Genomic DNA, 72,089 nt, shown 5'->3' on the forward strand with positions numbered 1-72,089 from the left:
ATTACGCGCAAAATAGTGATTCCTCCACCTCACAGCAGGGACCCGTCGGAAGGGCTACCGTATTTTGCGCAAAAACATTTCCTTCCTGACAGCTGGGACCCACCAGCTACATCTTCGCACAAAAGGAAGTGTGTCCATATTACGGGCAAAAAACTATTCTTCCCCCTGACAGCTGGAACTCACCAGGTATATATTCGCACACAACGAAGTGCCTCCTTATCCTCCCTGATAGCTGGGACCCACTCGGTCAAAGCGTATGAAGCATTGTCTGTCTGGTCGCGAACATGTACGTATATACTGGTCGATCGGTCTCTCTGCAATGATGAAACAAGGACGTGTAAGCAGCGGCACGTGTAGTAGTAGAGCCCTTGACGATGCAGTTCAGGCAGTCCAGTCTAAACTGTGTACACGTATGTATAGCCAGAGGCCAGAAAATACGGCCACATACATACATACGGGCGGGGTCTCGAATGCCTACTCGCGCATACGTACGGCCAGGGCTCGTGTACATGGAGAGGCAATAGACGGTAGCAATGGCGTCCTATTCATCGGCAGCCAACCGGCTGAGTCAGAACAGAGAATCTGCGTCGTGTTCATCAGGAGGCAAAGGAATGCGTCATGTTCATCGGGAGCCAACCGGCATGGACGGAACAGCCGAAACGGAGCCTGGCTGTGATGCGCCGAGTCCGATGCGCCAGATGTCATTCAGTTATTCGCCGTCGTTGCCATGTCATTCGCTTGCGTGTTTCTCTTTGCCATGTCATCATGTGCATTTCATCTAGATGTTTTTCAAAACTTGCATCCGTCCAGTTTTCCAAGTTTTCTCTGTTGTCCGTTTCGTCATCCAAAACTCTCACATGCACCCATTGCACCTCTTAGATATCATTTCGTGAGCAGGAGAAAAACGTTCTCGGAATGGTCTAAGAGTTGACGGGCGGTCTTGGTATATCACTGGTAGACCGCCTGTGAAATTTCATTCCATTTGGAGGTTGTTTGATGCCCCAAAGGTTAACCGCATTAATCCTCGAACCTCTTTCTCTTTGCAGCCCAACACCCCTCCACAACAGCCTGCTAGCCCATCTAAACCCCCCCTCCATGCTCTTCGCCATTGGATCCCGATCGTGTGGGAGAAAACCGCACCTCCATAGCTCTCTCCTAGCTCCCTATGCCTATATAAATAGCCCCCTCGTCCAAATCCCGAGTAAAACCCTAACCCCCTTCTCCTCGCGCCGCCGGACACGTCCAGCGCCACCAGCCACATAGACCGGCCAATCAGAGGCCGCCACCTCAGCAACCGCCGCCTCCACGGCCTATCCGACGCCGCCACCTCACCCGCGGCACCTCCACCGTGCGGGCCCGCGAGCCCGAGGCCAGCCCGCCCGGGCCCGAGCGCCACCGCCCCGTACCTGGCTACCTTGCCCGCTTGCCCCTGCCCTCCAGCGCACGTGCCGCCGCCCGAGCCTCCCCGCGCCGCTGCCTAGTCCGCTCGTCGCTGCTGCCTGCATCACCGTCCCCGCTTCTTCCTCCGGCCTCGTCGCCGCACCTCTCCACCAGCGCCATGTCAGATCTGCCGCCGCCGCTCCCGATCCGCCCCGACCGCGCCCCTCGTCGGCGCAAATCCACCGAATTCCGCCTCGCCGCGCTGTCGCCCGCCGGATCCACATCCTCCCCGTTGTTGGCCACGCCCGCCGCCTCGTCTCCGACGAGTCCGCGCCGCGCCGGCCCTCGCCGGCCACGTGGCCTCCTCGGATTCCACCTTCTGGGACCGCCCCGTCCCAGAACGGCCTCAACCCTCGACCCAAACAGCTCTGCCGCGCCGTACCACTCCGTCCCGGGTCCTCCCCGTCCACGTTTTCAGCTAGGTTGATTTCTTCTAAGTCCCTAAGTTTCAGCAGCATGTGTGCATCTTTGTCATATCATAACTTTGTACATGTGGCTCCGATTTGCGTGTATGATATGTCAAAATGTTCATCCTATGATGCTCTTCATGATGGTGTAGGTTGCATGCATGTTACTATTCATATTGATGCCTTAATCCTCGTTGCAAAAGTGCTAAGTGTTGTTAATTGCTGAAAACTGATGTAACTTGCCTATTTGTCTTTTTCATAGCATTTTGTGTGATTTTATTTTGAGCATCATGCCAACATGGTTTAGGAGCATAATCATGCTATCTTTGTAGTGGTGCAATCCATTCTTCATGATATGCCATGTGTTGATTGAAACAAGCTTGCCAAGTCCGAATCTTCTACATTACGTTGCCATGTTAACGTGATGGTGCAAGTGAGTCCGTGCATAATCTGGAGATGCTGAGTAATGATGTTTTGTATATGTTGTTATGCTCTATCCATCCATGCCCTTGTTTGTAGTTATGGTCTGCTGTAGCTTGTTACTACCATGCTCTAAAATTGCTATAATGTTTCTGTCAGCCTGTTATTAGTAAGTTTAGTTTTTCCATGTGAATACCTAGTATTCTATGCATCCTATGACCATGTTCTTGCCATGAGTAGCTGCACAAATATACCTTCTTGGTGTTGGTTGTATTCAGATGTCATCATATGCTTTATGTTGAGTTAACCAAGCTTGCAAACATGTGTACTTGTCGCTGTTTCTGTAATCATTTGTATTCTTGCCATGATGTTTTGAGGATGTTCTAGTGTTTTCTACCAGTAGCTCAATGTTCATGTTTTGTAGTGCTTGACATCTACATGCTTGCCATGCCCTTTTATGCCATGAAATGTTCCTGTAGCGTAGGTAAAAGATGTAGATAGATTTGTTCGGTTGTGTGTTGTTCAATCGGCCGTCACCTTCTATCTATATAAGAGGCGGATGGACTTCCCGTACAAGAAAAGGACTTTCCTTGTCATCCAAATCATCAAAATCTAGCCAAATTCGAACTTCTCACGACCGCCGGCCCGGATGATCCTAGCCCAGTTTTATGACAACAGCTCACTGTTTTGGCTCTAGAATCCATATATGACCTCGGATTTGGACGATTTTTATATCAAAATCAATCGCCTCGACGAGACGCACAACTTTCATCTTGAATACTTTTAGATCTGAGGCCATCTTGAGGGCGTTTCGTGCCGTTTTCTAAAGAATGCAGCAGAAAAACTTGTCCGAACGTCCAGACGATTTCCCGGATTGTCCGGTCTTTACCCAGATCATCCGGCATCAACTTTTTGCTTCTATTGTTTGGTTCAATTTTTCGTCCCCCGTCTGGATGATCTGAACCCCGGTCCGGATGATCTGGCCATGCAGTGTTGCAGCGCATAGTTTTGGTTGTAACTTTTGTATACGACCTCGGATTAAGACAATTTTTATATCAAAAACGTCCGTTTCAATGAGACGAAGAACTTTTCTGCTGAATACTTTTTCATCCGAGGTCATCTTAATTAGGTTTCATGCTATTTTCTAATCTGATGTCAACACGGGTATCTCCGAAATTGTCATATCTTTTGCACTTGAGCTCCGTTTTGGTCCATCTTCATATTTATTTCGATCATCTTGAAGAGGGCCATCAAATGGTGACATGAACTCATAATTTTAACCTCATCTCATTATAGATTCAAGTCACTCTTTGCGATCATTCCATTTTTGAGTGTCAATAGTTTGCTTCTTTCCGGTGTTGCTTCTTCTTGATAGTTTCGGTAACGTTGCGATTGTGAGGATCCATTCGACTACGTGGGTTCGTCTTCTTCATGGACTCAATCTTCTTCCTAGCGGGATTTCAGGCAAGATGACCGTCACCTTTGATCTCACTACTATCTTTGATACGCAAGTTGTCTCAATGATATCGCTATGTCGCGCTACCTACCACTTGTCTATCAAGCCTCCCAATATGGCATTAAACAGCCTCTAACCTTTTCCACCATCCTAACAAACCGTTGTTTGGCTATGTTACCACTTTGCTCAGCCCCCCTTATAGCGTTGCTATTTGGAGGTGCAGTTGCAGGTTGTTCCGTGTTGGGACATTGATATCATGGGATATCACAATATCTCTTATTTAATTAATGCATCTATATACTTGGTAATAGGTTGAAGTCTCAGCCTTTTGCCTCGTGTTTTGTTCCACTCATGCTGCCCTAGATTCCAAATACCGGTGTTATGTTCCTTCATTTTGCCTCCCTAACACTTCCAGCAAGGCCGGACATTGGTTTTACCATTTACCTAATAACAACTAAAACTTGCATAGGGACCGGCTAGCATCCGAGGATTCTTAATCAACCCCCGTGCCAGTGCTCCTCATGAGTGCTGGTCCAAACTAGAGCTCCTTGCGGTGCCCCCTGGGCAACTTGGGTCTCAGCGTGTTGGGGAACGTAGTAATTTCAGAAAAATTTCTACGCACACGCAAGATCATGGTGATGCATAGCAACAAGAGGGAAGAATATCATCCACGTACCCTTGTAGACCGTAAGCGGAAGCGTTACGAGAACGTGATTGATGTAGTCGAACATCTTCACGATCCGACCGATCCAAGTACCGAACGCACGGCACCTCTGAGTTCAGCACACGTTCAGCTCGATGACGTCCCATGAACTCCGATCCAGCAGAGCTTCACGGGAGAGTTCCGTCAGCACGATGGTGTGTTGACGGTGATGATGTTGCTACCGATGCAAGGCTTCACCAAAGCACCGATACGATATGATCGAGGTGGATTATGGAGGAGGGGGCACCGCACACGGATAAGGAATCAATGATCAACTTGTGTGTCTAGAGGTGCCCCCCTGCCCCTGTATAAAAAGGAGCAAGGGGGAAGGCCGGCCAGCCCTCCATGGCGCGGCAGAAGGAGGAGTCCTCCTCCTAGTAGGAGTAGGACTCCCCTCTTTCCTACTCCTACTAGGAGGGGGAAAGGAAGGGTCAGAGGGAGAAGGAAAGGGGGGTGCCCCCCCCCTGTCCTAGTCCAATTAGGACCAGACGGGGAGGGGGGCGCAGCCTGCCCTAGGCCAGCCCTCTCTCTCTCCACTAAGTCCCATAAGGCCCATTATTTCTCCCGGGGGTGTTCCGGTAACCCTCCAGCACTCCGGTTTTCTCCAAAATCGCCCAGAACACTTCCAGTGTTCGAATATAGTCGTCCAATATATCGATCTTTACGTCTCGACCATTTCGAGACTCCTCATCATGTCTGTAATCATATCCGGGATTCTGAACTACCTTCGGTACATCAAAACACAAAAACTCATAATACCGATCGTTACCGAACTTTAAGCGTGCGGACCCTACGAGTTCGAGAACTATGTAGACATGACCGAGACACGTCTCTGGTCAATAACCAATAGTGGAACCTAGATGTTCATATTAGCTCCCACATAATCTACAAAGATCTTTATCGATCAAACCGCATAACAACATATGTTGTTCCCTTTGTCATCGGTATGTTACTTGTCCGAGATTCGATCGTCGGTATCTCAATACCTAGTTAAATCTCGTTACTGGCAAGTCTCTTTACTCGTTCTATAATGCATCATCCCACAACTAACTCATTAATTACAATGCTTGCAAGGCTTATAGTGACGTGTATTACCGAGCGGGCCCAGAGATACCTCTCCGACAATCGGAGTGACAAATCCTAATCTTGATCTATGTAAACTCAACAAGTACCATCGGAGACACCTGTAGAGCACCTTTATAACCACCCAGTTACGTTGTGACATTTGGTAACACACAAAGTGTTCCTTCGGTAATCGGGAGTTACATAATCTCATAGTCATAGGAACATGTATAACTCATGAAGAAAGCAATAGGAGTAAACTAAAACGATCAAGTGCTAAGCTGACAAAATGGGTCAAGTCAATCACATCATTCTCCTAATGATCTGATCTCATTTATCAAATGACAACTCATGTGTATGGTTAGGAAACATAACCATCTTTGATCAACAAGCTAGTCAAGTAGACGCATACTAGTGACAATCTGTTTGTCTATGTATTCACACATGTATCATGTTTCCGGTTAATACAATTCTAGCATGAATAATAAACATTTATCATGATATAAGGAAATAAATAATAACCTTATTATTGCCTCTAGGGCATATTTCCTTCAGTCTCCCACTTGCACTAGAGTCAATAATCTAGATTACATAGTAATGATTCTAACACCCATGGAGTCTTGGTGCTGATCATGTTTTGCTCATGAGAGAGGCTTAGTCAACGGGTCTACAACATTCAGATCCATATGTATCTTGCAAATCTCTATGTCTCCCACCTAGACTTGATCACAGAGGGAATTGAAGCGTCCCTTGATGTGCTTGGTTCTCTTGTGAAATCTGGATTCCTTTGCCAAGGAAATTGCACCACTATTGTCAGAAAAGATTTTCATTGGACCCGATGCACTAGGTATAACACCTAGATTGGATATGAACTCCTTCATCGAGACTCCTTCATTTGCTGCTTCTAAAGAAGAAACGTACTCCGTTTCACACGTAGATCCTGCCATGACGCTTTATTTAGAATTGCTCCAACTGACAGCTCCACCATTCAATATACACACGTATCCGGTTTGCGATTTATAATCGTCCGGATCAGTGTTAAAGCTTGCATCAACATAACCATTTACGATGAGCTCTTTGTCACCTCCATAAACGAGAAACATATCCTTAGTCCTTTTCAGGTATTTTAGGATGTTCTGGACCGCTGTCCAGCGATCCACTCCTGGATTACTTTGGTACCTCCCTGCTAAACTGATAGCAACGCACACATCAGGTCTAGTACACAGCATTGCATACATGATAGAGCCTATGGCTGAAGCATAGGGAACATCTTTCATTTTCTCTCTATCTTCTATAGTGGTCGGGCATTGAGTCTTACTCAACTTCACACCTTGTAACACAGGCAAGAATCCTTTCTTTGCCTGATCCATTTTGAACTTCTTCAAAACTTTGTCAAGGTATGTGCTTTGTGAAAGTCCAATTAAGCGTCTTGATCTATCTCTATAGATCTTGATGCCCAATATGTAAGCACCTTGACCGAGGTCTTTCATTGAAAAACTCTTATTCAAGTATCCTTTTATGCTATCCAGAAATTCTATATCATTTCCAACTAACAATATGTCATCCACATATAATATTAGAAATGCTACAGAGCTCCCACTCACTTTCTTTTAAATATAGGCTTCTCCAAAAGTCTATATAAAACCATATGCTTTGATCACACTATCAAAATGTTTATTCCAACTCCGAGAGACTTGCACTAGTCCATAAATGGATCGCAGGAGCTTGCACACTTTGTTAGCACCCCTTGGATCGATAAAACCTTCAGGTTGCATCATATACAACTCTTCTTCCAGAAATTCATTCAGGAATGCAATCTTTACATCCATTTACCAAATTTCATAATCATAAAATGCGGCAATAGCAAACATGATTCGGACGGACTTAGGCATCACTACGGGTGAGAAGGTCTCTTCGTAGTCATCTCCTTGAACTCGTCAAAAACCTTTCGCAACAAGTCGAGCTTTGTAGCTAGTAACATTACCATCAGTGTTTGTCTTCTTCTTGAAAATCCATTTATTCTCGATGGCTTGCCGATCATCGGGCAAGTCAACCAAAGTCCACACTTTGTTCTCATACATGGATCCCATCTCAGATTTCATGGCCTCAAGCCATTTTGCAGAATCTGGGCTCATCATCGCTTCCTCATAGTTCGTAGGTTCGTGAAGGTCAAGTAACATGACTTCCAGAACAAGATTACCATACCACTCTGGTGCGGATCTTACTTTGGTTGACCTACGAGGTTTGGTAGTAACTTGATCTGAAGTTTCATGATCATCATCATTAGCTTCCTCACTAATTGGTGTAGGTGTCACAGAAACCGGTTTCTGTGATGAACTACTTTCCAATAAGGGAGCAGGTATAGTTACCTCATCAAGTTCTACTTTCCTCCCACTCACTTCTTTCGAGAGAAACTCCTTCTCAAGAAAGGATCCATTCTTAGCAACAAAAGTCTTGCCTTCGGATCTGTGATAGAAGGTGTACCCAATTGTCTCTTTTGGGTATCCTATGAAGACACATTTCTCCGATTTGGGTTCGATCTTATCAGGTTGAAGCTTTTTCACATAAGCATCGAAGCCCCAAACTTTAAGAAACGACAACTTTGGTTTCTTGCCAAACCACAATTCATAAGGAGTCGTCTCAGCGGATTTAGATCGTGCCCTATTTAACGTGAATGCAGCCGTCTCTAAAGCATAACCCCAATATGATAGCGGTAAATCAGTGAGAGACATCATAGATCGCACCATATCTAGTAACGTAAGATTACGACGTTCGGACACACCATTACGCTATGGTGTTCCGGGTGGCATGAGTTGCGAAACTATTCCGCATTGTTTCAAATGAAGACCAAACTCGTAACTCAAATATTCTCCTCCATGATCAGATCATAGAAACTTTATTTTCTTGTTACGATGATTTTCCACTTCACTCTGAAATTCTTTGAACTTTTCAAATGTTTCAGCCTTAAGTTTCATCAAGTAGATACACCCATATCTGCTCAAATCATCTATGAAGGTGAGAAAATAACGATACCCGCCGCGAGCCTCAATATTCATCGGACCACATACATCAGTATGTATGATTTCCAACAAATCTGTTGATCGCTCCATAGTTCCAGAGAACGGCATTTTAGTCATCTTGCCCATGAGGCACGGTCCGCAAGTACCAAGTCATAATCAAGTGATTCCAAAAGTCCATCAGAATGGAGTTTCTTCATGCACTTTATACCAATATGACCTAAACGGCAGTGCCACAAATAAGTTGCACTATCATTATCAACTCTGCATCTTTTAGCTTCAATACTATGAATATGTGTATCTCCACTATCGAGATTCAAAAAGAATAGACCACTCTTTAAGGGTGCATGACCATAAAAGATAATACTCATCTAAATAGAACAACCATTATTCTCTGATTTAAATGAATAACCGTCTCGCATCAAACAAGATCCAGATATAATGTTCATGCTTAACACTGGCACCAAACAACAATTATTCAGGTCTAATAATAAACCCGAAGGTAGATGTAGAGGTAGCGTGCTGACTGCGATCACATCGACTTTGGAACCATTTCCCACGCACATCATCACCTCGTCCTTTGCCAATCTTCGCTTAATCCGTAGTCCCTTTTTCGAGTTGCAAATATTAGCAACAGAACCAGTATCAAATACCCAGGCACTACTGCGAGAATTAGTAAGGTACACATCAATAACATGTATATCACATATACCTTTGTTTACCTTGCCATCCCTCTTATCCGCCAAATACTTGGGGCAGTTCCGCTTCAAGTGACCAGTCTGTTTGTAGTAGAAGCACTCAGTCTCAGGCTTAGCTCCAGACTTCGGTTTCTTCTCTTGAGCAGCAACTTGTTCGCCATTCTTCTTGAATTTCCCTTTCTTCTTCCCTTTACCCATTTTCTTGAAACTGGTGGTCTTGTTAACCATCAACACTTGATGCTCCTTCTTGATTCCTACCTCCATAGCCTTTAGCATTGCGAAGAGCTCGGGAATTGTTTTATTCATCCCTTGCATGTTATAGTTCATCACGAAGCTCTTGTAGCTTGGTGGCAGTGATTGAAGAACTCTGTCAATGACACTATCAACAGGAAGATTAACTCCCAGTTGAGTCAAGTGGTTATGGTACCCAGACATTCTAAGTATATGTTCACTGACAGAACTATTCTCCTCCATCTTGCAGCTGTAGAGCTTATTGGAGACTTCATATCTCTCAATCCGGGCATTTTCTTGAAATATTAACTTCAACTCCTCGAACATCTCATATGCTCCATGACGTTCAAAACGTCATTGTAGTCCCGGTTCTAAGTCGTAAAGCATGGCACGCCGAACTATCGAGTAGTCATCAGCTTTGCTCTGCTAGACGTCCATAACATCTAGTGTTGCTCCTGCAGCAGGTTTGGCACTTAGTGGTGCTTCCAGGATGTAATTTTTCTGTGGAGCAATGAGAATAATCTCATGTTACGGACCTAGTCCGTGTAATTGCTACCATCATCTTTCAACTTTGCTTTCTCAAGGAACGCATTAAAATTCAACGGAACAACAGCATGGGCCATCTATCTACAACATCATAGACATGCAAAATACTATCAGGTACTAAGTTCATGATAAATTAAGGTTTAGTTAATCAAATTATTAAAGAACTCCCACTTAGATAGAAATCCCTCTAATCATCTAAGTGGTCATGTGATCCATATCAACTAAACCATGTCCGATCATCACGTGAGATGGAGTAGTTTCCAATGTTGAACATCAATATGTTGATCATATCTTCTATATGATTCACGCTCGACCTTTCGGTCTCCAGTGTTCCGAGGCCATATCTGCATATGCTAGGCTCATCAAGTTTAACCCGAGTATTCTACATGTGCAAAACTGGCTTGCACCCGTTGTATGTGAACATAGAGCTTATCACACCCAATCATCATGTAATGTCTCGATACGATGAACTTTCGCAACGGTGCATACTCAGGGAGAACACTTGTACCATGAAATTTAGTGAGAGATCATCTTATAATGCTACCGTTGATCTAAGAAAAATGAGACGCATAAAAGATAAACATCACATGCAATCAATATAAGTGATATGATATGGTCATCATCATCTTGTGCTTGTGATCTCCATCTCCAAAGGACCGTCATGATCACCATTGTCACCGGCGCGACACCTTGATCTCCATCGTAGCATCGTTGTCGTCTCCCAACTAATGCTTCTACGACTATCGCTATAGCCTAGTGATAAAGTAAAGCAATTACAGGGTGATTGCATTGCATACAATAAAGCGACAATCATATGGCTCCTGCCAGTCGCCGATAACTCGGTTACAAAACATGATCATCTCATACAAAAAAATATAGCATCATGTCTTGACCATATCACATCACAACATGCCCTACAAAAACAAGTTAGACGTCCTCTACATTGTTGTCGCAAGTTTTACGTGGTTGCTAGGGCTGAGCGAGAACCGTTCTTACCTACGCATCAAAACCACAATGATAGTTTGTCAAGTTAGTGCTGTTTTAACCTTCTCAAGGACCGGGCGTAGCCACACTCGGTTCAACTAAAGTTGGAGAAACTGACACCCGCCAGCCACCTGTGTGCAGAGCACGTCGGTAGAACTAGTCTCGCGTAAGCGTAATGTCGGTCCGGGCCGCTTCATCCAGAAAAAACCCGCTGAACCAAACTATGACATGCTGGTAAGCAGTATGACTTGTATCGCCCACAACTCACTTGTGTTCTACTCGTGCATATAACATCTACTCATAAACCTGGCTCGGATGCAACTATTGGGGAACGTAGTAATTTCAAAAAAATTCATACCCACACATAAGATCATGGTGATGCATAGCAACAAGAGGGAAGAGTATCGTCCACGTACCCTCGTAGACTGTAAGCAGAAGCGCTATGAGAACGCAGTTGATGTAGTCGAACGTCTCCATGATCCGACCGATCCAAGTACAGAACGCACGGCACCTCCGAGTTCAGCACACGTTCAGATCGATGACGTCCCACGAACTCTGATCCAGCAAAGCTTCACGGGAGAGTTCCGTCAGCATGGCGGTGTGTTGACCGTGATGATGTTACTACCGATGCAGGGCTTCGCCTAAGCACCGCTATGATATGATCGATGTGGATTATGGTGGAGGGGGGCACCGCACACGGCTAAGGGATCAATGATCAACTTGTGTGTCTAGAGGTGCCCCCTGCCCCCGTATATAAAGGAGCAAAGGGGAGGTCGGCCGGCCCTCTATGGTGCGCCAGGAGGAGGAGTCCTCCTCCTAGTAGGAGTAGGACTCCCCTCTTTCCTACTCCTACTAGGAGGGGGAAAGGAAGGGGGGAGGGAGAAGGAAAAGGGGGCGCCGCCCCACGCCCCCCTCTCCTAGTCCAATTTGGACCAGAGGGGGAGGGGTGTGCGGCCTGCCCTAGGCCAGCCCTCTCTCTCTCCACTAAGGCCCATAAGGCCCATTATTTCTACTGGGGGGGTTCCGGTAACCCTCCGGCACTCCGGTTTTCTCCGAAATCACCCGAAAACTTCTGGTGTCCGAATATAGTTGTCCAATATATCGATCCTTACGTCTCAACCATTTTGAGACTCCTCGTCCTGTTCGTGATCATATCCGGGACTCCGAACTACCTTCGGTACATCAAAACACAAAAACTCATAATACTGATAGTTACCGAACTTTAAGCGTGCGGACCCTACGGGTTCGAGAACTATGTAGACATGACCGAGACACGTCTCCGGTCAATAAGCAATAGCGGAACCTGGATGTTCATATTGGCTCCCACATATTCTACGAAGATCTTTATCGGTCAAACCGCATAACAACATACATTGTTCCTTTTGTCATCGCTATGTTACTTATCCAAGATTCGGTCGTCGGTATCTTAATAGCTAGTTCAATCTCGTTACCGGCAAGTCTCTTTACTCATTCTGCAATGCATCATCCCACAACTAACTCATTAATTACAATGCTTGCAAGTATTATAGTGATGTCTATTACTGACTGGGCCCAGAGATACCTCTCCAACAATCGGAGTGACAAATCCTAATCTTGATCTATGTCAACTCAACAAGTACCATCGGAGACACCTGTAGAGCACCTTTATAATCACCCAGTTACGTTGTGACGTTTGGTAGCACACAAAGTGTTCCTCCGGTAATCGGGAGTTACATAATCTCAGTCATAGGGACATGTATAAGTCATGAAGAAAGCAATAGCAGTAAACTAAAACGATCAAGTGCTAAGCTGATGAAATGGGTCAAGTCAATCACATCATTTTCCTAATGATGTGATCCTGTTTATCAAATGACAACTCATGTCTATGGTTAGGAAACATAACCATCTTTGATCAACGAGCTAGTCAAGTAGAGGCATACTAGTGACAATCTGTTTGTCTATGTATTCACACATGTATCATGTTTTTGGTTAATACAATTCTAGCATGAATAATAAACATTTATCATGATATAAGGAAATAAATAATAACTTCATTATTGCCTCTAGGGCATATTTCCTTCACAGCGGCCGCTAGCTTAGCTCATCCGTCGTGGCCTAAGACGAGATTCACGCAGCTACTATCAAGGTGTCGGCACGTCGGGAGGTCTTGCTGGACTTGTTTTACCATTGTCGAAATGTCTTGTGCATCGGGATTCCGAGTCTGGTTGGAGGGTCCCGAGATGGAGGATTGTCTCCGCGGGTCGTGAGCTTGTCATGGGCTAAGTTGGGACACCCCTGCAGGGTTTAAACTTTCGAGAGCCGTGCCCGCTGTTACGTGGCAGATGGGAATTTGTTAATAACCGGTTGTAGTGGACTTGAACTAAACTCAATTAAAATACCCCAACTGCATGCATAACCGTGACAGTCTCTTTTCGAGTGAATCGAGAAGAGAACACGGTGGGGTTATGCTTAAACGTAAGTAGTTCAGGATCACTTATTGATCATTACTACTTTGCGACCACTTGTGTAGTTTCTTATCTTACTCTTGTACTCGTAAGTTAGCCATCATACATTGCTTAGTCGCTTGCTGCAACAACACCACTTATCCATTCCATACCCATTAAGCTTTGCTAGTCTTGATACCCATGGTAATGGGATTGCTGAGTCCTCATGGCTCACAGATTACTACAACAAAAGTTGTAGGTACACGTAATGCGATGATCCGACGTGAGAGCGATGTTTGCTTGTTTTGGAGTTCTTCTTCATCTTCTTCTTCGATCTTTGGATAGGTTCCTGGTCGGCAGCCTGGGCTAGCAGGGTGGATGTCGTTTGAGCTTTTTTTATGTTTCATCAGTAGCCGGACGTTGTTCTTATGTACGATGTTTGATGTATTCATGCGGCATTCGTATGCCTTTGCATGTGTCCCCATCTATTATGTAATGGTATGATGTCATGATATCCACCTTGCGTAGCATTTCAATATGCGGCTCTATCCTTGGTGGGACCATCGAGTTCCTCTCGGATAGGATCACATATTGGGCGTGATACTGGCATACCGCAGAATGCAGGAAACGGCCTTATGTTCGACCGGCTACGGTCAAAATGGGAGCCTGTTCATCGGGAGGAGTCTGGCGTACCATAAAACAGAGGAAATGGACATTTGTTCGAGCTCCTACGGTCGAGACGGGTCCCTGTTGATCGGGAGGGGTGTGGCTACCACAAAATGGAGGAAATCGACTCGTGTTGGAGTGCCTACAGTCGAAATGGTGTCCTGTTCATTGGGAGGGGTGTGGCGTACCTCAAAACGGGACTCCACGGGCTACTGGTCATCCACCGTTGACTTCCTCTAGCCTCCACGGGCTACTGGTAATCCACTGTCGACTTCCTCTAGCCTCCACCTGCTACTGTTCATCAACCGCGACCTTCCTCCTGCATCCACCAGCTATTGTTAATCCACGGGCTACTGTTCATCCAGCCTCCACCAGCTACTATTCAACCAGCCCTCCACGGGGTCCTATTCATCCACTCCCAACCTGCTCGGGTGTGTGTGGCAGCCTCCTCGATTGGGGTCCTGTTCATCCAGCGACAACGGCCACTACTACCACGGGGTCCTGTTCATCCAACCCCCAACAATGGTCATTGTTCAACAAGAGGAAGGTTTGCTCAGCTTCAATTAGGAGCAGTGGCGAAGGAATGGCTCGGGTTTAGCTAACAGCCAAGGGATCGGTCACTCGGGTTCATTAACATAACTAGTGCAATCGCTCGGGTTCAGTAAGCGAATGCCTCACCCGAGTTCAGTTAGAGCCCAACACCTCGCACACACACACACGTATGTGTATGAGAGAAACGCGCAAACCTGTCTACAGCACACAGCCCCGACCACCCACCGTAACTGGGAACTCCCCAATATTTTCCTCACCCTCGCTTCTACCATGATTTTTTCCATCATGGACGGCCCAAAGAATGTCATGCTGCTGCGTCCCCGGACCGGCCAGGACGAAAAGCCCATTTTCTCTCATTATTTTTTGTCATAGAAGTAGGAGCCCACCACATCAATGATGATACGTGGTTTTGTCAAAATCATCGTCATAGAAGTATCATAAGCATGACGGAAAAAATCCATCCGGCCCATAATGTCACGGATGTATCTTTTTTTGTAGTGGTAACCGATGTTTGACTAGCTCATAGCTTAAACCTGGCATCTCATGATATTCCCATGCAAAGCAACAAACATATCCTTTCAATAGTTCGATCAAATTAGCTTTATGATCGACTCTTAAATTTTCGTTTACAAATGTCGGCCTAGGAATTGGACCATCTCCTATATATATACATATCATCTAACTCATCTATAGACTCATATATGTCATTCTCATTGGACCGATAATCAACAAGACGTTTTTGCAACCAATCTGAGTTAGGATCCATTTAAATACATCATACCTTGGAGCCGATTACCACCAACCATATTTAAAGAAACGGGCACGAAACCACTTTTTGTAGCGCTAAGAAAATCAAGTGCTGATGTTGCGCCCTATCAAGTAAGTTGCATTGGGGTGTTGCCAATCCACCGATGCATCAGCCAAAGTAACACAAGCCGAATTATCCACATGAATGACTTCTACTTCATCGTCAACCCATTGAATTAAAAAATGGTGCATAGTAGATGGCACGCGTTGGTTTGCATGAACCCAATCGCAGCCTAATATCACATTGTAGTTACCTTGCACCTTGGCGACAAAGAATGCGGTAGCCAAACTTTTGCTTCCCACCGTAACCTCCACATACATTACACCTTTGGCTTCAGTTTTCTCTTTGCCTTCAAATCAATTAAGTACCATGTTGGTCTTTATTAACACTTCATCATGCAGCCCCAATTTTTTGAAGACCGAATATGGCATAAGATTCACCACAACACCACCACCGACAAGCATTCTAGTAACCGACGATCCATTAATACGACCTTTAAGGAACAATGGCTTCAAGTGCGTCACTGGTTATTTTGGCTTCTCGAATATAGAATTTTTAGGACCAAATCTAGTTGAGCTACTTCCCCTTCTTCATCTATAGCACGAAATTCAGCGGGTAAGTAATACACCATATTAATATCCATATCTTCATGAACCGGTGTAGACACATATTCAAGCACTTCATCTCCTTCCTCAAGCATGTCCACTGACTCTGAAATATCTCCAAGGTAAGAGGAAGTAATTGGCAAAGTGGACGATGTAATAGTAGTCGCATCATCCTCCGTTGGTGGTGTAGGTGTTGCTATGATCAATGCAGAAGATGCTATGTTTTCCTTTTGCTTTGGCCTCCACACTTGATTTGGGGGTACCATGGGACGACTTTCCTTGAACAATTTATCCCTTTTCTTCTCTGCTTCATGTTCCTCCTTCTCATGTCTCCTAATTCGCTGCAATCTCCATTTTTATGCCTTGGTCAGACCAAGAGGACACCACTTAGGCTGAGTAAATTTTGGATCCCTCGACTTGGCCTTGCTTGTGCTAGCTTAATGATCATTTGCCATGGGACCTTTCTGGGCATATTTATTATAATCAATCGGATTATCAACAATAATCAGCTCTTTGATTGTTAATTCTTTAGTGCCTATCATAATAGTGTCAGCACTAGTCATCTTATCATTTTGCTTGCTCAGCTCTGAAATTTCAGCACTTGATGATTTAGCATGCCACACTTGCTTGCCAACCATTTCTTGACTATCTTGCATTGGCCAATTGACATCGTTGTTCAAATGGCCTCGTGTGGGATAAAAGAGCCTCTCACGAATGGGCCTCCTTGGTTCTGCCCACACCGGATGAAAAGCATAAGGGGCCATTGGGGGTTGCCCCCATCCTCCATTGAAGCCTCCCATGTAGTATGGCACATAGGGGGGTGGCGCCATCCATGGTCCCGGCGCCCATGACCCATATGGCCTTGCGTGATGATGGAATTCTTCCCTCGGAGGTGATCTTGAGCGTTTCAAACTTGATGACCAGTTAGAGCTAGAACCAGTCGCTTGATTGTCATATTTGGACAAAAACATATCAAAAGTTGGCTTGATTCTCTTGCATTGCACTTTACCTTCATTTGTCTTCCACTTGCCAACCTCTGGTCTCTTGGGCTTAACAAATTTGATATGAGTGTTCTCTTGCACTTGTGGATGCTCCCCGAGTGTATGATTCTTGATGGTGACCATAATTATCTCCTTGCCATTGGGTTGCTTGTCGAGCACAACTTGTCTCCCCAAGACCTTGTTGTCGGTGTCAAAACCGTCCGATCTCGGGTAGGGGTCCCGAACTGTGTGTCTGAGGATCGAAGGTAACAAGGGACAAGTGGGACACAATGTTTACCCAGGTTCGGGCCCTCTTAATGGAGGTAAAACCCTACGTCCTTCTTGATTGTATTTGACGAGTATAGGGGTTACAAGAGTCGATCTACCTCGAGATCGTAATGGTCAAACCCTAGATGTCTAGCCTATATGAATTATGATTGTCCCTACGGACTAAACCCTCCAGTTTATATACACACCGGATGGGCCTAGGGGAGTCCTACTCGCACACGGGGGAAGGTCTTCTTCCTTGTATCTTCACGGCCCATTAGTCGGGCCCATATCGAATAGCCCGGACACCCGAGGATCCCCTAATCCAGGACTCCCTCAGTAGCCCCTGAACCAGTCTTCAATGACTGTACGTTCGGCACATGGATTGTCTTCGGCAGTGCAAGGCGGATTCCTCCTCTTAAATACTTTAAAGCAATCTTCAGAATGGAAGAACTATATCCGGCTCTGTATAATTGTACAACCCTTAGCCACGAAGGCAAGATATCAAACAAAACAGTGTCTTTCCACTAACTTTTTCAGCGAAACATCACGTATGGCCTCTTAACGTTTTGAACCGCTTTCACGCGTCCCGCTTCGCGTTTCGAGGCACAGCCTCCATTGGCACATCTTGTCAAAATAGAGATAGTGCCCGCCATTATGGGATTCCCATTAATACAGTTTCGGGTGAAACTATCATGGTGCTCACATGATCTCTTTGGAAACAAGCGAGTTTAAAGGCTCGAGGGGAAACAAGCGAGTTTCGGGTGAACCGCCCATGACCTATAAGAGCATAAAGAATCCTCCTTTTCACCCACGACTTCTTCTCGCTCCTGCCTTCCCATCTTCAAGCTCCAGCGCCCAAACATCAGCCTTTCCCACTTCCACCAACCCCTCGAGCCATGTCTGGATCCAGTTCTAAGGGCAAGTGGGAGGCCTCCTGTGTCACGAAGAAGGACATCAAGGAGCTCCGAGGTGCGGGCTACTTGCCCGCGGATATCACCCACCGGCTTCCCAACAAAGATCAAATCATCCCCACTCCGGAGCCCGGCGAGAGGGTAGTGTTCATCCCCCACTTCCTCCGAGGTCTAGGGTTTCCCCTTCATCCCTTTGTTCGGGGCCTCATTTACTACTATGGTCTAGAATTCCATGATCTAGCCCCAAATTCTTTCCTTCACATCTCGGCGTTCATCGTCATGTGTGAGGCTCTACTCCGCATCCACCCACACTTCGGCCTGTGGCTTAAAGTCTTCAACATGAAGCTGAAGGTAGTCGACAGGCAGCACGCAGATTGTGGCGGTGCTATGGTGAGAAAGATTCCCAACGCCGTCTGGGCCAAAGGGGCTTTCGTGGAGACAGTCAAGGTGTGGCGGTAGGAGTGGTTCTACCTCACCGAACCCCGCGATGCCAAGTGGGCGGCCGCACCTGACTTTAGATCTGAACCCCCAACGAGACTCACGTCGTGGACCGCCAAGGGCCTTGATTGGGGGTCCCAACTGGAGGTGATGATGCTGCAAAACCGCATCTCTAATGTGTTGGGCAAAAACACCGTACTCTCAAACGTGATCCAGTTGATGCTCTTCCACCGTGTACTCCCCTATCAATTCCGGGCCTCGCCTATGTGGGAGTTCAATCCGGATATGCCCCGGACCTTTAGGCACTTCTTTGGCACCATGCACAAAGATATATGGAAGCAAGTTTTCAAGGCCCAAAAGAATTGGCCCATGGAGACCGAGGACATCGGGCTCGACATCGAGAACCAGGACTGAACAGTAAGTGTGACCCTTCCGAAGTCTTATTTGATTAACACTTCGGATGTGATAAAAAAAATTATATTCCCCCTTTTCACACAAGGCTGGATGAAGAAAGCGAAGCAGATTGACAGCCCAGCGCCACTGCCGGAGAATTCGACCACTCCCCAGCTGACGGAGATGATGGGTCCAGCACCGAAGAAGAAGGCCAAGAAAAAGGGCAAAGAGGCCAAGGGCGGCCCTTGCCACAAAGGTCCTTTGAACGCCAGGTCCGGAGAAACCGAAGCCCTCTACTCTCACGAGGGGTACGAGGAACAAGAAGAGGAGGAATTGAAAAGCGACTCTCCCCGAAAGGGGAGGAAGAATAAGAGGACGACCTCCAAATACCTGGAGGGGCAGGCATCCAAGAGGGGAAAATCGTCCTCCCAGACATTTCCGACTCAGAGTCTGAACAAATCCACAAGAAGCTACCAAGGGCGAAGCCCCTAGCCGCATCATAAGTGTCTGGATACACATTGTTTATTTTTAGTCCTCCCTTTCTATTATATAAGTTATTTTGTTATGTTCTCTTCAGCCCTCCATGCGAGCTTCCGAACACTCTGTTATCGGAGGGGAGCTCTCTGCCGCCCAAGATGGTAGAGAGCGAGACGCCACCACATGCCTCATCACCTGTCGCCATGGATGACACCGAGGTGTTATCCCGAAGGACCTCTCCATGCAGTGGAGGGGTGGGCGAGGCTGTCGAGAAGGCGCCCAAGGGTAATACCTCGGTCGCTGGAGACATAGGGGAACCGACCTCTATGGCAACCGACGGCGGGGATCACCAACAATCCAGGGCCCAACCAGGCACCGTTCCAAAGACTAGTGTGCCTCCGGGATCAGGTGAGGAGCCCCTTCAACAGAGGGGGAGGAGCATCGGCTCCATCAGCGACCTCCACTAATCCGGAGGCGCCGAACACTCTAATGGAAGCACTGCAATGTGCTTCCATCGTGGAGGAGCACGGCACCCTGATGGGTGCGGTAGTAGAGAAGGTTCAGTCTGCTAAGAGCAGACTGAACAAAGCCTTACATAGCCTACTGACAGGCTTTGAGGTATGCGACATAATGTCCTAAAACATTTTTCGTATAAAGGAATATACCTGTATACAGATAGTAGCCCCTGAGCCTCTATCTGGTTTGAAAAAGTTGGACAGAAGATCCATATAGTATTCGGTAGAGTTGGCATACTATTCTATTGTTGTAATAGGCTTCCCTGCTGGCTGCGACCTTCGCTTCGTAGACAAGGCTCGTTCCGTGCTTGACTTACGAGCTCGTGTAGTAAGGCCTCACCCTACTTCAATAAGGGATTATGCACTCCACTCGTAAACGAGCGTTAGAGCTTTTTGAGCGAGCGAGCAAAGCCTTCCTGGAGCATCCCCCTTCCCTCACCCGAGAATTGCATTTCCGCTTCAGCTTCCCCGGTCTAGTTGGTTTGGAGGATTAATTGATTGGATACCCAATCCGCATAATCTTTCAAAGTCACTGCTTCTACGACGATAGGCATAAAGGCATGATTAGTTCCACGAATCTCACTGCACTGACCATAGTAAACTCCTTCTCGTTGTACCGAGATGGAGGTAAGATTTGAACGACCAGGTACAGCATCACATTTGACACCTGAGGAAGGTACAGCCCAACTATGAGGTACATCAGCGGGTGTTACAATCATATGTAGATGAGTTTTGGCTGGTACAACCACTCTATTGTCAACTTCTAATAAACGTGATTGACCCAATTCTGGATCATCTTCTGGAATCATATAACTGTCAAAAGTGAGTGACTGTTCATCAGAACTGTTATAGTCCGAATACTCATAAGGTTGGGTCGACGCCCGCCTCCCCCCAAACTTGACTTGCAAGTTTCCCCGCAAAAAGCTCTCCACGCCTACTCTTATTTATAAAGAGCACTATTCTTCTTTAGTTAGGTAGTTCTCCCCCTCTATGAGACCGTAAGACCCCGGTGAAATCGAAGGCCCGCTTACTAATAGGCAAGAGGGGACCCTTTCTCGCCCAGCCCTACCTACATCAGTGAAGCTGGAACCGAGGAAGACAATGTTCAACACACATGAGACAAAATGAAGGTATGGGACGGCCAGTTCACCACGGAAAGGAATGCTAGTCGGATTTGGCGAAGTTGTAGGCCCCAATAGATCAGATCTCAAGAGTGATTCCTCACCTATCCTGCCAGGGGCCAAGTCGAAGGCTCGAGTATAGATTCCCTATGCTCATGTGAACGGCCGGCCCGTAGATCTAAAAGGATCCATAAAAAAGACCGGAAAGTATGTTTGTCCACGAAAAAAAACTCGTTCATGAGACCTCGAATTCCCACGTTCCAGCCTGCATTATGCCAACAGGTCCCACCCCCAATTTCTTGAGTCACCCTTATCTAAAAAAGGACAGAGTCTATCTAGATCATAGGATCACTGTATTCAGAGGTCAATTCGCTTTCTTTGACCTCCCACCGTTCACGACATCCCTTGCTTCTCGCAAGAATGGCTCCTTGGTGGAGGAGTAGAAGCGCTGGTCCCCTTCGGTCAAGTGCTTGTGCGTGCTCTTACCTACCGTAGGACCTCCGTCCCCGAAGCGAAGGAGGAGCAGGAACAACAGGTTGTCCTCTCTTGGCCCAGTAGTTCCGCAACTACTACCGTGGTTGTTGCCAACGGGGATCCCCCATTCCGAAAGGTAACAGGACCTGCCCTTAGGTCCAAAGTTGTATGCCACTGCTGTGGTGCCGATAGATTCACTACTGAAGCCCCGTTATCGGACATTGCAGGCTTAGCATCTATTTTTCGTATATTGCTCCACCACACCGAGAAGAGGTATGTGTACCTCCAGCAATAACAAGAATGGAACCATAGGCTCCTATGCTGGGAGCATTTTGGGGTATAGGTCTAACCACCTCAACTCCCCGTTTCTAGCATGCTATAGTTCTTTTAGTCTCTCGACGACGGGAATGGGAGATGACCGGTAAGCCAGATGCTTCGCGAACCACCGGTACATTTCGTTGCACTTAAATCACCCTCATTAAGGGGCGCACTCCGATACCATTGATGTCCAATAGCTTTGATAGTAATGGCTGGATCTACTAATACCCCGTCCATTGAGTATAACAGAGCAAACGATGGTATAGCAATGAACAAAATAATGACACTTGGAAATATGGTCCGAATAATTTCGATAGTAGTTCCATGAACAATCCTTTGTGGGATTGGATTAGTTTGCTCGTTGAAATGCCATAAAGCGCGAACCAACATCTGTGATACGAAAACCAAAATAAGAATGAGGAAGAAAAAGATATCGTGATGTAAGTCAATGATTCCTTGCATCATAGGTGTTGCTGCGTCTTGAGAACCTAATTGCCATGGTTCCGCAGCATCACAAAGAGCGATTGTGAGGAATCGACATGATAATGAACGAAGAATCATTGGAATTTCCCATCTTTTTCAGCTCTGCTCCCGAAAAGAGAAAGGAAAGGAGACTGATCTTGACGTCGGCGTTGGTTTTTCCAACGAAAGCCTTATTTAGCATGTAACGTGAACATGAGCGGACACCCACACAATCTCGATTGGAAGAAAAAGTACCATACCATTGTCGTTTTAGGGCGAAAAAGAATGGGTCATCTTTGTCAATTGATAACTGAGTGAGAGAAGACAATCACGTTCTTAAAGCGGTCGGTTCGCCGGATTCACAACCTTCCCCTATTGGCCGGCTGCCCGTGAAACACATAGGCTCCTATCGCATTTATCGATCGAGAATGGTCTCATCACAGAAACACTTTCTATATGTTATTTCGAGATTCGAAGAAGCAAGCAAGTTTATAGGGCATATAGTTGTTTTTTTGTAGGGCGAGCCAAGATCTTATCTTATTTGCAGGTCGTATAAATGAAATGATTGGAAAAATCATATAGAATTTGGAGGTGCATAGTGTCTTACGGGGATGGCTCACAATACAACAATTATCGCTACTGATTCCAGATAGAATGTTGATACCGGTGGAAAAGCACTTCTTTCTATGTATAGGGCAGTGAACTAAAAAAAGTGTCCTTTCTCGATACATAACATTGTATAAGTCAACCCAAGTCGCTTCTTCATCTCCGGGAATCCGGTAAGGTACTTTTGGAACACCAATGGGCATATTAGATTAATATTATTATATTATAGTAAGAAAACTACACTTTAATATATAAACATAAGAATGGAAGAGAAAGAAAGAACCTGAGAAGAGCTTAGTTGGAACTCTTTACCGGGATCATAGGGGCTATGCTCCCCTCTCTCTGTCTCAGTCCCAGCCAACGGCATAGCAACACCTACTCTTCCTTCTGATGCAGCCTTCCTGGATCCATAATTTGGCTTCCTCGTTTATTGATTGCTTGCAATCGCCACAACACCATTGAGTGAGCGTCATAGAATCCTCAAGGCGTGAAGTAGAAGTTCTTTGAACCTTGATTGTGTGTGTTCGTGCCCACTCCAATAGAGCATTTGGCCCTGTGAGCTTTGACTACGAAAGCTACCTATGTCAATCAGTATAGCCACTGGAGGGATTGGAACAGGTATATTCCTTCTCAGACAGTACTTTAAGACAAACACGGTTCACAAGGTGGATTTTCTATCTATTAGTTGACTACGGAGCTTCCTCATCCCGACCTATCTATATGTGAAAAGCTCTCCGCCAGAATCTTCGTAGTAGTAAGTCGTGGGTTACAAGCTGTCCCTTCCTCAAACCACCCCGCAATAGATATAGGGTTTACCAACCTCAGGCATGGACATAGACACTAGATCATTTTGATAGAAATGAGGTAGACTGGAAGCTGAAGCCAATAGACCAATGGAACTAATCAATCACTTGCTTTCCCTAACTGGACAGCAGGATTTTATCAGCACTAGACTTGAATCGCGTCGATGACTCTAATCTTTAGAGACAAAAGCAGATGGGAGAAGGTTGGATATGGATCATGATCAAGTCTACCTCGTAAGCCACTTAAAGATCTTTGAGCAGCTCGAGAGAGAAATCCGTCTTCATTGGTACAAAATAACCTTCGCCCCCCTTTTTTGTTATGGGATGGTGGTTCCTGTCTATCAACTAAGGTTATAAATTGATTCTATAAGAATCTAGTAGATCACGCACCTATTGTATTTAGTGTGATCTTGTGGGAGAGTAATGAATCACACCCTTAGCGTGAGGGGAATAGCCGGTTTCCTTTCCTTAACTAGACTACCTTACGGTAGCTCGACTGGGCACGTCAACGTATGTATTCTGTCTTCCCAATCAAACATTAGTCATTGCAGCTATTTCATCTGGTCTACTAGAGTAGAGAGATCTCTCACTTCACTGCACATCGCACTAACTAATAGCTAGCCGCCTCACAGATCACCTTATTATGTGCAGCTAAAGCGGGGTGTGTGCATTGTTCAACTAGAGCCGAGGAGGACAAAAGAATAAGGAACAATAGGTTCGCTACCCAATTTCAATAGTTTCCTTGATTTGAAATCAATCCAATATCCTTTCGAGAATCTAGAGTGATATCAACAACCTCCTAGTTGAAGTACAGACGAGGAAGCAGCCTATTAGTTTCAGTCCAGTCCAAGAAAGGAAGGCAATCGATTCAATTCATTCCCCAATTTCAGGCTTGGTGCTGCGCATTATTAAGAATATCATATAGGAAGATGGACTAGCTCGAGACCTTGGCATCAACCAATCAATTGAATCTTGGACACATTGAATTCTTAGATATTGCTTAAGGGATCACCACATATATTTCTCAGATTATCATGTCTGTCTGGTCTTGCTATTTCCATCGACCAACCATGAGAGTGTTAATCAACTCCACCAGGAGGAAGTGTCAAAGGCGTCTGTCTATCAGTTATCGATAGATCGAACAAACCTAAAGGATCTGGTGGTTGTGTAATTGTAAGATTACTGATCATGGGATACGGATCTAGTTCCTGGCTCTGCCTACGCAGAGCTGAGTCAGATAGTCTTGAAGAGATGTCTTGGAATGTTTGATGGCCGTGAAAGTAAGAATTATTTGATTTAGCCATAATTCGCCTACTTTACTTTAGAGGACTAGCTCTTCCTATTGGACTCGTGGGATTGGAGACAGCACAACCTCAGGTTCACTATCTTCTTTAGAGTGGGACAGATAGACTAGAATGGGTTGGTTTTTCAAAAGACTTGAACACCCATCCGATATAGACTCATCGGAGGCAATGCGATAGGTCGTAGCCTGGGAGATAGGGGTTGAGCAACCAAGCGAACAAGGGCTCGTACTGTCGGAGGGTCCATAGGTTCCATTCTTGATCTGATTTCTCGCTATCTTATTCGGTGGTACAAAACGAAATACGACTCCTATTCTTGCCCGATGTAGGTAGCCACGCCCACTCTAATTCCATCCAATGTATACCACACTTTTGTAGAAGTTAAGCGCTTAAGCAGCTCCAGAAGCTGCAGAGAGGTGAAAGCTGGAAAGCCAATAGCCAGAATTCTTTTGGCAATAGTGGAATAGCCAGCTAATACTGGTGCAAGCTCGGGTATCGAGCAACACTACCTAGTAACCATACCATACCATACATCTACTAAACAGAGGATGACATAGCCAATAAAGGATTGGTAATTCCTGTCAGAAGAAGAATCAGAGGAATCGAAGCAATCATAAAAGCAGGAAATTGCAATAACTTCTCCACCCCGTGTTGATAAAACAATTGTATTTAGCGCACCTCAAGCCTCCTTCCTCGAGGTAGGTCCCGCGTATGACCCAACCCATCTCCCAGAAGGCAGGCAGGTTCGGAAATAGCTTGCGCAGAAGCGAGAACCCCAGGTCCATATCTAAAAAAATATGTAGTTTTTGTAAGCGAGCCGAGGAATAAAAGTAAGAAAGATCCGCAAGAGAAGAAAGGACCTAGGACAGAAGAAAGAACCGAACCGCATAAAAGTAAGAAAAAACCGCATAAAAGTAAAAAAATATGTAGTTGTACAGAATTCCGTTTGTCCGCTTTCCATTTTGACCACTCGCTCCTATGTATGAAGAATGGCTCTTCCTTGTCTTCATCTTTTCCAATCGACTGCCTTCGGGCGGATCCACACACGGATATCGAGTCAGTCTAGTGCCTCATGCTGCTTAATTGTGGAGGCGGGTAACAACTGCTCTTTCTTCTCGATCGAGTAGCCACCGCATAAATTGGTAAGCTTCCCACGCCAAAGCTAGTCTTCCTTGCTTTCCCAACAAACAATAAGACCCATAGCATGTGCACCAGGATGGTCTTTCTATCCCTATCTATTCTCACCGAACTAGACCTCTCATACCCGGCTACAGGAGAGGTAACTACCTCTGATTGATTTTATTCGTCCTAAATGATTTCCGCTAACTCAAGCATAGCCAAGCCATTAAGCTAATATCTCCCTTGCCATTAATTCAACAAGGCTTCCGAGAAAGGCATGTTACGAACCTAAGAACACCTACCCACCTATTAACTTTTTGAATTCTTAGCTTTGGACGTTAAGGAATGAGTGGAATGAATAGACGACGTACTCTCTCTAATCGGTGCAGCCTGCTGAGCCCCCTTTCTCCTCGGTCCACAGAGAAAAAAATGTAGGACTGGTGCCGAAAGTTCATCACGGAAGAAAGAACTCACAGAGCCGGGATCGGTAACTAATAGTACTACTAACTAATACTAATATATAGAAATAGATATCTAGAAATAGAAATGAACTAATATATAGATAATCGAAATTGAAAAGAATTGTCTTTTCTGTATACTTTCCCCGTTCTATTGCTACCGCGGGTCTTATGCAATCGATCGGATCATATAGATATCCCTTCAACACAACATAGGTCATCGAAAAGATCTCGGACGACTCACCAAAGCACGAAAGCCAGTTAGAAAATGGATTCCTATTTGAAGAGTGCCTAACCGCATGGATAAGCTCACATTAACCCGTCAATTTTGGATCCAATTCGGGATTTTTCTTGGGAAGTTTCGGGAAGAAATTGGAATGGAATAATATAGATTCATACAGAGGAAAAGGTTCTCTATTGATGCAAACGCTGTACCTAGAGGATAGGGATAGAGGAAGAGGGAAAAATCGAAATGAAATAAATAAAGAATAAAGCCAAAAATTTAAGTCAAAGATAGAAGAGCCCAGATTCCAAATGAAGAAATGGAAACTCGAAAAGGATCCTTCTGATTCTCAAAGAATGAGGGGCAAGGGGATTGATACCGAGAAAGATTTCTTCTTATTATAAGACATGATTTGATCTGCATATGTTTGGTAAAAGAACAATCTTCTCCTTTAATCATATCATAAATGGAAAGTGTTCAATTATAACATGAAACCGTGACTCAATTGGTCTTAGTTAGTCTTCGGGACGGAGTGGAAGAAGGGTGGAGACTCTCGAACGAGGAAAAGGATCCCTTCGAAAGAATTGACCGAGGAGCCGTATGAGGTGAAAATCTCATGTACGGTTCTATAAAGGGACAGTAAGGGTGACTTATCTGTCGACTTTTCCACTATCAACCCAAAACAACAAACTCTGCCTTACGTAAAGTTGCCAGAGTACGATTAACCTTTGGATTTGAAATCACTGCTTATATACCTGGTATTGGCCATAATTTATTTCCATTTCCAGGTAAGATGAGCGGAGACGAGTTTATCAGCACCGATACCCCCACGCATCGTGGCCGGTTCCCTCGGGGGTAGAAACTTAGCTTGGAGAAAGATCCCGTTGATCTTCGGGCTGGCCCTTGCCTATTGAAAGTATGGTGTCTCATAAATGCTTTGTTAATGCCTCTTATTCGTAGGATCGGTCCAAAGCGTGGCTGAGTTGACGTTGATAGACTTGTGCGTGCTCTGCCGCTCGTAACCTTTTTTTTCTCCCATCGATCGAATCGACAAGTTTCGAGAGCAGAGCCTCTCGCTTCTGATTATCAGTCATATCATCGTTGAGCAGAACGCGCAGGGAAGGAATCGTCGAGTTCACTGGGAAGAATGGCGTCCATGCCAACGACTAAGGAGAAGGGGACCAGTGGCTATACAGATTGACGTCCGATAAGCCCAGAGAGCCTCAAGAAGGCGATCTGGCCAGTCTCCTCCGACTCAAAAGTGTTTGTAGCTATGGTATGGGTTTGGTCTGAAGACCAATCGGTCAAAAAAGGGGATATCCTCTTCTTTGGCTACACCAACTAATGTAGTAGATTGCGTTCCCAGAGGACACTTTCTCCATTTCGTCGGTACTGGTAACAACAGATCTTGACCTCGTTTCTTTTTCTTGTTATTTGACTTCTTGGAATGGAATTCTTCTCATGATAGTCACACAAGCAAAGGAGAAGAGGATGGGTCCCGAGGGAACTCTTTTTCTTCTATTCTAAGTTTTGATTGCACGAGTAGCATAACAACATAACAGTTTTGTGTAAGGAAGTAAGGAAAGACTCCTTTCTGAAATTGAAGGACTTAATTAGCCTGTCGTATATAACAGATAATGAGTCTCAAAGAGAGTTTCCAATGGGTTACATCAAGTTCCATTCCCAGTATGCGAAATCAGTAAACACGAATATCTATATATAAGAAACTTCTATTCCAATCCACAATCGGTCCAACAAGGCAACTGTCGTCAACTAGATCAATCAGGAATAAGCAATATGTCGTACCCTATCTGTCATATTTGCTTTTCGGTAAAGGGTACACACGACTTTATTTTTACTTATTCAATTCTCTGTCTTGCTAAACACAAATCCTTCTTTTCTTGTATAGACGAAATAAAAATGAGAACTAAGTAGGTTTCGACCCATTAAAGGAGTCAATGGAACGCACACAAAGCAGGAGGAAATCGGTACCTCGCAAGGCTGGAGAAGTCGGCACAAGAAGTAGGCGGAGTAGAGGCAGCAGTTGCGGGCTCAGGTGCGGCTAAATCGCAATCAATATTCCCGTCTGGGGTTGGCGGAGTTGGTAGAAAGCACGGTTGGCGATAAGCTGGTACTAGTTTCATTCTTTCTATTCCAAAATCCAATACCCGGAACTGGTAAATCAAACAATGTAGGCACACGTTGGCACATTTCTGTAAATAAGAGATGTCTCATCCGGTTGAGCTGTCGCAATCAGTCTTTCTCTTCCTTTCTTAGTAGCAGATCCAAGATGACTGTATTAAACCTTTAGCAATCAGGGTTAAGCTAACTCATTGCCTGAAAGTGGAGCTCGTATTATACACCTTGACCCCCACCTTTTATGAATCCTTCCTCCATATATATTGTTATATAAGATCAGTCCCATAACTGCCTCATTCAGATCGATTCCAGTCGCCGCTACGGTCACATCAATCCGTTATGGCTCGGACCCTCTTAGCAGCTGGATCCTTCGGGAAGCCATAGTAGGGATCACGTCAGTACATTCTTAGGCGAGCAGTGGGTTATATCACCCCTATTTTGTTTTTGACCTTCTTTCTTTTTTAGGCATGGGACCAAACCAAGGTTGATCGAAGTTGAACATTCCTATGGAACTCCCCTTCAGACGACTTCTCTGCGCTTGCCCAGCACCTTTCGTTTTATGGACCAGGACCAATTTCACCTCAGACCATGGTCAAGTCATAACTGACAAGATAACGTTCTCTCAAGGACCTGCAAAACTCTCTAATGCGGATGATCAAATGTTGCTTCAGATGTGTATGAGAAGGAAGCGTCTCACAGGACTCTTAGATAGAAACCAGCATAGTCTATGAATTAGCATGAACAGTTTATTGAACTTGGTTGCACTCGTAAAGCGAGCGTGAAGAGAGCTGCGAAAGAAGCCCACGGAATGGAGTGGTTATTTTTCCTGACTAGCAAGTGGACAGGCTCAGATGGCGTAGCTGATGTGTCATGCTAGGTATCTTTTATTGGCCAAGTCAGGCAGGATAGTCAAGTAAGAAAATAGACCATAAGCCATACTTTATCTTTTTTTTTACTTTCTCAGATATTTCATAAAACGAACTCTCTATGGATCCCCACCATAGAAGGGCAACAAGAGCTAATGGACTCAGTTAGGGCAACAGATGATAACGACTCGTCAGGTTCGAACTGACATTATTTATATACTAAGACCTATATTCCATGAAGGAGTCGCGAAACTTCTGTTAGGTTCTTATCTGAGATTCCGTCTATACAGAGCATATGTTGGTTTAGAATTGCTCGGGAATTCATTGATAGTGACTTTTGAAGTTCTAGGTTTTCTAGTCTACTCCACTTTTTTCTCGATCGAGCCGCTTTCCCTCATTCTACTCGTCCAGCCCTTTTCATGAACTTGTACAATCAAAGCCACAAAGATAGCAAACTCGATTATCGAATATATAAGGAAAGGGGCGACGGTTTGGCACCAGATATCCGGGGGTGTGGAAAGAGCAGCTGTGAAAAGCGGAAAAACCATCAAAAAACGACGATTTCTCGTGAAGGTTTCCACAGAAAGACCCCTTGGTTCTGGCAAACAGATCACAATTACAGGTACCTGGGAGCATACCGATGGAATGAACAAAATACGAACAGTTAACATAATATAGTCATAGATCTTAGGTTGTAACTTGATCATGAGCGAATTTGTTGATGTTGCACCCACAAAGTATGGAAAGTGCCAAACATTGGGAACTACCCGGGGAGGAGTTAGGAGCAGGAACAAGGAGAAGCGAGAACCACTTAAATGGAGGATTCTATTGTATTTCTGCCTTTGTTCCCCATAGCAACTGGGGATCGAAAAGCACCAAATTTGATGACTTATTAAGGGAAAGATGAAGTAAGAGCATGCTATTGAAGACGTTGCAACATATGTCGGAGGGGCCTCCGTTGATTGTGTACAAACAAAATACGAGTCCAAAGGTAGGGTAATAAAGGGTTTAGCTAATGGAGAAATTGACTCTTCCGGGAACCAGTAACGCGTAAACCATGTCAAACCAAGACCGATCAATATCCGAATGGAACAGATTCGAACTTCTCCTAGAAAAGTTTCCGGTGCGAAATTCAAAAAAATGAGTAATTCAAAGGAAAAATGAATTTGAGGCATGCGCCGGACTAAAGAGACTGATTCCTTTCTCCGGGACCATTTCTTTGTTTGCGTCAGAGAATCCCGCACCCTGTTTGCAATCAATCCAAATTAACATTGCTCAAGACCCCGAGAAGGCCCTGATAGAAGTGGGACCGTCTCTTCTGAGCTTTGAAGTCCCTTTTCCATTTCCGTAATTCCTTTACGACAAAATCCCCTGCTAATCCCCCAGCACGCAGTTGTCCAACCTGGGTTTTTAGATAGTGGTTGATTGCCCTAGATTCGTAACTACTACCCTCGCCCCCCCAACATCTTTTTATTACGATTCGCTCATTTTGAAGGTTCGTTCTGCTTTTGGTCTTCAAGAAATTCATAATATTTCTGAATTCCCTTTTTTGCGCTGGGTCAAGCGTGTCCCCCTCTAGAAAATACGTAATGGGATCGTCCTGAGCAGGCGGGGTGTCCTGAGCAGGTGGGGGTCCAGAATCAATTCCAAAGTCCAGTGCCAACTTCATGATCAAAATCAACTATCACCTTCTCGGGACTCGACCTGGAACTTCTTTCACTTTAATATGCCTCGTTCAATGAGAAAGCATCTGATCGAAGAGCAGCACTAAAGAAGCACGCTAGACTTCCTACTTTTGGGGTTTTTAAGGTGACCGATGCCTTTCAAAAGTGTGCTTTGGGCCCATCCTTAGTACTTGATGCAGAATGGAGCTAGTTATCCATTTTCAAAAGCGGATTCGGTGGTTCAAGAAGTAGAATTATGCATAGATTGTCGAAAGAAAGACGAATAAAGACGAATGGAAAGGCCTGTGGACATGACCAAAACAAGGGCTAGTAGCACTTTTCTCAGGAATTGCCCCTGCAGACGGAGGACCAGGCCAGAGAAGTGTCCGAACTCAATCAGAAGCTTCAGTTGGCCAATGAAGAGATCAAACGCGTGAACAAGCGGTTTGATGAAACGCAAGGTATGTGTATAGTGTTAAAAGTGTACCTGTATCTCATAAGTAATAGCTATATTCAGAGACTAACTCATGTAATGCTTCGATTATGAGTATAGTTGGGACAGCCGAGGTCGAGACCCTCAAAGGCGCCCATGCCAAAGCCCAACAAGAGGCGAAGGCTAACAAGGAAGCCGCTGACAAAGTGGTTGCAGAGCTGAAAACCAAGCAGGCCGCCCACTGTCAACCTCAAGCTCGGGTAGCCAAATTCGAGTAGGAGCTGAAGGATGCCATACTCAAATGCGAGGAAATAGAGGAGAAGACTTTGGCCCAATCGACTGAACTTGCCAAGGCTCTTCAGGAGGCTAAGGAGGCGGGGGTCGAGTCTCGGAGTGCTTGCGAGGAGATCCGGAAAGCGAAGTAGATAGCGGCTGGTAAGGCCTTTCTTTCACAGAGTATATTCGGAGGTCAAAGATATGCTTTGCTCACACGGATGTGGAGTTCTCTAGATGAATTTGCGGATCTGCCAAGGAGTGCTGCCGAGGCCGCACACTTCTTCTGAGCCCAGGAGGGGAACTCGACAGAGAAGTTGTTCTAGTCGCAGTTTCTTGCGTCGGAGCATCCGACGCCCTTGAACGACCAGATGAAGCAGCTGATGGAGCTGCATAGGGTGGCCGGCTTGGCCATGAAGAATTTAATAGTCTGGCTATGGCCAGCCTAACCCATTCCGAGTAGCTAGTTTGGTTTGGTGAGGCAGCTCGTCGACGCGCTGCCTCAGGTTGATATAGTGAAGCGCTAGACGTGCATAGAGGGAGCTTGGATAGCCTTTAACCGTGTCAGGATGCATTGGGAAAAGATGAAGGCCACCGATGTGGCGACCGCAGGCCCGCCCGAAGGCAAGGACCACCGCAAGCCGGAGAGGTACTTTGAACACGTCCGGGCGGGTGCCCAAATAGTAAAGGGCCAATGCTCAAAAGACGTTATATTTGAGTAGATGTATCCGGGTTGTAAAAACTGTGTTTGTGAACCCAGGCGTGTAATATATTGATGCCTTTGATCTTAAGTTATTTTCCTCCTAAGCGGTCGTTTAATTCTGAAAGTTTGCCAGTCATCGGCCTCAGCCCCCGTATAGATGCTACGAGGGTGTTCGGCATGGCTCATTACCACACTTTATCCAACGTCTTGGTCCGTGAAGGAGGTGTACACGAAGCGAACCGGGAAATCCGACTATGCGGCTTTACTACTTTCACTTAGCCATAGGAATTTGACGGTGGGGCTAAGTACTAGCCCCTTGTGCATGTGCGGCAGTCCAAACTAAGGTGCCTTTTCCACGCGGCTAGACCAAAAACAGCCCTTCATATACACGGAATAAATCAGCAACGATTTGGAGTACAAGACTAAGTCGCCGAATTGCTGACTAGCTCTCGCCTTATCATGACAGTCAGTTTTTGGCTTTCTCTACTGAGGTATTTGACCAGATGAACCAGAAATACAATCGCAGTAGTTCTCCCTTTACCACTTTAGCTGAACGAGCGGAATGTAAGGTGGTAAGCACAGGAGCCGGGCAACCCAACTATAGACCAAAGACATGATTCGGAGCCGATTCATATAGTGCAATATTTGGGACGCCGAAGAGTACCCTATAGTTGTTCGGACTTCAAAAAAATGCGGAGCCACATACAGCCCCCGGTCTTAAGACCGGACTAAGGCACGAGTGGAAATCTGAAGTAAGGAGGGGATGAAGAAAGAAATCAGTGCCAAACAAAAGTGGTGATTGATAACCCACAAGTATAGGGGATCAATTGTAGCCTCTTTTGTTAAGTAAGAGTGTCGAACCCAACGAGGAGCTAAAGGAGGAACAAATATTCCCTCAAGTTCTATCGACCACCGATACAACTCTACGCATGATTGATGTTCGCTTTACCTAGAACAAGTATGAAACTAGAAGTACTTTGTAGGTGTTGTTGGATAGGTATGCAAGATATTAAAAAGCAAGGAAATAAAACGTAGGGGCTGTTTAGATAAAGACACAACTAAGTTAGATTTAGTAGAGAGTTTTTTGTTACGAGAAAGTTATTTGTCCTTAGGCAATCGATAACTAGACCGGTAATCATTATTGCAATTTTATTTGAGGGAGAGGCATAAGCTAACATACTTTCTCTACTTGGATCATATGCACTTATGATTGGAACTCTAGCAAGCATCCGCAACTACTAAAGATTCATTAAGGTAAAACCCAACCATAGCATTAAAGCATCAAGTCCCCTTTATCCCATACGCAAACAACCTACTTACTCGGATCTGTGCTTCTGTCACTCACGCCACCCACCATAAGCAAATCATAAGCATATTGCAAACCCTACTGCGGGAATCCCTCACGCTTGCGCGAAACGGAGAGCACCATAGTATAGCACCAATAATAAAACATACAACTCAAACCAATCACGATCATCAAATAGCCATTAGGACAAAACAGATCTACTCAAACATCATATGATAGCCATACATCATTGGGAAATGATATATAGCGTTGAGCACCATGTTTAAGTAGAGATTACAGCGGATAAGAGAGAGGTTACACCGCTGCATAGAGGGGGGAAGAGTTGGTGATGATGGCAGTGAAGTTGTTGGTGAAGATGGCGGTGATGATGATGGCCCCCGGTGCCACTCCGGCGCCACCGAAAGCGAGGGGGAGAGGGCCCCCCTTCTTCTTCTTCTTCCTTGACCTCCTCCCTAGATGGGAGAAGGGTTTCCCCTCTGGTACTTGGCTCCCATGGCATGGCAGGGGCAAGAGCCCTTCCGAGATTGGATTTATCTCTCTGTCTCTCTCTGGTTCTGCGTTCTCAGATTCTTCCCTTTCACCGTTTCTTATATTCCCGGAGATCCATAACTCCGATTGGGCTGAACTTTTAACACAATCGCTATCCGGAAATTATCTTTCTTGCGGCGAAAGAAGGGCTCCAACAGCCTTACGAGGTGGCCACGAGGGTCAGGGGCGCGCCTGACACCCTGGGGCGCGCCCCCTACCTTGTGCCCCCCTTGGGCACCATCTCGCGATGATTCCACTTCCCAAAATTCATAAATATTCCAAAATAAATCTCCGTTAGTTTTTATTCCGTTTGGACTCCGTTTGGTATGGGTTCTCTGCAAAACAAAAAACATGCAACAAATAGGAACTGGCACTGGGCACTGGATCAATATGTTATTCCCAAAAATAATATAAAAAGTTGACAAAAAGTATATGAAAGTTGAATAATATTGGCATGGAACAATAAAAAATTATAGATACGACGGAGATGTATCAGCATCCCCAAGCTTAATTCCTGCTCATCCTCGAATAGGTAAATGATAAAAAAGATAATTTTTGATGTGGAATGCTACCTAGCATAATATTGATCATATGTCTAATGATGGCATGAATATTAGGACACAAGTGATTCAAAGCAATAGTCTATCCTTTGACATAAAAATAATAATACTTCAAGCATACCAACCAAGCAATTATGTCTTAATGAAATAACATAGCCAAAGAAAGCTCATCCCTACAAAATCATATAGTCTGGCTATGCTCCATCTTCACCACACAAAATATTCACATCATGCACAACCCTCATGACAAGCCAAGCAATTGTTTCATACTTTTGACGTTCTCAAACCTTTTCAACTTTCACGCAATACATGAGCGTGAGCCTTGGACATAGCACTATAGGTGGAATAGAATATGATGATGGGGTTTATGTGGAGAAGACAAAAAGGAGAAGATAGTCTCACATCAACTAGGCGTATCAACGGGCTATGGAGATGCCCATCAATAGATATCAATGTGAGTGAGTAGGGATTGCCATGCAACGGATGCACTAGAGCTATAAGTATATGAAAGCTCAAACTGAAACTAACTGGGTGTGCATCCAACTTGCTTGCTCATGAAGACCTAGGGCATTTGAGGAAGCCCATCGTTGGAATATACAAGCCAAGTTCTATAATGAAAATTCCCACTAGTATATGAAAGTGATAACTCAAGAGACTCTCTATATGAAGAACATGGTGCTACTTTGAAGCACAAGTGTGGTAAAAGGATAGTAACATTGCCCCTTATTTTTTTGCGGGCTTCTTTGGCCCCCCTTTTTTTATTTAGGCTTCTTTGGCCTCTCTTTTTTTGGGCAATGCTCTAATAATGATGATCATCACACTTTTATTTACTTACAACTCAATATTCAACTGGATATCTAGAACAAAGATATGACTCTATATGAATGCCTCCGGCGGTGTACCGGGATGTGCAATGATCTAGCGTAGCAATGACATCAAAAAACGGACAAGCCATGAAAACATCATGCTAGCTATGTTACGATCATGCAAAGCAATATGAAAATAAATGCTCAAGTCATGTATATGATGATGATGGAAGTTGCATGGCAATATATCTCGGTATGGCTATGGAAATTCCATGATAGGTAGGTATGGTGGCTGTTTTGAGGAAGGTATATGGTGGGTTTATGGTACGGGCGAAAGTTGTGCGGTACTAGTGAGGCTAGCAATGATGGAAGGGTGAGAGTGTGTATAATCCATGGACTCAACATTAGTCATAAAGAACTCACATACTTATTGCAAAAATCTATTAGTCATCGAAACAAAGTACTACACACATGCTCCTAGGGGGATAGATTGATAGGAAAAGACCATCGCTCGTCCTCGACCGCCACTCATAAGGAAGACAATCAATAAACACCTCATGCTCCGGCTTTGTTACATAACGGTTCACCATACGTGCATGCTACGGGACTTGCAAACCTCAACACAAGTATTTCTCAGTTTCACAATTACTCGACTAGCATGACTCTAATATCACCATCTTTATATCGCAAAACTATTGCAAGGAATCAAACATATCATATTCAGCGATCTACAAGTTTATGTAGGATTTTATGACTAACCATGTGAATGACCTGTTCCTGTCATCTCTCTAAATAGATATAAGTGAAGCACGAGAGTTTAATTCTTTCTACAAAAGATATGCCCCCGCTCTAACAAGTATAAGTGAAGAAAAAGAGCATTCTACAAATGGCGGTTGTCTAAGTGAAGAGAAACAGGCAATCCAAACTTCAAATGATATAAGTGAAGCACATGAAGCATTCTATAAAGCCATACTCAAAAGATATAAGTGAAGTGTAAAGAGCATTCTATAAATCAACCAAGTACCATCTCATACCAGCATGGTGCATAAAAAAAACCTAAATGCAAAAGACGCTCCAAGACTTGCACATATCGCATGAACGAAACGAATCTGAAAACATACTGATATTTGTTGAAGAAAGAGGGGATGCCTCCCCAGCATCCCCAATCTTAGACGCTTGAGTCTCCTTGAATATTTACTTGGGTTGCCTCGGGCATCCCCAAGCTTGAGATCTTGCCTCTCTTCCTTCTTCTCACATCGAAACCTTCTCAATCATCGAACACTTCATCCACACAAAACTTCAACAGAAAACTCGGTAAGATCCGTTAGTATAATAAAGCAAATCACTATTCTAAGTACTGTTGCAAACCAATTCATATTTTTTTTGCATTGTGTCTACTTTAATATAACTTTTTCATGGCTTAATCCACTGATATAAATTGATAGGTTCGTCAAAACAAGCAAACTATGCATCAAAAACAGAATCTGTCTAAAACAGAATAGTCTGTAGAAATCTGAACATTCACCATACTTATGCTACTTGAAAAATTCTACCAAAATTACAAAAAAAATAAACAATTTGTATAGGAAGACAGTGCAAAAAGAATCAGAACCATTTGACGTTCCAGCTAAAAATGTAAAATCACGCACTACAGCCAAAGTTTCTGTCCTACACTATACAAACCATCAAGCAAATGTAAACATCCTAAAGGCAAACCTTGGCACATTATTTTTATAATACAATGAAATTGTAAAAGGGGATAATTATTTTTGTTGAAAGGTTTCTGTAATTAAGATTCACAAAGTTCCCATGGGCATGAACAAAGTTCAAGGACGTCCCCCACTTTCACAATGCTCGTCTCTCTCACTTTCACTTTTCTTTTTGAAAAAGCTTTGGGTTCCCTCTTTATTTTTGTTATTTTTAAACTATATGCAAGCACTCAACAGAAATAAATGTCTCTCTAAAATTCCGGGTTGTCTCCCTGGCAGCGCTTTCTTTAAAGCCATTAAGCTAGGCATATAGTGCTGAAGTAATGGATCCACCCGGATCCCAAGGTATATCAAAGACAATTTTAATTAGCAATGATTTGTAATTTAGTAGTGAGCACAAAGTAACATATATCAAGCAATTACGAAGTATAAATCTCTTCCTATGCATCGGCATGTCATAAAAGAACAATTCATGCACACAAAGTAAAGGCCAATGCATAGTATAAATAGTTTCTTGCAATTTTATCGTATTGGAAACATAGAGAGGTGGAGATATAGTTCCTCTCTCATAATAATTGCAAGTAGGATCAGCAAGCACATGCATATTATATCTATCAAAATCATCATGTGCAACAGTAAAAGGCAACCCATCAATGTAATCCTTAATAAGTGCAAACTTCTCTGATATAGTGTAATGGGGAGAATTCAAAAAGATAATAGGACTATCATGCGTGGGTGCAATAGCAACAATTTGATGTTTAACATAAGGAACTATAGCAAGTTCATCTCCACAAGCATCATTCATATTGGCATCTTGGCCACAAGCATAGCAAGCATCATTAAAAAGGGATATTTCAAGAGAATCAATGGGATCATAACAGTCATCATAGCAATCATCCTTCGGTAAGCATGAAGGGGAATTAAACAATGTATGAGTTGAAGAGTTACTCTCATTAGAAGGTGGGCACGGGTGATCAGTTCGCTCTTCCTCCTTTTGTTCTTTGCTCTCCTCCTCATCTTTTTCATCCAATGAGCTCACAGTTTCATCAATTTCTTCTTCCATAGAATCCTGCAAAATATTAGTCTCTTCTTGGACAGCGGAGTATTCCTCAATATATTGTTTAACATAGGTATTCGAAGAATAATTCTCATAACAATATTGAAGTATAGCAAAATTTTCAGAGTTGTAAAGAGTAGCATCATACTTTTCAATCAAAGAAGCAATTTCAAAAGCACCCTTAAAAGCAACACATTCTTCAATTTGTTGAACACCATAGTAATTATAAACACCCTTAGCATACGAAGATACGATTCCATTATTACTAAACTCACATTGATAGGGAAGGTGTTTCTTAGGGTTTTCAGAACAACAAGTAAAATCATATATTTCACATAAATTCCAAGCATAGCATTGCAAACATTGAATTTGACCCCATAATAGTTTCCCTTTTTAGATATACGGTGTCGCACATAACAAGCATGCTCATCTAAGGATTTGCCCTCAACTAAACTAGTTGGGGTTTCATCACGAGCACATAGGGATCGAAGATGATCCAAGTAATAAGCTTCAGCAGTGTGATAGATTTTGATTGGTTCTTCAACCATTGGTTCAGTAGGTAGAACTAATTTTTTTGGTATTTTGCGTTTCCTACCCATAACTAAAGATAGGAAACAACTAAGAACAGCAAATAAAAATTACTTAGTGATAAAGCAAACAAGCACACACGAGAATATTCACCCCACACTATTGCTCCCCGGCAACGGCGCCAGAAAAAGGTCTTGATAACCCACAAGTATAGGGGATCAATTCTAGCCTGTTTCGATAAGTAAGAGTGTCGAACCCAACGAGGAGCTAAAGGCAGAACAAATATTCCCTCAAGTTCTATCGACCACCGATACAACTCTACGCACGCTTGATGTTCGCTTTACCTAGAACAAGTATGAAACTAGAAGTACTTTGTAGGTGTTGTTGGATAGGTATGCAAGATAATAAAGTGCAAGTAAATAAAAAGTAGGGGCTGTTTAGATAAAGACACAACTAAGTTAGATTTAGTAGAGAGTTTGTTGTTACGAGAAAGTTATTTGTCCCTAGGCAATCGATAACTAGACCGGTAATCATTATTGCAATTTTATTTGAGGGAGAGGCATAAGCTAACATACTTTCTCTACTTGGATCATATGCACTTATGAATGGAACTCTAGCAAGCATCCGCAACTACTAAATATTCATTAAGGTAAAACCCAACCATAGCATTAAAGCATCAAGTCCCCTTTATCCAATGCGCAAACAACCTACTTACTTGGGTCCGTGCTTCTGTCGCTCACGCCACCCACCATAAGCAAATCATAAGCATATTGCAAACCCTACAGCGGGAATCCCTCACGCTTGCGTGACACGGAGAGCACCATAGGACAGCACCAATAATAAAACATACAACTCAAACCAATCACGATCATCAAATAGCCATTAGGACAAAACAGATCTACTCAAACATCATAGGATAGCCATACATCAGTGGGAAATAATATATAGCGTTGAGCACCATGTTTAAGTAGAGATTATAGTGGGTAAGAGAGAGGTTACGCCGCTGCACAGAGGGGGGAAGATTTGGTGATGATGGCGGTGAAGTTGTTGGTGAAGATGGCGGTGATGATGATGGCCCCCTGTGGCACTCTGGCGCCACCGAAAGCGAGGGGGAGAGGGCCCCCCTTCTTCTTCTTCTTCCTTGACCTCCTCCCTAGATGGGAGAAGGGTTTCCCCTCTGGTCCTTGGCTCCCATGGCGTGGGAGGGGCGAGAGCCCCTCCGAGATTGGATCTATCTCTCTGTCTCTTTCTGGTTCTGCGTTCTCAGATTCTTCCCTTTCACTGTTTCTTATATTCCTGGAGATCCATAACTCCGATTGGGCTGAAATTTTAACACGATCTCTATCCGGAAATTAGCTTTCTTGCGGAGAAAGAAGGGCTCCAACCTTCTTACGGGGTGGCCACAAGGGTCAGGGGCGCGCCTGACACCCTGGGGCGCGCCCCCCTACCTCGTGCCCCCCTCGGGCACCGTCTCGCGATGATTCCACTTCCCAAAATTCATAAATATTCCAAAATAAATCTCCGTCAGTTTTTATTCTGTTTGGAATCCGTTTGGTATGGGTTTTCTGCGAAACAAAAAACATGCAACAAATAGGAACTGGCACTGGGCACTGGATCAATATGTTAGTCCCAAAAATAATATAAAATGTTGCCAAAAAGTATATGAAAGTTGAATAATATTTGCATGGAACAATCAAAAATTATACATACGACGGAGACGTATCAGTGAGCAGTATTTCCTTTATATCCTATATAATAAGTAAAGACGTGCTATTATAGATAATGCCATAAATATCAAGGCTATTTTACATGCCGAGAGTTGTACACAAGGGAAAGCTTTACACAGGGCCTAAAAGAAAAAGGCAGTCTTGAAGATCCTAGTGGTGCCCTGCCGCATGTCTGTGCCGTTTCTCCTTGGTGAAAAATCCTTTGAGTGGAGAAGTCGATGGTCGTATACACGAAAGGGGGGACTGAAACGGAGCCCTTGCACGACCGTAGGGTAGGTAGGTTTTTAATGAACCTGTAGTACGAGAGAGGAAGAAAAAGGAAAGAAGGAGAAAAAAGTTAAGGTCCAAATAGGGTCAAGCCGCACTATAGACCTTTTCTGTAGTGTGCCTTCGTTGCTGCCCAAGGTATTTTAAGTGCGTAATGATTCACGCGTGGTACGTATGCCGTGATTTTATGAGGCGATCGGCGGAGGCAAAACAACTATTCAAGCTCTGGATACACCGAGCTGTCGTTCTGCAGAGTGGACGCGACTCGCTTGGCAGTGTCAGGGGTCTTAAAGACCGATGAATTGTTCGGCTTGATGAGGCCATTCTGTACTTCGGCTGCAAGGGCCGCGGTGTGCTCCTCGGTAAGGAGGGAGCGCCCCATATTTCCATTCACTGTGATAACGCCGCGCGGTCCGGGCATTTTGAGCTTTAAGTAAGCATAGTGCGGGACTGCATTGAAACGGGCGAAAGTAGTTCGTCCGAGCAGCGCGTGATAACCACGGCGAAAAGGGACAATGTCGAAGATCAATTCTTCACTTCGGAAGTTCTCTGGTGAACCGAAGACTACTTCCAATGTTAAGGAGCCTGTGCAGCGGGCCTCTACGTCGGGAATTGCTCATTTAAAGGTAGTGTTATTGGGCTTGATTCTTGATGGGTTAATACCCATCTTATGGACAGTGTCTTGATAAATCAGGTTAAGACTATTGTCGCTGTCCATAAGGACTCGAGTGAGATGGTATCAATCAATGATTGGGTCCAGTACTAGGGCCGCCGAACCTCCGTGATGGATACTAGTTGGGTGGTCCCTGTAATCAAAGTGATCGGACAAGCCAACCATGGGTTGAATTTTGGGGCGACAGGCTCTATGGCGTAGACGTCCCTAAGTGCGCGCTTGCGCTCCCTCTTGGGGATATGGGTGACATATATCATGTTCACTTTTTTCACCTCAGGGGGGAATTTCTTATGTCCCCGTATGTTCGATGGACGGGGCTCATCACCGTCCTTGCTTTGAGGCCCTTTCCCCTTGTGTTCGGTATTTAAATTACCGGCCTGTTTGAAAACCCAGCAGTTTCTGTTGGAGTGGTTGGCAGGCATGTCGGGGGTGCCATGAATCTGGAAGGCATGTCTAGTATCTTATCCAAATTAGATGGACCGTCTCTATTTCCTTTGAATGGCTTCTTCCGCTGACCGGATTTGGAGCCACTGAAAACAGCGTTGACCGCCGTATCTTCGGTTTCTTCATTGTTGTTCTGACGCTTGTTTTTGTTACGTCGTGGCCTTCCTTTACCATCCCTGGCTTCAGAGGTGCCAGGGTCGCTAGTACGATTACTTCTACGAGCCAACTAGCTATCTTCGCCCGCGCAGAAGCGGGTCATAAGTGCAGTAAGAGCTGCCATAGTCTTCGACTTTTCTTGACCGAGGTGTCGGGCGAGGCATTTGTCACGGATGATATGTTTAAAGTCCGCTAAGGCTTCGGCGTCCGGACTGTCAACGATTAGATTATTTTTAATTAAGAATCGAGTCTAGAGTTTGCGGGCTGACTCTCCGGGTTGCTGGACTATGTAACTAAGGTCATCAGCGTCCGGTGGCCAGACATAAGTACCTTGGAAGTTGTCTCGAAAGGCATCCTCCGATTCTTCTCAGCAGCCAATAGAGTTCTCTAGGAGGTTATTCAACAATTGTCATGCCGGTCCTTTTAACTTTGGGGGAGGTATTTAATGGCGTGGAGATCATCACCGCGAGCCATGTAAATATGGAGAAGAAAATCTTCAATCCATACAGCAGGATCTGTTGTTCCATCATATGCTTCAATGTTTACGGGTTTAAACCCTACTAGAAACTAGTGCTACATTACCTCATCGGTAAAGCACAAGGGGTGTGCGGTGCCTCTGTATCGGGCAATGTCACGACGGAGTTCAGATGACATCTGTGTTCGGTGTTTGGCCCGAGTTTGGTTATGATTATCGTGCCAAGCTTGGTGGTCATCGTCTCGTGTTGGAGCATGTCCCCTTGATCCATAGATTGATCTAGTTTGACCGGATCTATTGTCCAGGTCCTGACGTAAGTCGTAGGTATAGCCCAGAGCCACTACCTCTTTGCCTTGATGGCGAGGTGGCGCGGGATAGTGTTCGGCATAAGTAGCCGCTTTGTTCCGTCCACGAGGTGGTCCGTCTGGTTCGTCAACATGATTATATCTTGACAGTATTGGCTCAAGGGCCTCATCTTCAAATTGTGGTGCTAGCCTGCGCTTCAGGTAGCTTTTTGTTGTGCACTCGAAGTCATATTCCTTGGCAGCCAGGACCTTGGTCCATCTATCGTTGAGCGTATCCTGTTCGGCTTCAAGCTGTTGCTGTTTCTTTTCGAGGCTCCTCTCAGTGGCGATGAGCTGTCGCTTGAAGTGCTCTTGCTTGAGGTGTTCCTCTAGCATGATGAAATCTTCATTGCTGAGGCTCACATCCTGCTTGGAGGCCGGTAGATAGTTACAATCTTCCGAATCCTCATGCTCGACAAGTTCATTTGGATTGACTTGTCCATCTTCCCACTCATCCTGCTCAACAGCAGACTCGACGGGGTTGTCAGAGTCATTGGCATTCTCAGAAGTTTCATTGTCTGCAGTGTCGGTACTGCTTTCATTTTCATGACGCGATCGTGAGCAGCACCACTGACATCGGTGTTTTGGTGGTGCCTCGACGAGCTTCTCCTCAATCGGGTCTTGAGCACTACCGTCGTCCTTCTTTTTGGGGGTATCCATCATGTACATGTCATAAGTAGAAGTGGTCATCCAATGCCCAATGATTGGCGGGTTTTGCCCTGGTTCGGCTCCGGCATCGTCGTCCATACCTTCTATGTCTTCGGAGGCACAGTCTAGCATGTCGGTCAAGTCCTCGACAGTGGCTATTATGTGGGTGGTGGGTGCGACACAAAATTCCCCGGGATCAGCCCCTTCTTCAATCTGGGCGTAGTTCGGTAGTGACACTTCCTTGATAGCGAGAGATCGCATTAAGTATAGAGCCTCATTTTGGAGCAAGCTGAACGGGTGACTGAGGGCCTGCGGAGCAGTTTCTAGAAATCACCGTCTGACCGTACTCAATGGATGCAGAGCCCAAGAGTTCGGAGTTAACATCCAGAGGTGAGCCTAGCTTCCCGATGACAGGGAGAGCCTTATTTGATTCCAGGCCTGGCGATAATATGGTCACCTCTGGGTCTCCGGCAGGAAGCTCCATAGTAGGAGAGGGTCCAGTGGGGTTCATACTCCCGTCTTCGGATAGGGTGGTCCGCTCTGGATCTAATGACAGGGCAGGAACGATAGTTGATCCTTGAACGGAGCTTGGTGGTGGATCCAACGGGCTTCATTTATGTAGATGATGAGCGGTGGTCGAGGCCGAGAACCCTTCGAAGATCAAGTCTCGTCGGATATCTACGATTTAATTCAGGCTTCCGAACCTGATCTGGTCACCAGGAGCGTAGCTTTTGATCTATTCAAGGTAACCAGTTGAATTGGTGTAACACCCACGATGCGGCTATATCTCCCACGTGTCGGAGCACGACTTAGAGGCATAACCGTATTGTAGGCAATGTCGCAAAAGGGGTAATCTTTACACATCCCATGTACTGAATAAGAAAAGGTACATAGTTGGCTTACAATCGCCACTTCACACAATAACATAAATATAGTATTACAATCATCCAGATACAATCAAGGTCCGACTACGGAACCAAAATAAAGACAACCCCAAATGCATAATGTCCCCGATCGCCCCAACTAGGCTCCACTACTGATCGTCTGGAAAGGAAACATAGTATCGTCCCGAGTCCTCATCGAACTCCCACTTGAGCTCAATCGCATCTCCTAGAATGGTATCATCGGTCCCTGCATCTGGTTTTGGAAGTAATCTGTGAGTCAAGGGGACTCAGCAATCTCACACCCTCACGATCAAGACTATTTAAGCTTATGGGTAGGTAAAAGGTATGAGGTGGAGCTGCAGCAAGTACTAGCATATATGGTGGCTAACATACGCAAATGAGAGCGAGAAGAGAAGGCAAAGCACGTTCGAGAATCTATGATCAAGAAGTGATCCAAGACTACTTACGTTCAAGCATAACACGAGAAAGTGTTATCTTCCTGGACTCCGCCGAAAAGAGACCATCACGACTACACACGCTGTTGATTCATTTTAATTTAAGTTTAAGTTTCAGGTTTTCTACAACCAGACATTAACAAATTCCCATCTGCCCATAACCACGGGCACGGCTTTTGAAAGTTCAAACCCTGCAGGGGTGTCCCAACTTAGCCCATCACAAGCTCTCACGGTCAACGAATGATATTCCTTCTCCCAGGATGGCCTGATCAGACTCGGAATCCCGGTTACAAGACATTTCGACAATGGTAAAACAAGTCTAGCAAGACCACCCGATGTGCCGACAAATCCTGATAGGAGCTGCACATATCTCGTTCTCAGGGCACACCGAATAAGCTAAGCGTACGGGAGCCAACATAACCCAAGTTGCCAAGGGACGGCCCCGCACGCTGCTCTAGGTTGGACCAACACTTAGAGAAGCACTGGCCTGGGGGTTTAAAATAAAGATGACCCTTGAGTCCGCGAAACCCAAGGGAAAAAGGCTAGGTGGAAAATGGTAAAACCAAGATTGGGCCTTGCTGGAGGAGTTTTATTAAAGGCGAACTGTCAAGGGGTTCCCATTATAACGCAACCGTGTAAGGACCACAAAATCAAGGAACATAACACCGGTATGACGGAAACTAGGGCCGCAAGAGTGGAACAAAACACCAGGCATAAGGCCGAGCCTTCCACCCTTTACCAAGTATATAGATGCATTAAAGTAGACAAGATATAATAATGATATCCCAACAGTTAAACATGTTCCAACAAGGAACAAACTCCAAACTTCACCTGCAACTAGCAACGTTGTAAGAGGGGATGAGCAAAGCGGTAACATAGCCAAACAACAGTTTTCTAGGACAAGGTGGGTTAGAGGTTTGACATGGCAATATGGGAGGCATGATAAAGCATGTGGTAGGTATCATAGAATAGGCATAGCAATAGAGCGAACATCTAGCAAGCAAAGATAGAAGTGATTTCGAGGGTATGGTCATCTTGCCTGCAAAGTTCTCCGAGTTGACGAAAACTTGATCCTCGTAAGCGTACTCAACGGGTTCCTCAATCACGTACTCGTCTCCTGGATCTACCAGAAGCAAGAACGCAAGCAATGGGAGACACAATCAACCACAGTGCAGTGCGCAAGCAACATGATGCAAAACATGGCATGATATGCGGGATGTGATGTGCAATGCATATGCATGCTCCGGAAGGAAAAGATTGAACCAGGCCTCAACTTGGAAAACAAAGAGTTCCGCTGGAAAGATGAGTTGATTTCGGACGAAATCGATATAAAGATCACCGGAATCGGATGCACGGTTTGCAAATGGCAAGCAAAACAATAATGGCACAAAGCTGCGATTAACAGCACGATGACATCTAAATGCATCAAGAAAAATAAGCTACTACACTCTAACATAGCAACAAAGCACATGGAAGTGATCCACTCAAGATGCTTAACAAAAGATGAACACTGAGCTACGGCTAATTCACACAATAGCAGGTTCAAACAAGCATGGAAAAAGTGCAAAAGATATCAGGTTCACAGACTACACAATGTGAAGCAATGTTTAGAGCAAGATAACAACATGCTACAGGAACATATCATGGCAAAGCAAGGCATGGCATGGAACTACACAAGGCATATAACAAAAGTCCCTTACTGACCATAAGCCAAAAGGGATCAGAAGATACAATGGCAACCATGTAAACATAGCAAGTTTCCTTAACAGATTCAGACTTGGCAGAAAACTGGAAAATGGCAAAACAGAAATTACGTAGGCATGTTTATGAGCTCGATGCACTCACCACAAGGCATTGCATGACAAACGAAGCATACACCTAGCAATTAGACATGATAAATAAGCTAACCATGGCAAGAACACTCTCATAGCATGCATGGATCAACTACGACAACCTCGGCAAAATTGCTTAACACATAAACAATCTGCCATGAACATTTTATAGCAAAAGTAGAGCAAGATTGAGTCATGAGAGGTGCTCCATAATTCCAAACAAAGACATGGATGGATAGAGCATAACAATATCTCAAAACCATCCTAACTGAACATGCTCAAAAGAGGCATGTATCACTCTGTAGCAACAAGAATACATGGCATAAAAATATCTTCAGGGAAATGACCTAGAAGAATTCTAAGTCCGTGAAATCAGCAACATCACGAGAGCTACTTTGCATGCTTGTGCTAGTCACCACATTGATCACAAAAATACATGGCATACACCCCTGTAAAGATGGCATGTCATATAAGAAAACACATGTAGGGCTCAAGTTCATAGGAGGCACACATTAAACATGGCAAAAATGAGAAATGTCCATAATCTGTTAAGAATCTGAAACTAACATTATATAGCACTTTTGCAACAGTATTTAGGGCATCAAGATGAACTCAAATGAACATGGTGCAATGAAATGAAATGAAGTGCACATCCAGACGAACAATTTGATATGTCACACGCCCAAAACGGAGCCACGGATCCAAAGTTATGATGCGATGAACAATGCTAAAAATTATGTAGGCTGGGGACTTCGTGGGAAAAACAACCTCGAGATCTAGGGTTACTGTAGCAGATCTGGCGTACACGAACCAAGGCGGCGGCGCGAGCTCACCGGAGAAGACGGGGCGGTGGCTGGAGCTGTCGGAGCTGCCGGATCCGGCGCCGATGGCGTGGTACAGCGATGAGGGGTGGAGGAGCAGGTGCGGCGATGTCGGGGCGGCGCGGCGCGGTCGAGGAGGCGGCGGCTAGACGAGGACGCGGCGGTCGCCGGCGATGTGGGCGGCGGCGAGGTCGCCAGGTGGCGAGGCGAGGGAGCTCGGGCGGGGCTCTCCCGCGGGCGGCGGCGGCGGAATGGGCCCCGCGGGTCGGATCTGGGCTGCGCGGGCCCATGGCGGCGCGCGGTGGAAACAGCGGTGGCGGCGACACGTGTCACGCGTCCATTGGCTGCGGGCGGCGGCGCGAAGACGTCCGGCGGACGGCGGACACGTCCGGTGGTGGCGGGAGTGATTTTTAGGGTTTGGACTACAGGAATTTCGGAGGGGGCATATATTTATAGGTAGAGGGAGCTAGGAGGCTCCAAATTGAGCACGATTTTCGGCCACGCGATCGCGATCAAACGACAGAGATGATGGAGGGGGTTTAGGTGGGTTTTTGGCCACTTTGGAGAGGTGTTGGGATGCAACACACACGAGGCCTTTACGGTTCCTCGGTTAACCGTTGGAGTATCAAACGAAGTCGTCCAAATGGCACGAAACATGACACGCGGTCTACCGGTGGTATACCAAGGCCGCTTGGCAAGTCTCGGCCCAATCCGATAACGTTTAACACCCACACACGAAAAGAGGCAAAAGGGGACACCGGATGACATAGGAGCGCCAGAATGCAAAATGGACAACGGGGAGAATGCTCGGATGCATGAGACGAACACGTATGCAAATGTGATGCACATGATGACATGATATGAGATGCATGACAAAGACAAAAGCAACATGAAGACAAAACCCAACAACGAGGAAAAATCATAACTTAGTGCTGGAAATGGAAAGAGTTGGAATACAAATATGGCAAGTTAAATATGGGGCGTTACAACACTCCACCACTACGAAAGGATCTCGTCCCGAGATCTAGGATTGGAAAAACTTCGGGTATTCAGAACGGAGGTGGTCCTCGCGTTCCCAAGTGGCTTGCACGGTCGGAATGATGTGACCACTTCACTTTCAGGAATTTGAGAGACTTGTTGCGAGTCTTGCACTTAGTTTCTTTAAGAATAGCAACGGGATGCTCATGATAAGACAGGTCTTATTGGAGTTCAATTTCTTCAAAGTTGACGGTGCGGTCAGGAGTCTTGAAACACTTGTGGAGTTGAGACACGTGAAACACGTCGTGCACGTTTTCAAAGTTGAATGGAAGCGCAACTTGATAGGCGAGATCTCCTCTTTTTCCAATGATCTTGAAAGGACCAATGTATCTAGGGGCAAGCTTCCCTTTGATACCGAAGCGACGAGTACCTTTCATTCGAGAGACGCAGAGGTGGACATGGTCTCCGATCTTGAAAGCCAAGTCACGATGCTTGCTATCATAGTAACTCTTCTGGCGCGATTGCGCGGCTTTGAGATTTTCATGAATGACTTTGCACATTTCTTCAGCCTCTGTGATCAAGTCATTGCCTAGAAGTTGGCGTTCATCAGTCTCTGACTAGTTAAGATGAGTACGGCACTTTCTGCCATAGAGAATCTCGAATGGGGCCTTTCCTGAACTCGCTTGGAAGCTGTTATTGTAGGAGAACTTGGCATATGGAAGACAATCTTCCCACTTCATACCGAAGGAAACGACACAAGCCCTGAGCATATCTTCAAGAATTTGATTGACTCGCTCGACTTGGCCAGTGGTTTGAGGATAAAAAGCTGTGCTGAAACGAATGTTGGTGCCCATGGACTTCTGGAAGGAATCCCAAAACATAGAGGTAAAGATGCTTCCATGATCTGAAGATATCAACTGCGGAATGCCATGCAGAAAGACAATCCTGGAGGTATATAGCTCTGCCAACTAAGCTGCTGTGATAGATTCTTTGATAGGAAGAAAATGAGGCACTTTAGTGATCTTGTCGATGACAACGAAAATAGCATCATTCCACTCTTGGACTTGGGAAATCCAGTCACGAAGTCCATCTCAATATGGTCAAACTTCCATTCTGGAATGGCAAGAGGTTGGAGGAGACCAGCTGGTCGTTGGTGTTCTGCTTTCACTCTTCTGCAAACATCACATTCATTCACGAACTGAGCAATCTCGCGCTTCATTCGAGTCCACCAATACGACTACTTGAGGTCATGGTACATCTTTGTACTTCCAGGATGAATAGACAGGAGTGAATTGTGAGCCTCGTTCATAATGAATTTATGAAGGTCACCCTTAGGAACAACAATGCGATCCTCGAAGAATAGAGTATCCTTGTCATCAAGGCGATAGCACTTGTACTTGGGTTGACTCTTGGCAATCCCAATCTTCACCTTCTTCATCATAGCATCAAGAAGTTGAGCCTCACGAATCTGATCTTCCAAAGTAGGAGAGACTTGGAGGTTGGCAAGGAATTCCTGAGGAACAACTTGGAGATTAAGTTTGCGGAAAGCTTCAGAAAGATCTGGTTGAACGGGCTTGATAATCAAACTGTTGCAGTAAGCCTTCCTGCTCAAAGTGTCAGCAATGACATTGGCCTTGCCTGGAGTATATTCAATACTCGGATTATACTCTTGAATCATTTCGACCCAATGAGTCTGTCTGAGGTTTAGGTTGGGCTAAGTGAAGATGTACTTGAGACTCTTATGATCAATGAAGATGTCCACTTTCCTTACCAACAAGAGATGTCTCCATATTAAAAGAGCATGGACAACTGCCGCCAACTCGAGGTCATGAGTGGGGTAGTTCTTTTCGTTGGGCTTCAACTGGCGAGAGGTATAGGCCACAACTTTCTTCTCTTACATTAGCACTACACCGAGACCTTGAAGGGAAGCATCACAGAAAACCTCGAATGGTTTGGATTCATCAGGAGGATTCAGAACTGGAGCAGTGACTAACTTCTCTTTGAGGGTGTTGAAAGCGATGTCACATTCAGGCGTCCAGACATACTTCACATGCTTCTGGAGAAGGTTGGAAAGAGGCTTCGCGTTCTTTGAGAAATTCTCAATGAACCTTCAAAAATAGCTTGCGATCCCAAGGAAGCTGCAGAGTTGCTTCACATTCTGAGGCGGTTCCCAATTCATAATTGCAGACACCTTCTCAGGATTAATAGCTATGCCCTTGGCGGAGATGATATGTCCAAGATAGAGAACCTCATCGAGCCAAAACTTGCACTTTGAAAACTTCGCATAGAACTGATGTTCTCTGAGTTTATCCAGCACCATTCTCAAATGCTTGGCATGATCCTCCTTGTTCTTGGAAAAGACCAAAATGTCATCGAGATAGACCAAGACGAAGTCATTTGTGTAGGCATTGAAGATGAAGTTCATCATGCGAGAGAATGTTGGAGGAGCGTTGACAAGGCCGAAAGACATGACAGTGTATTCATATGAACCATAGCTTGTTCTGAATGCTGTCTTGGGGATATTTTGTTCACGAATGCGAATCTGATGATAGCCCATACGGAGGTCAAGCTTGGAGAATACTTGAGCACATTTGAGTTGTTCGAAAAGCTCATTGATGTTGGGGAGTGGGTACTTGTTCTTTATGGTCTTCTTGTTCAATGGACGGTAGTCGACACAAAGTCGGTCTGTTCCATCCTTCTTCTTTACAAAAAGAACAACACAACCCCATGGAGAAGAACTTGGTCGGATGAGACCCATACGCTCTTGAATATCGAGTTGTTTCTTCAGCTCCTTCAACTCTTCTGGTCCAAGCTTCTAAGGACATTTGCAAATAGGTTCCGTGCCAGGCTCAAGATCGATGATGAATTCAACTGGCCGGTGAGGAGGCATTCCTGGAAGCTCTTCTAGAAAGACGTCTTGATATTCACAAACGACTGGAATCTGAGAAATGGCATCCAACTCGCCCTTCTCATTCAGAGAAAACAGTCGAATAGTATCATCACGAGCGGCAAAGACGATCACATCCTTAGATGAGTGTGTCAATTGAATCTGCCTGGCAGCACAATCAAGCTGAGCCTTGTGCTTAGAAAGCCAGTCCATTCCGTGAATAAGATCAATATCCGAGTCACCAAGGACCATTGGAGAAGACAGAAACTTATAGTCGCCCATCGTGATAGTAACATCAAGGACCATCGTGGTAGCCCTCATAGACTTGGCCGGAGAAACCACTCCCATAGGTTTACCCAACATTTCGGAAATGAAGTCATGCTTTGAAATAAATGATCTTGACATGAAACAATGCGATGCATACGTATCAAAAAGGACTTTTGCAGGAGTAGAGTTAACTGGAAAGTTACCCATGATCACTTCTGACGAGTCCTCTGCCTGAGCTGCGTTCACCATGTTGACCTTTGCAAACTTGGGATTATGCTTGACCACTGCAGTGCTAGGAGATCTCACAGGAGGAGGAGGAGGAAGACGCCTCTGGTTGAAGCATTTGTTCGCATAGTGACCCTTCTGCTGACACTTGTTGCTCATGACCTCTGAAAGCGGACGGTGATACGGAGTACTTGATCTTGGAGCATGAGACGAAGTCTTGTTCTGAAAGCCTGGGTTGGGTGGGTAGGAAGATCCATTGCCACCTTTGCTCTTCTGCTGATAAGGCTGACGGAACGGAGGAGGAGGAGGCAACCAATACTTTTGCTGCTTAGCTTCCACTTGAGTTGAGGAAGAAGGAGTTGCATCCTTGACTCGCTTCTTGGAAGCATCGCACTTGAGCTGAGCAGTTTCTTGCTTCAGTGCCATGTCGTAGAATTCATCGTACTTCTTCGGCTCAAAAAGCACGAGATCTAGTTGCAGATCTTCTCCGAGGCCACCTCTGAACTGATAAATCATGTTCTTCTCATCAGGGATGTCTTGCTTAGCGAAACGAGCAAGCTTCTGGAACATGATGTTGTATTGGTAAACAGACAAGCTGCCTTGCTTCAGATTGCGGAACTCCTCACGCTTTCTCTCAACAACACTCTGAGGAATGTGGTGAGCTTTGAAGTCTTGGCGGAATTCATCCCATGTAATCACACGACCTCCTCTGGAATCTTTGTATTGCTGATACCACTCTGCATCTTGGTCTTTGAGTTGGAACGAGACAAACTTGACAAAGTCCTCAGGCCCGACGTTGCTGCACTCGAAATGTTTGCAGATATCCACGAGCCAATCATCAGCGTCCGTCGACACAGTTACTGAAGGTCTTTGGCTGGTTTGCGAGGAACTAGTTGAGTGTAGCAAACTGATTCTGATTGTTGCCATGGCCTTGATTTCCTTGGTTTCGCTCTTGCAAGAGTTGCATAATCAGTTGCGTGTAGGCATTGGCAGCGGCCATCACAGCTTGCCATGCCTCCGAAGGTGGAGGTGGTGGCAGTGGATCCGGATTCTGACGCGTTGGAGGAGCCATCCTGAAGAGGGTGACATCCGTTAGCATCTTGACAGACATATATTCAAGCTGAATTAAATGGATCGAAATTGCAACGTATAGCCTTAACATTCGAACAAAATGCACAAATCAATTCCAAATTAAATGGTCGCACTTCCATAAATTGAGAAGCCACTTAGATAGAGGTAGAAGAATAAAACAACAAGGTACAGATATGAACAAATACTTGGTAAGGATTACCCAATCACGAACCAAATATCTGCGGAAGAAATACTAGAGCTACATGAATTCCCACCTATGAAACTCCCAAAATTTTCTGGTTATTCAATCAGGTGTTGGGGATATAGGGGAAGCATAATATCTCACCCAAAACTAGCAAATCCTACATCCAGCTGTATCCATCCTTCAACACATAACCAACAAACCTTCGGAAATCATTTACCTCAACCTTCGAAAAGCATCCGTTATACGAGTTATGGCAATACTCCCGAACTCCCGCCCCAGTACTGGGTGGCGTCGAGGTTATCTCACCAACACCTGCATAAAAGAGAATTTCGATGTCGGCGAAACTCAGGTATTCCAGAACTGCAATGATAAAATTGTGACGGCAACACCTCGGAGCTCAACTCCCCGGGACACTGCCACAACCCCTAAATGACAAGAGGCACCAAGAACAATGTTCTCGTCACAAAACCATCGGAATGATTCCAAGATACCCGCGTGATCCTAAAAAAAATTTAGTGAAATTTGAGAAGAGAAGAGTCAAAACTCTACGTCAGGATGCCTCACCAGAGCGACGAAGGGACTGAGGAGTAAAAAGAATCCTACTCTCCGATATATATAATCCTAAAAGACTCAAAACATTTTTCTAGACTCAACAACGCCAGCGATTCGATCAAGCAGGGGGCTCCTAAGTCAGGGAAGGCTTTGATTACCAATTTGTAACACCCACGATGCGGCTATATCTCCCACGTGTCGGAGCACGACTTAGAGGCATAACCGCATTGTAGGCAATGTCGCAAAAGGGGTAATCTTTACACATCCCATGTACTGAATAACAAAAGGTACATAGTTGGCTTACAATCGCCACTTCACACAATAACATAAATATAGTATTACAATCATCCAGATACAATCAAGGTCCGACTACGGAACCAAAATAAAGACAACCCCAAATGCATAATGTCCCCGGTCGCCCCACCTTGGCTCCACTACTGATCGTCTGGAAAGGAAACGTAGTATCGTCCTGAGTCCTCATCGAACTCCCACTTGAGCTCAGTCGCATCTCCTGGAATGGTATCATCGGTCCCTGCATCTGGTTTTGGAAGTAATCTGTGAGTCACGGGGACTCAATAATCTCACACCCACGCGATCAAGACTATTTAAGCTTATGGGTAGGTAAAAGGTATGAGGTGGAGCTGCAGCAAGCACTAGCATATATGGTGGCTAACATACGCAAATGAGAGCGAGAAGAGAAGGCAAAGCACGTTCGAGAATCTATGATCAAGAAGTGATCCAAGACTACTTACGTTCAAGCATAAGACGAGACCGTGTTATCTTCCCGGACTCCACCGAAAAGAGACCATCACGGCTACACACGCTATTGATTCATTTTAATTTAAGTTTAAGTTTCAGGTTTTCTACAACCGGACATTAACAAATTCCCATCTGCCCATAACCATGGGCATGGCTTTCAAAAGTTCAATCCCTGTAGGGGTGTCCCAACTTAGCCCATCACAAGCTCTCACGGTCAACGAAGGATATTCCTTCTCCCAGGACGGCCCGATCAGACTCGGAATCCCGGTTACAAGACATCTCGACAATGGTAAAACAAGTCCAGCAAGACCACCCGCTGTGCCGACAAATCCCGATAGGAGCTGCACATAACTCGTTCTCAGGGCACACCGGATAAGCTAAGCATACGGGAGCCAACATAACCCAAGTTGCCAAGGGACGGCCCCGCACGGTGCCCTAGGTTGGACCAACACTTAGAGAAGCACTGGCCCAGGGGTTTAAAATAAAGATGACCCTTGAGTCCGCAAAACCCAAGGGAAAAATGCTAGGTGGCAAGTGGTAAAACCAAGGTTGGGCCTTGCTACAGGAGTTTTATTCAAGGCGAACTGTCAAGGTGTTCCCATTATAACCCAACCGTGTAAGGAACGCAAAATCAAGGAACATAACACCGGTATGACGGAAACTAGGGCGGCAAGAGTGGAACAAAACACCAGGCATAAGGCCGAGCCTTCCACCCTTTACCAAGTATATAGATGCATTAAAGTAGACAAGATATAATAATGATATCCCAACAGTTAAACATGTTCCAACAAGGAACAAACTCCAAACTTCACCTGCAACTAGCAACGCTATAAGAGGGGCTGAGCAAAGCGGTAAAATAGCCAAACAACGGTTTGCTAGGACAAGGTGGGTTAGAGGTTTGACATGGCAATATGGGAGGCATGATAAAGCATGTTGTAGGTATCGTAGCATAGGCATAGCAATAGAGCGAGCATCTAGCAAGCAAAGATAGAAGTGATTTCGAGGATATGGTCATCTTGCCTGCAAAGTTCTTCGAGTTGATGAAAACTTGATCCTCATAAGCGTACTCAATGGGTTCCTCGATCACGTACTCGCCTCCCGGCTCTACCCAAAGCGATAACACAAGCAAAGGGAGACACAATCAACCACGGTGCAGTGCGCAAGCAACATGATGCAAAACATGGCATGATATGCGGGATGTGATATGCAAAGCATATGCATGATCCGGAAGGAAAATATTGAACCAAGCCTCAACTTGGAAAACCAAGAGTGCCGCTGGAAAGATGAGTTGATTTCGGATGAAATCGATATAAAGATCACCGGAATCGGATGCACGGTTTGCAAATGGCAAGCAAAACAATAATGGCACAAAGCTGCGATTAACAACACGATGCCATCTAAATGCATCAAGAAAAATAAGCTATTGCACTCTAACATAGCAACAAAGCACATGTCAGTGATCCACTCAAAATGCTTAACAAAATATGAACACTGAGCTACGGCCAATTCACAAAATAGCAGGTTCAAACAAGCATGGAAAAAGTGCAAAAGATATCAGGTTCACAAACTTTGTGAATAACAACATGGCAAGATTTAACATCAGGAAGCAATGTTTATAGCAATATAACAACATGCTACAGGAACATATCATGGCAAAGCAAGGCATGGAATGAAACTACACAAGGCATATAACAAAAGTCCCTTGCTGACCATAAGCCGAAAGGGATCAGAAGATACAATGGCAACCATGTAAACATAGCAAGTTTTGTTAACAGATTCAGACTTAGCAGAAAACTGGAACATGGCAAAACAGAAATTACGTAGGCATGTTTTCGAGCTCGATGCACTCACCATAAGTCATTGCATGACAACCTAAGCATACACCCAGCAAGTAGACATGATAAATAAGTTAACCATGGCAAGAAACCCTCTCATAGCATGCATGGATCAACTACAACAACCTCGGCAAAATTGCTTAACACATAAACAATCTGCCAGGAACATTTTATAGCAAAAGTAGAGCAAGATTGAGTCATGCTAGGGTGCTCCATAATTGCAAACAAAGACATGGATGGATAGAGCATAACAATATCTCAAAATCATCCTTATTGAACATTCTCAAAAGAGGCATGTATCACTCTGTAGCAACAAGAATACATGGCATAAAAATATCATAAGGGAAATGACTTAGAAGAATTCTAAGTCCCTGAAATCAGCAACATCACGAGAGCTACTTTGCATGCTTGTGCTAGTCCCCACATTGATCACAAAAATACATGGCATACACCCCTGTAAAGATGGCATGGCATATAAGAAAACACATGTAGGGCTCAAGTTCATAGGAGGCACACATTAAACATGGCAAAAATGACAAATGTCCATAATCTGTTAAGAATCTGAAACTAACATTACATATCACTCTTGCAATAGCATTTAGGGCATCAAGATGAACTCAAATGAACATGGTGCAATGGAATGAAATGAAGTGCACATCCAGACGAACAATTTGATATGCTACACACCCAAAATGGAGCCACGGATGCAAATTTATGATTTGATGAACAATGCTAAAAATTATGCAGGCTGGGGACTTTGTGGGAAAAACAACCTCGAGATCCAGGGTTACTGTAGCAGATCTGGCGCACGCGAACCAAGGCGGCGGCGCGAGCTCGCCGGAGAAGACGGGGTGGTGGCTGGAGCTATCGGACCTGCCGGATCCAGTGCCGGTGGAGTGGTACGGCGACGAGGGGCGGAGGAGCAGGCGCAGCGATGTCAGGGCGGCGCGGTCGAGGAGGCGGTGGTCGCCGGCGATGCGGGCGGCGGCGAGGTCGCCGAGCGGCGGGCGAGGGAGCTCGAGCGGTGGCGGTGAAACAGCGGCGGTGGCGACACGTGTCACATGTCCATTGGCTGCGGGCGGTGGCGCGAAGACGTCCAGCGGACGGCGGACACGTCTGGTGGCGGCGGGAGCGATTTTTAGGGTTTGGACTGCGGGAATTTCGGAGGGGGCATATATTTATAGGTAGAGGGAGCTAGGAGGCTCCAAATTGAGCACAGTTTGCGGCCACGCGATCATGATCGAACGACCGAGATGATGGAGGGGGTTTAGGTGGGTTTTGGGCCACTTTGGAGAGGTGTTGGGCTGCAACACACATGAGGCCTTTATGGTTGCTCGGTTAACCGTTGGAGTATCAAACAAAGTCCAAATGGCACGAAACTTGACAGGCGGTCTACCGGTGGTATACCAAGGCCGCTTGTTAAGTCTCGGTCCAATCCGATGACGTTTAACACCCGCACACGAAAAAAGGCAAAAGGGGACACCAGATGACATAGGAGCGCCGGAATGCAAAACAGACAACGGGGAGAATGCTCGGATGCATGAGACGAACACGTATGGCAATGCGATGCACATGATGACATGATATGAGATGCATGACAAAGACAAAAGCAACACGAAGACAAAACCCAACAACGAGGAAAAATCATAACTTAGTGCCGGAAATGGCAAGAGTTGGAATACAAATATGGCAAGTTACATATGGGGCGTTACAATTGGCATGCAGAGCGAAGCCACCAAACACAAAAAGTTGACCAGGGGGTAAGTTTCCCCGCAAAAAGCATCATTGTTGATGATCAAACGACCCATCGAACCTTCTGTCGATGACACAGTGGAACTCTCAATGAAAGCACCACTGTCGGTTCAAAACCGGTCGATCTCGGGTACGGGATCCCGAACTGTGCGTCTGACGATAGAAGGTAACAAGGGACAAGTGGGACATGATGTTTACCCAGGTTTGGGCCCTCTTAATGGAGGTAAAACCCTACGTCTTGCTTCACTGTATTTGACGAGTATAGGGGTTACAAAGTTGATCTACCTTGAGATCGTAATGGCCAAACCCTAGATGTCTAGCCTATATGGATTCTGATTGTCCCTACGGACTAAACCGTCCGCTTTATATACACACCGGAGGAGCCTAGTGTTGTACAGAGTCAGTTTGTAGAGGAAGTAAATTACATATCCGGACACCAATCTTGCATTCCACGCATAGGGGAGTCCTACCTGGACACGGGGTATGGTCTTCCACCTTGTATCTTCGGAGCCCATTAGTCCGGCCCATATCGAATAGCCCGGACACCCGAGGACCCGCTAATCTAGGACTCCCTCACTTGTCTCTCTCCTTATTTTTCCAGGACTTACGACAATATTATCCTTATTAGCTAATTCCGCTATGTTGGGACGAATTAACATCTTCTTCCCCACCAAATCCATGGTGTTCATTGGGAAAGGCTGCTTATCAACTTGCATCTCAGAAAAATTCAATCATCCGTCATTAATGGTTGATTATATCTACCGTTAAAAAACATAACAATCATTAGTAGCATGAGAAAAAGAATATGATACTTGCAATAAGCACACTGTTTCAGCTCTTCAAATGGTGGTAAATCATGAGATGTTCTAATAAACTTGGCTTGTAACAAAGCCTCAAATATTTTATCACACTTAGCAATGTTGAATGTATATTTCATCTCTTCATCATGATTCTTATGAATCGGCTTTAAATCACTGCAAGTAAAGGGTTTGGCCTTAGATGGCCAAACAAATTTGGTAGCACAAATATCACCCTCATCATCTGAGTGCGCACTATCATATTCAACCATATTCATCTTAGGACGATCGGTTTTATACCTATGCACCTCTTTAAGATTTTGGCTTCTTTGAACCGAAGCCCTTTGTAAGACATGGTTGATGCTTAAAAACTCATAACCTTCTAGTCTTTCTCTAATGTGAGTTCTCAAACCACTAAGCACAACATCAGCCAAATCTCTCTCGGTTATCACCAAACTATAGCACCAATTTTTTGTATCTCTAAATCTCATGACTTAATCGGAGACCGATTCATCATGCTTTTGTCTAACCGATGTAAGATGAGACAACTTAAGCTCATTATCGCCACTATAAAAATGATCATGAAATTTTTGTTCTAGTTGCGACCTAAAAGAATTGAACCATGTGGTAAAGCGGCAAACCATGAAAAAGCGGCACCGATTAAAGATAAAGGAAATAAATGCACTTTCAATTCATCTAGTGAGCCTGCTTCACCCAATTGTGCCAACTATTGACTAACATGCTCCCATGTGGTTTTTGTGTCCTTTCCATTAAACTTAATGAAATCTAGAATTTTATATCCCATAGGGCATTGAATTGCATCAAAGTATTCTGGATATGGCTTTTGGTAAGTACAGTTCCTTGGTAACTCAACTCCAAAATTCTCCCGAAGCATCTTAGCCATCTCCTCTCTAAGATTAGCTAGACCATCATCCGTAGTGGACGATGAAGCTTGTGGCATTGGTATATGAGGAGTAGGGTTAGTAGTTGTAGGTGTGATTTGTGGTATGTATGCCGAATTGTAATTCGGCAATGATCTAAAAGTGTTTGCACCTATAGGTAGGGCTTGGTTCGACGTCACCACCGAACTTGGCATACTCATGATAGGATTAATGCGTGTGACAACAAGTTAATTTGTTGGGCTAGGATAATTATTCATTGGCACTGGAGGCACCGATGAAATAGGTAAAGTTGGATTAGGGATTTCTGCGGTAGAAGGCGGGCCAACAAGACCACTAGATGATTGTGGCATTTTTTTGAGCAATACTATTTTCCAACGAAATTTGGTAAAAAATATTATTGCTATTAGTAATGCGACTATCAATTTCAGCCCATACCTCAGGGGAGAAGGCATTATTCATAGAGGGTTTAACTTGTTAGGCCTGAAAAGGAGGGAACTTGATTTCTTCAATGGGAGTGATATTGCCTTGACGATCCATCTTGAAATTCCCAAGGAACTCCTATAACTCATTCTCTTCATGTGCCTTCTTGTAATCCTCATAAACTTGGCGATGTTCTGCTGATAATTCCTCAAAATTGGGCTTGATGATGTTATTGGCATCCACTTCAGATGGCTTACGAATCTTGTTGCTACAAGACATAATGGACGATGATGATGATTGCTCTTTAGTCCCCAGTGGAGTCGCCAAAAAGTGTGTTCGCACATGACCAGATCACATGTACCCTTCATGCCGGGGGTGGTGCACCGCAGCTCACGTCGAAGGACTCTCACCGGAAGCGCGATTTGCAAGTCAACCGATGAGAGATTTTGAGGACCCAAAAACCCACACTCCCGGTAGGGACCCTATCGGGCAGTGCGATGGCTATGGGCTGTCCTAGGTTGGTCAAGCCACCCCTTTAGCATCGGGATTCGCAGCTCTCCAATATCAAGAACGAGGGAGCAAGTACGATGGAAAGACAAAACATAGATGAAAAAGTTGTAGATGTGTTTGCGATTGCGTGTTGTCTTTTCAATCGGCCATCACAAGTATATAAGAGGTAGATGGACTTCCTGTGGATGGGAAAGGTTAGAATTCATGTTCAAAACCCATGTTTGGGTCCAACTCGGAATCCGAAGTTTCCAAAATTGTTCGGTTTGTAATCTGGCAGCCCCTTGCGTGTCACTTTTGAGACAGTAAACCATCTCAGATTAAAATCACGTGAAAAGGAAAGTTGTTCGTCTCAAAAAAATGAAAGACTTTCATTTTATGTGTTTTTTCATTTGAGTCCATATTAAGCACTTAATAGTCCATGTACCGATCAAACTCATGAAAACTCACAATTACAATTTGGACCGGACTATTTACCGAATTGTCCGTTGTGAACATAAGGTTTGGACGATTTTCGCGATCTAGACCAGACAATCTGCTCCAACTTCCGGACAGTCTGGTCCCAACCAAAGCTTTGGGCGATTTTCATAATCTGGACCAGACAGTCCGGTAATGTCAAATTTTTCTGCAGCAATATTATATTGGCTTTAACTTTTTGCATACGACCTCGGATCAAGATGATTTGTATATCAAAATCAACTGTTATGATGAGACACACAACTTTGATGTTGAAACTTTTCCCATTTGTTGTCATCTTGATTGGGTTTGTACCATGCAAAAATCTGGTGTCAACACTTTCCACAATTTGCTAGACTCTTCAGTACCGTGCGTTGCCCCTTCTCACCATGAGATGTGGTGCAAATTCCGCCGATGCATCCAAAACCTGTGACATCATATGCTCTAGCACACATAAGCCTCCTTATATCTTCCTCAAAACAGCCACCACACCTACCTATTATGGCATTTCCATAGCCATTCCGAGATATATTGCCATGTAACTCCCACCGTTCCGTTTTATTATGACACATATCATCATTGTCATATTACTTTGCATGATCATATAGTTGACATAGTATTTCTGGCTCTGCCACTGTTCTTATTTTTTTATACATTTCATGTTAGATCATTACACATCTTGGTACACCGTCAGACGAATTCATATAGAGTCATATTTTTGTTCTAGTATCGGGTTGCAATTTTCTTTTGAGATGTACGTTAATAGAACTATGATGATCATATTCATTATTAGAGCATTCTCCCATGTGAGGAAGAAAAAAGAGGCCAAATGAGCCCAAAATAAAAAATATGCCAAATGAGCACAAGAGAAAAGACGCCAAAGTGCTCAACAAAAAAAAGAGAAAAAATGAGAGAAAAGGAGAGAAGGTACAAAGTTACTATCCTTTTCCACACTTGTGCTTGAAAGTAGCACCATGTTCTTCATGATAGAGAGTCTCCTATTTCATCGCTTTCAAATATTACTAGTGGGATTTTTTCATTACGGAACTTGGCTTGTATATTCCAATGATGGGCGTCCTCAAATGCCCGAGGTCTTCCTGAGCAAGCAAGTTGGATGCACACCCACTTAGTTTTCTTTTGAGCTGCCATACACGTATAGCTCTAGTGCATCTGTTGCATGGCAATCCCTACTCCTTACATTGATATCAATTGATGGGCATCTCCATAGCCCGTTGATTAGCCTCGCCATTGTGAGACTTTCTTATTTTTTTGTCTTCTCCACACAACCTGCAACATCATATTCTATTCCACCCATAGTGCTATCCATGGCTTATGCTCTTGTATTGCATGAGAGTTGAAAAGCTGAAGCGCAATAAAAAGTATGAACCAATTGCTTGGCTAACACCGGGATTGTGCATGATATCTACTTTGTGTTAAGAAGATGGATGATGACAAGAGGACTATATGATTTGTGGGGGTAGCTTTCTTTAGCCATGGTATTTTGAAAAGACATGATTGCTTTTTAGTATGCTTGAAGTATTATTGTTTTTATGTCAATATTAAACTTTTATTTTGAATCTTATGGATCTGAATATTCATGCCACATAAAGAAATATTACATGAAAAACATGTTAGATAGCATTCCACATAAAAAAATTCTATTTTTATCATTTACCTACTCGAGGAGGAGCAAGAATTAAGCTTGGGGATGCTTGATAAGTCTCCAATGTATCTATAATTTTTTATTGTTCCATGCTATTATATTATCAATCTTGGATGTTTTATATGCATTAGTATGCTATTTTATATCATTTTTGGGACTAACATATTAGCCTAGTGCCCAGTGCCAGTTGCTATTTTTCCCTTCTTTTTGTCTTTACAAAGAATCAACAACAAACAGAATCCAAATGGAACGAAACTTTCTGACAATTTTTCATGGACCACAAGGCACCCTAGTGAAGGAAATATTCCCTAGAGGCAATAATAAAGTTGTTATTTATATTTCCTTATATCATAATAAATGTTTATTATCCATGCTAGAATTGTATTAACCGGAAACTTAGTACATGTGTGAATACATAGACAAATAGAGTGTCACTAGTATGCCTCTACTTGACTAGCTCGTTAATCAAAGATGGTTAAGTTTCCTAGCCATGGACAAAGAGTTGTCATTTGATGAATGGGATCACATCATTAGAGAATGATGTGATTGACTTGACCCATCCGTTAGCTTAACACGATGATCATTTAGTTTACTGCTATTGCTTTCTCCATAACTTATACATGTTCCTATGTCTATGGGATCATGCAACTCCCGAATACCGGAGGAACACTTAGTGTGCTATCAAATGTCACAACATAACTGTGTGAATAAAAATATGCTCTACAGGTGTCTCCGATGGTGTTTGTTGAGTTGGCATAGATCGGGATTAGGATTTGTCACTCCAAGTATCGGAGAGGTATCTCTAGGCCCTCTCGGTAATGCACATCACTATAAGCCTTGAAATCAATGTAGCTAATGAGTTAGTTACAGTATGTAGCATTACAGAACGAGTAAAGAGACTTTCCGGTAACGAGATTGAACTAGGTATTGAGATACCAACAATCGAATCTCGGGCAAGTAACATACCGATGACAAAGGGAACAACGTATGTTGTTATGCGGTTTGACTGATAAAGATCTTCATAGAATATGTAGGAACCAATATCATCATCCAGGTTCCGCTATTGGTTATTGACCAGAGATGAGTCTCGGCCATGTCTACATAGTTCTCAAACACGTAGGGTCCGCACGCTTAACATTCGGTGACGATCGGTATTATGAGTTTATGTGTTTTGATGTACCGAAGTATGTTCGGAGTCCCGGATGTGATCACGGGCATGACGAGGAGTCTCAATATGGTTGAGACATAAAGATCGATATATTGGATGACTATGTTTGGACATCAAAATGGTTCCAAGTGAGTTTGGGCATTTACCGGAGTACCGGGAGGTTACCAGAACCCCTCGGGAAGTATATGGACCTTATTGGGCCATAGTGGGAGAGAGGAGAAGGAAGCCTAGGAGGGGGAGCTCCCCTCCAAGCCCAATCCGAATTGGGTGCCCCCCCCCCTTTCCTCCCTCCTTCCTTCCCCTTCCTTCCTCTCCTAGTACAACTAGGGAAGGGGGAATCCTACTCCCGGTGGGAGTAGGACTCCTCTAGGGTGCGCCATAGAAAGCCGGCTCCCCCCCTCCTCCACTCCTTTATATATAGAGGAGGGGGAACCCCATAGACACACAAGTTGACAATTGTCTTAGCCGTGTGCGGTGCCCCCCTCCACCATAATCCACATTGGTCATATCATAGCAGTGCTTAGGCGAGGCCCTGTTCCGATAGCTTCATCATCACCATCATCACGCCGTCGTGCTGACGAATCTCTTCCTCGACACTCAGCTAGATCTAGAGTTCGTGGGACATCACCGAGCTGAACGTGTGTAGATCACGGAGGTGCCGTACCTTCGGTGCTAGGATAGGTCAGATCATGAAGACGTTCGACTACATCAACCGCGTTGTCATAAAGCTTCCGCTTACGGTCTACGAGGGTACATGGACAACACTCTTCCCCTCTCGTTGCTATGCATCACCTAGATAGATCTTGTGTGTGCGTAGGAATTTTTTTGAAATTACTGCGTTCCCCAATAGTGGCATCCGAGCCAGGTCTATGCGTAGATGTTATATGCATGAGTAGAACACAAAGGAGTTGTGGGCATGGGTATATACATATTTCTTGCCGTCACTATTTGATTCATGATTCAGCGGTATTGTTGGATGAAGCGCTCTGACCGACATTACGCGTACGCTTACATGAGACTGGTTCTACCGACGTGCTTCGCACACAGGTGGCTGGTGGATGTCAGTTTCTCCAACTTTAGTTGAATTGGATTCAATGAACATGGTTCTTTCTGAAGATCAAAAATCAATCTCTATACTGTGTTGTGGTTTTTGATGCGTAGGTAAGAACGGTTCTTGCTCAGCCCGTTGCAGCCACGTAAAACTTGCAACAACAAAGTAGAGGACATCTAACTTGTTTTTTCAGGGCATGTTGTGATGAGATATGGTCAAGACATGATGCTAAATTTTATTGTATGGGATTATCATGTTTTGTAACAGAGTTAGCAGCAACTGGCGGGAGCCATATGGTTGTCGCTTTATTGTATGAAATGCAATCACCATGCAATTTCTTTACTTGGGCGAGACGACAATGATGCTTCGATGGAGATCAAGGTGTCAAGCTGGTGATGATGGTGATCATGATGGTGCTTTGGAGATGGAGATCAAAGGCACAAGATGATGATCGCCATATCAAATCACTTATATTGATTGCATGTAATGTTTATCCTTTATGCATCTTATTTTTCTTAGTTCGGCGGTAGCATTATAAGATGATCTCTCACTAAATTTCAAGGTATAAGTGTTCTCCCTGAGTATGCACCGTTGCTAAAGTTCGTCGTGCCGAGACACCACGTGATGATCGGGTGTGATAAGCTCTACGTTCACATACAATGGGTGCAAGCCAGTTTTGCACACGCGGAATACTCAGGTTAAACTTGACGAGCCTAGCATATGAAGATATGTCCTCGAAACACTGAGACCGAAAGGTCGAGCGTGAATCATATAGTAGATATGATCAACATAGTGATGTTCACCATTGAAAACTACTCCATCTCATGTGATGATCGGACATGGTTTAGTTGATATGGATCACGTGATCACTTAGATGATTAGAGGGATGTCTATCTAAGTGGGAGTTCTTAAGTAATTTGATTAATTGTACTTTAATTTATCATGAACTTAGTACCTGATAGTATTTTGCATGTCTATGTTGTTGTAGATAGATGGCCCGTGCTATTGTTCCGTTGAATTTTAATGCGGTCCTAGAGAAAGCTAAGTTGAAAGATGATGGTAGCAGTTACACGGACTAGGTCCGTAACTTGAGGATTATCCTCATTGCTCCACAAAATAATTATGTCCTGGAAGCACCGCTAGGTGACAAACCCGCTGCAGGAGCAATGCCAGATGTGATGAACACGTGGCAGAGCAAAGCTGATGACTACTCGATAGTTCAGTGTGCCATGCTTTATGGCTTAGAACCGTGACTTCAACGACGTTTTGAACGTCATGGAGCATATGAGATGTTCTAGGAGTTGAAGTTAATATTTCAAGAAAATGCCCGGATTGAGAGATATGAAGACTCCAGTAAGTTCTACAGCTGCAAAATGGAGGAGAATAGTTCTGTCAGTGAACATATACTCAGAATGTCTGGGTACCACAACCTCTTGACTCAACTGGGAATTAATCTTCCTGATGATAGTGTCATTGAAAGAGTTCTTCAATCACTGCCACCAAGCTACAAGAGCTTTGTGATGAACTATAATATGCAAGGGATGGATAAGATGATTCCCGAGCTCTTCACAATGCTAAAGGCTGTAGAGGTAGAAATCAAGAAGGAGCATCAAGTGTTGATGGTCAACAAGACCACTAGTTTCAAGAAAAAGGGTAAAGGGAAGAAGAGGAACTTCAAGAAGAACAGCAAGAAAGTTGCTGCTGAAGTGAAGAAGCCCAAGTCTGGACCTAAGCCTGATACAGAGTGCTTCTACTGCAAAGGCACTGGTCACTGGAAGCGGAACTGCCCCAAGTATTTGGCGGAGAAGAAGGATGGCAAAGTGAAAGGTATATTTGATATACATGTTATTGATGTGTACCTTACTAATGCTCTTAGTAGCGCCTGGGTATTTGATACTGTTTCTGTTGCCAATATTTGCAACTCGAAACAGGGGCTACGAATTAAGCGAAGATTGGCTAAGCATGAGGTGACGATGCGTGTGGGAAATGGTTCCAAAGTCGATGTGATTGCCGTCGGCATGCTACCTCTACATCTACCTTCAGGATTAGTTTTAGACCTAAATAATTGTTATTTGGTGCCAGCGTTGAGCATGAACATAATATCTGGATCTTGTTTGATGCAAGATGGTTATTCATTTAAATCAGAGAATAATGGTTGTTCTATTTATATGAATAATATCTTTTATGGTCATGCACCCTTGATGAGTGGTCTATTTTTACTAAATCTTGATAGTAGTGATACACATGTTCATAGTATTGAAGCTAAAAGATATAAGTTTAATAATGATAGTGCAACTTATTTGTGGCACTGCCGTTTAGGTCATATTGGTGTAAAGCGCATGAAGAAACTCCATGCTGATGGGCTTTTGGAATCACTTGATTATGAATCACTTAATGCTTGTGAACCATGCCTCATGGGCAACATGACTAAGACTCCGTTCTCCGAAACAATGGAGCGAGCAACAGACTTGTTGGAAATAATACATATTGATGTATGTGGTCCAATGAGTGTTGATGCTCGCTGCGGGTATAGTTATTGTCTTTCCTTCACAGATGATTTGAGCAGATATGGGTATATCTACTTAATGAAACATAAGTTTGAAACATTTGAAAAGTTCAAAGAATTTCAGAGTGAAGTGGAAAATCATCGTAACAAGAAAATTAAGTTTCTACGATCTGAGATAGCTGCATTCACGTTAAATAGGGCACCATCAAAATCCATTGAGATGACACCTTATGAACTATGGTTTGCCAAGAAACCCAAGTTGTCATTTCCTAAAGTTTTTGGCTACGATGCTTATGTGAAAAGGCTTCAACCTGATAAGCTCAAACCCAAATCGGAGAAATGTGTCTTCATAGGATACCCAAAAGATACTGTTGGGTACACTTTCTATCACAGATCCGAAGGCAAGATATTCGTTGCTAAGAACGGATCCTTTCTAGAGAAGGAGTTTATCTCAAAAGAAGTGAGTGGGGGGAAAGTAGAACTTGATGAGGTAATTGTACCTGCTCCATTATTGGAAAGTAGTTCATCACTAAAATTAGTTCCAGTGATTCCTACACCAGTAAGTGAGGAAGCTAATGATGATGATCATGAAACTTCTGATCAAGTTACTACCGAACCTCGTAGGTTAACCAGAGTAAGATCCGCACCAGAGTGGTACGATAATCCTGTTCTGGAGGTCATGTTACTTGACCATGATGAACCTACGAACTATGAGGAAGCGATGATGAGCCCAAATTTCGTGAAATGGCTTTAGGACATGAAATCTGAGATGGGATCCATGTATGAGAACAAAGTGTGGACTTTGGTTGACTTGCCCGATGATCGACAGGCCATAGAGAATAAATGGATCTTCAAGAAGAAGACTGATGCTCACAGTAATGTTACTGTCTACAAAGCTCGAATTGTTGCAAAAGGTTTTCGACAAGTTCAAGGAGTTGACTATGATGAGACTTTCTCATCCGTAATGATGCTTAAGTCCATCCGAATCATGTTAGCAATTGCCGCATTTTATGATTATGAAATTTGGCAAATGGATGTCAAAACTGCATTCCTTAATGGATATCTTAAAGAAGACTTGTATATGATGCAACCAGAAGGTTTTGTCGATCCAAAAGGTGCTAACAAAGTGTGCAAGCTCCAGCAATCCATTTATGGACTGGTGCAAGCCTCTCGGATTTGGAATATACACTTTGATAGTGTGACCAAAGCATATGGTTTTATACAGACTTTTGGAGAAGCCTGTATTTATAAGAAAGTGAGTGGGAGCTCTGTAGCATTTCTGATATTATATGTGGATGACATATTGTTTATCGGAAATGATACCGAATTTCTAAATAGCATAAAAGGATACTTGAATAAGAATTTTTCAATGAAAGACCTCGGTGAAGCTGCTTATATATTGGGCATCAAGATCTACAGAGTTAGATTAATAGGCTTGATTGGACTTTCACAAAGCACATACCTTGATAAACTTTTGAAGAAGTTCAAAATGGATCAAACAAAGAAAGGGTTCTTGCCTGTGTTACAAGGTGTGAAGTTAAGTTAGACTCAATGCTCGACCACTGTAGAGGATAGAGAGAAAATGAAAGTCACTCCCTATGCTTCAGCCATAGGTTCTATCATGTATGCAATGTTGTGTACCAGACCTGATGTGTGCCTTGCTATTAGTTTAGCAGGGAGGTACCAAAGTAATCCAGGAGTGGATCACTGGACAGCGGTCAAGAACATCCTGAAATACCTGAAAAGGACTAAGGATATGTTTCTCATTTTATGGAGGTGACAAAGAGCTTGTCGTAAATGGTTACGTATTTTTATTCAATGGAGGAGTTATCAGTTGGTGCAGTTCCAAGCAGAGCGTCTTGGTGGGATCTACATGTGAAGCGCAGTACATAGCTGCTTCAGAAGTAGCAAATGAAGGAGTCTGGATGAAGGAGTTCATCTCCGATCTAGGTGTCATACCTAGTGCATCGGATCCAATGAAAATCTTTTGTGATAATACTGGTGCAATTGCCTTGGCAAAGGAATCCAGATTTCACAAGAGAACCAAGCACATCAAGAGACGCTTCAATACCATCCGCGATCAAGTCAAGGAGGGATACATAGAGATTTGCAAGATACATACAGATCTGAATGTTGCAGACCCGTTGACTAAGCCTCTCTCACGAGCAAAACATGATCAGCACCAAGACTCCACGGGTGTTAGAATCTTCACAATGTAATCTAGATTATTGACTCTAGTGCAAGTGGGAGACTGAAGGAAATATGCCCTAGAGGCAATAATAAAGTTGTTATTTATATTTCCTTATATCATGATAAATGTTTATTGTTCATGCTAAAATTGTATTCACCGGAAACTTAGTACATGTGTGAATACATAGACAAACAAAGTGTCACTAGTATGCCTCTACTTGACTAGCTCGTTAATCAAAGATGGTTAAGTTTCCTAGCCAAGGACAAAGAGTTGTCATTTGATTAACGGTGTCACATCATTAGAGAATGATGTGACTGACTTGACCGATACGTTAGCTTATGCAACCCCCGAATACCGGAGGAACACTTAGTGTACTATCAAACGTCACAACATAATTGGGTGACTATAAAGATCCTCTATAGGTGTCTTGATGGTGTTTGTTGAGTTGGCATAGATCGAGATTAGGATTTGTCACTATGTGTATCGGAGAGGTATCTCTAGGCCCTCTCGGTAATGCACATCACTATAAGCCTTGCAAATAATGTAACTAATATGTTAGTTACAGGATGTAGCATTACGGAACGAGTAAAGATACTTGCCGGTAATGATATTGAACTAGGTATTGAGATACCGACGATCGAATCTCGGGAAACTAACATACCGATGACAAAGGGAACAACGTATGTTGTTATGCGGTTTGACCGATAAAGATCTTCGTAGAATATGTAGGAACCAACATGAGAATCCAGGTTCCTCTATTGGTTATTGACCGAAGATGAGTCTCGGTCATGTCTACATAGTTCTCGAACCCGTAGGGTCCACACGCTTAACGTTCGGTGACGATCGGTATTATGAGTTTATGTGTTTTGATGTACCGAAGGTTGTTCGGAGTCCCGGATGTGATCACGGGCATGACGAGGAGTCTCAAAATGGTCGAGACATAAAGATCGATATATTGGATGACTATGTTTAAACATCAGAATGGTTCCGGGTGAGTTCGGGTATTTACCAGAGTACCGAGATGTTACCGGAACCCCCCGGGAAGTATATGGGCCTTATTGGGCCATAGTGGGAGAGAGGAGAAGGAAGCCTAGGAGGGGGCGCCCCCCAAGCCCAATTCGAATTGGGTGGGGGCGGCCCCCCCTTTCCTTCCTCCTTCCTTCCCCTTCCTTCCTCTCCTAGTCCAACTAGGTAAGGGGGAATCCTACCCCCGGTGGGCTGTAAATAAGTAGAAGTGTGATCATAGAGTCATATCTTGTTCTAGTATCGAGTTGTAGTCATTGAGTTGTAAATAAGTAGAAGTGTGATGATCATCAGTAATAGAGCATTGTCCCATAAAAAAGGCCAAATAATAAAAAAGGAAGGCCCAAAAAAAGGGGGCAATGCTACTATCCTTTTTTCCACACATATGCTTCAAAGTAGCACCATGATCTTTATGATAGAGAGTCTCTTGTTTTGTCATTTTCATATACTAGTGGGAATTTTTCATTATAGAACTTGGGTTGTATATTCCAACAATGGGCCTCCTCAAGTGCCCTAGGTCTTCGTGAGCAAGCAAGTTGGATGCGCACCCACTTAGTTTCTATTCTTGAGCTTTCATACATTTATAGCTCTAGTGCATCCGTTGCATGGCAATCCCTACTCCTTGCATTGACATCAATTGATGGGCATCTCCCTAGCCCATTGATTAGCCGCATCGATGTGAGATTTTC

Source organism: Triticum urartu, chromosome 4A (assembly GCF_056163025.1).
Source record: "Triticum urartu cultivar PI428250 chromosome 4A, HENAU_Tu73, whole genome shotgun sequence".
Taxonomy (NCBI): domain Eukaryota; kingdom Viridiplantae; phylum Streptophyta; class Magnoliopsida; order Poales; family Poaceae; genus Triticum; species Triticum urartu.